Genomic DNA, 64,654 nt, shown 5'->3' with positions numbered 1-64,654 from the left:
TTACAATGCAAAGAGGTCTCATCCGATACCTGGGTGTTACTGTGACCTGAGGAAGCCCCTGCAATGGTCCCTTCTCCTATCTTACATAGAGAACTGTGTGTATAGACATTATCACCTCTGCACTCACTATACATGGCAGTAATGTAGACTTCTCCCTACAGGCACCTTGTACGGTTACACACAGTCCTTCATTCTGCTGATACCAGAGCTGGAGCCGCACACACTGACCACATAACCCAGAGCTGGAGCCGCGCACACTGACCGCATAACCCAGAGGTGCACACGCTGACCGCATAACCCAGAGGTGCACACGCTGACGGCATAACCCAGAGGTGCACACGCTGACGGCATAACCCAGAGGTGCACACGCTGACGGCATAACCCAGAGGTGCACACGCTGACGGCATAACCCAGAGGTGCACACGCTGACGGCATAACCCAGAGGTGCACACGCTGACGGCATAACCCAGAGCTTGGAGTCGCACACACTGACGGCATAACCCAGAGCCGCACACGCTGACGGCATAACCCAGAGCCGCACACGCTGACGGCATAACCCAGAGCCGCACACGCTGACGGCATAACCCAGAGCCGCACACGCTGACGGCATAACCCAGAGCCGCACACGCTGACGGCATAACCCAGAGCCGCACACGCTGACGGCATAACCCAGAGCCGCACACGCTGACGGCATAACCCAGAGCCGCACACGCTGACGGCATAACCCAGAGCCGCACACGCTGACGGCATAACCCAGAGCCGCACACGCTGACGGCATAACCCAGAGCCGCACACGCTGACGGCATAACCCAGAGCCGCACACGCTGACGGCATAACCCAGAGCCGCACGCGTTGACGGCATAACCCAGAGCCGCACACGCTGACGGCATAACCCAGAGCCGCACACGCTGACGGCATAACCCAGAGCCGCACACGCTGACGGCATAACCCAGAGCCGCACACGCTGACGGCATAACCCAGAGCCGCACACGCTGACGGCATAACCCAGAGCCGCACACGCTGACGGCATAACCCAGAGCCGCACACGCTGACGGCATAACCCAGAGCCGCGCACGCTGACGGCATAACCCAGAGTCGCGCACGCTGACGGCATAACCCAGAGTCGCGCACGCTGACGGCATAACCCAGAGGTGGAGTCGCGCACGCTGACGGCATAACCCAGAGGTGGAGTCGCGCACGCTGACGGCATAACCCAGAGGTGGAGTCGCGCACGCTGACGGCATAACCCAGAGGTGGAGCCGCGCACGCTGACGGCATAACCCAGAGGTGGAGCCGCGCACGCTGACGGCATAACCCAGAGGTGCACACGCTGACGGCATAACCCAGAGGTGCACACGCTGACGGCATAACCCAGAGGTGCACACGCTGACGGCATAACCCAGAGGTGCACACGCTGACGGCATAACCCAGAGGTGCACACGCTGACGGCATAACCCAGAGGTGCACACGCTGACGGCATAACCCAGAGGTGCACACGCTGACGGCATAACCCAGAGGTGCACACGCTGACGGCATAACCCAGAGGTGCACACGCTGACGGCATAACCCAGAGGTGCACACGCTGACGGCATAACCCAGAGGTGCACACGCTGACGGCATAACCCAGAGGTGCACACGCTGACGGCATAACCCAGAGGTGCACACGCTGACGGCATAACCCAGAGGTGCACACGCTGACGGCATAACCCAGAGGTGCACACGCTGACGGCATAACCCAGAGGTGCACACGCTGACGGCATAACCCAGAGGTGCACACGCTGACGGCATAACCCAGAGGTGCACACGCTGACGGCATAACCCAGAGGTGCACACGCTGACGGCATAACCCAGAGGTGCACACGCTGACGGCATAACCCAGAGGTGCACACGCTGACGGCATAACCCAGAGGTGCACACGCTGACGGCATAACCCAGAGGTGCACACGCTGACGGCATAACCCAGAGGTGCACACGCTGACGGCATAACCCAGAGGTGCACACGCTGACGGCATAACCCAGAGGTGCACACGCTGACGGCATAACCCAGAGGTGCACACGCTGACGGCATAACCCAGAGGTGCACACGCTGCCCGCATAACCCAGAGCCGGAGCCGCACACGCTGCCCGCATAACCCAGAGCCGGAGCCGCACACGCTGCCCGCATAACCCAGAGCCGGAGCCGCACACGCTGCCCGCATAACCCAGAGCCGGAGCCGCACACGCTGCCCGCATAACCCAGAGCCGGAGCCGCACACGCTGCCCGCATAACCCAGAGCCGGAGCCGCACACGCTGCCCGCATAACCCAGAGCCGGAGCCGCACACGCTGCCCGCATAACCCAGAGCCAGAGCCGCACACGCTGCCCGCATAACCCAGAGCCGGAGCCGCACACACTGCCCACATAACCCTAAGTTACAGCTCTGTGTTCCTTTACAGCAGCGGTGAGGACACCAAATTCCTCTCTCGCTATAAATCTGGCTGAGAAGAAAGAGTTACGACCCTTACCCCACCCAGCTTCTGATGAGGCGTGTCACACTAACATCCATCTCTGGCTGCAGGCACAAGGCTCGCCGGCTGAGGAAGCGGGTTTCCAGGGAGATATCAGAGGGCCAGATAGATATTAGATATAGTATATAGTAGCTGGGGGCGTTGCTGCATGTACTGTAGCTGAGGGGGGGTGGGTGTATGTACAGTAACTGAGGGGGGCAGATGTATATACTGTAGCTGAGGGGGGGGGTGGGTGTACGTAAGGTAACTGAGGGGGGCTGGTGTGTATATACTGTAGCTGAGGGGGACGGGTCTATGTACAGTAACTGAGGGGGGCTGGTGTATATACTGTAGCTGAGGGAGACAGGTCTATGTACAGTAACTGAGGGGGGCTGGTGTATATACTGTAACTGAGGGGGGCAGGTGTATATACTGTAGCTGAGGGGGGGTGGGTGTATGTAAAGGTAACTGAGGGGGGCTGGTGTATGTACTGTAGCTGAGGGAGACTGGTGTATGTACTGTAGCTGAGGGAGACTGGTCTATGTACAGTAACTGATGGGGGGCTGGTGTATATACTGTAGCTGAGGGGGGGTGGGTGTATGTAAAGGTAACTGAGGGGGGCTGGTGTATGTACTGTAGCTGAGGGAGACTGGTCTATGTACAGTAACTGAGGGGGGCTGGTGTATGTACTGTAGCTGAGGGAGACTGGTCTATGTACAGTAACTGAGGGGGGCTGGTGTATGTACTGTAGCTGAGGGAGACTGGTCTATGTACAGTAACTGAGGGGGGCTGGTGTATGTACTGTAGCTGAGGGAGACTGGTCTATGTACAGTAACTGAGGGGGGCTGGTGTATGTACTGTAGCTGAGGGAGACTGGTCTATGTACAGTAACTGAGGGGGGCTGGTGTATGTACTGTAGCTGAGGGAGACTGGTCTATGTACAGTAACTGAGGGGGGCAGGTGTATGTTCTGTAGCTGAGGGAGACTGGTCTATGTACAGTAACTGAGGGGGGCTGGTGTATGTACTGTAGCTGAGGGGGGCAGGTCTATGTACAGTAACTGAGGGGGGCTGGTGTATGTACTGTAGCGGAGGGGGGCAGGTCTATGAACAGTAACTGATGGGGGGCTGGTCTATGTACAGTATGAGGGGGGCTGGTGTATATACTGTAGCTGAGGGAGACGGGTCTATGTACAGTAACTGAGGGGGGCGGGTGTATGTACTGTAGCCGAGGGGGATGGGTCTATGTACAGTAACTGAGGGGGGCTGGTGTATATACTGTAGCTGAGGGGGACGGGTCTATGTACAGTAACTGAGGGGGGCTGGTGTATGTACTGTAGCTGAGGGAGACTGGTCTATGTACAGTAAGTGAGGGGGGCTGGTGTATGTACAGTAACTGAGGGAGTCTGGTGTATGTATACTGTAGCTTAGGGGGGTGGGTGTCCAGCAGCTGAGGGGGACCTGTGCACTATAGGTGAGGTGGACAGATATGAGACAGGTATACACATGATATGAGATAGGTATCTACATAATTGCAACCCCTCTATATAGCCCACACATAACGCTACCTACAGTATGTTCTCTTAGTACATACACACAACCTGCTGACCCCAGGCAAACATTGCTGTGTGACTGCATCATACAGATCACCAAGAGCCTCTGCAATCTGGCTGGACCAATATGCAATATGTAGCACCTACATATGTAACACACCACATAGACAGCGCTCACACTCTATCCACCTATCCTCCTGTATCACACCACATAGACAGCGCTCACACTCTATCCACCTATCCTCCTGTATCACACCACAGAGACAGCGCTCACACTCTATCCACCTATCCTCCTGTATCACACCACATAGACAGCGCTCACTCTATCCACCTATCCTCCTGTATCACACCACACAGACAGCGCTCACACTCTATCCACCTATCCTCCTGTATCACACCACATAGACAGCACTCACACTCTATCCACCTATCCTCCTGTATCACACCACATAGACAGCACTCACACTCTATCCACCTATCTTCCTGTATCACACCACATAGACAGCACTCACACTCTATCCACCTATCCTCCTGTATCACACCACATAGACAGCGCTCACACTCTATCCACCTGTATCACACCTCGTAGCCAGAGCTCACTCTATCCACCTATCCTCCTGTATCACACCACATAGACAGCGCTCACACTCTATCCTCCTGTATCACACCACATAGACAGCGCTCACACTCTATGTGGTGTGATACAGGAGGATAGGTGGATAGAGTGAGCGCTGTCTATGTGGTGTGATACAGGAGGATAGGTGGATAGACAGCGCTCACACTCTATCCACCTATCCTCCTGTATCACACCACAGAGACAGCGCTCACACTCTATCCACCTATCCTCCTGTATCACACCACATAGACAGCGCTCACACTATCCACCTATCCTCCTGTATCACACCACATAGACAGCGCTCACACTCTATCCACCTATCCTCCTGTATCACACCACATAGACAGCGCTCACTCTATCCACCTATCCTCCTGTATCACACCACATAGACTGCGCTCACACTCTATCCACCTATCCTCCTGTATCACACCACATAGACTGCGCTCACACTCTATCCACCTATCCTCCTGTATCACACCACATAGACTGCGCTCACACACTATCCACCTATCCTCCTGTATCACACCACATAGACTGCGCTCACACTATCCTCCTGTATCACACCACATAGACAGCGCTCACACTCTATCCACCTATCCTCCTGTATCACACCTCATAGCCAGCGCTCACTCTATCCACCTATCCCAGTGTATCACACCACATAGACAGCACTCACACTCTATCCACCTATCCTCCTGTATCACACCACATAGACAGCGCTCACCCTCTATCCACCTATCCTCCTGTATCACACCACATAGACAGCGCTCACACACTATCCTCCTGTATCACACCTCGTAGCCAGCGCTCACTCTATCCACCTATCCTCCTGTATCACACCACATAGACAGCGCTCACACTCTATCCTCCTGTATCACACCACATAGACAGCGCTCACACTCTATCCACCTATCCTCCTGTATCACACCACATAGACAGCACTCACACTCTATCCACCTATCCTCCTGTATCACACCACATAGACAGCGCTCACACTCTATCCACCTATCCTCCTGTATCACACCACATAGACAGCGCTCACACTCTATCCTCCTGTATCACACCACATAGACAGCGCTCACACTCTATCCACCTATCCTCCTGTATCACACCACATAGACAGCGCTCACCCTCTATCCACCTATCCTCCTGTATCACACCACATAGACAGCGCTCACACTCTATCCACCTGTATCACACCACATAGACAACGCTCACACTCTATCCACCTGTATCACACCTCGTAGCCAGAGCTCACTCTATCCACCTATCCTCCTGTATCACACCACATAGACAGCGCTCACACTCTATCCACCTATCCTAGTGTATCACACCACATAGACAGTGCTCACACTCTATCCACCTATCCTCCTGTATCACACCACATAGACAGCGCTCACACTCTATCCACCTATCCTCCTGTATCACACCTCATAGCCAGCGCTCACACTATCCACCAATCCTCCTGTATCACACCACATAGACAGCGCTCACACTATCCACCTATCCTCCTGTATCACACCACATAGACAGCGCTCACACTCTATCCACCTATCCTCCTGTATCACACAACATAGCCAGCGCTCACTCTATCCACCTATCCTCCTGTATCACACCACATAGACAGCGCTCACACTCTATCCACCTATCCTCCTGTATCGCACCACATAGACAGCGCTCACACTCTATCCACCTGTATCACACCACATAGACAGCGCTCACACTCTATCCACCTGTATCACACCACATAGCCAGCGCTCACTCTATCCACCTATCCTCCTGTATCACACCACATAGACAGCGCTCACACTCTATCCACCTATCCTCCTGTATCGCACCACATAGACAGCGCTCACACTCTATCCACCTATCCTCCTGTATCACACCACATAGACAGCGCTCACCCTCTATCCACCTATCCTCCTGTATCACACCACATAGACAGCGCTCACACTCTATCCTCCTGTATCACACCTCGTAGCCAGCGCTCACTCTATCCACCTATCCTCCTGTATCACACCACATAGACAGCGCTCACACTCTATCCTCCTGTATCACACCACATAGACAGCGCTCACACTCTATCCACCTATCCTCCTGTATCACACCACATAGACAGCACTCACACTCTATCCACCTATCCTCCTGTATCACACCACATAGACAGCGCTCACACTCTATCCACCTATCCTCCTGTATCACACCACATAGACAGCGCTCACACTCTATCCTCCTGTATCACACCACATAGACAGCGCTCACACTCTATCCACCTATCCTCCTGTATCACACCACATAGACAGCGCTCACACTCTATCCACCTATCCTCCTGTATCACACCACAGAGACAGCGCTCACACTCTATCCACCTATCCTCCTGTATCACACCACATAGACAGCGCTCACTCTATCCACCTATCCTCCTGTATCACACCACACAGACAGCGCTCACACTCTATCCACCTATCCTCCTGTATCACACCACATAGACAGCGCTCACACTCTATCCACCTATCCTCCTGTATCACACCACATAGACAGCACTCACACTCTATCCACCTATCCTCCTGTATCACACCACATAGACAGCGCTCACACTCTATCCACCTGTATCACACCACATAGACAGCGCTCACACTCTATCCTCCTGTATCACACCACATAGACAGCGCTCACACTCTATCCACCTGTATCACACCACATAGACAGCGCTCACACTCTATCCACCTATCCTCCTGTATCACACCACATAGACAGCGCTCACCCTCTATCCACCTATCCTCCTGTATCACACCACATAGACAGCGCTCACACTCTATCCACCTATCCTCCTGTATCACACCACATAGACAGCACTCACACTCTATCCACCTATCCTCCTGTATCACACCACATAGACAGCACTCACACTCTATCCACCTATCCTCCTGTATCACACCACATAGACAGCACTCACACTCTATCCACCTATCCTCCTGTATCACACCACATAGACAGCGCTCACACTCTATCCACCTGTATCACACCTCGTAGCCAGAGCTCACTCTATCCACCTATCCTCCTGTATCACACCACATAGACAGCGCTCACACTCTATCCACCTATCCTCCTGTATCACACCTCATAGCCAGCGCTCACACTATCCACCAATCCTCCTGTATCACACCACATAGACAGCGCTCCCACTATCCACCTATCCTCCTGTATCACACCACATAGACAGCGCTCACACTCTATCCACCTATCCTCCTGTATCACACCACATAGACAGCGCTCACTCTATCCACCTATCCTCCTGTATCACACCACATAGACTGCGCTCACACTCTATCCACCTATCCTCCTGTATCACACCACATAGACTGCGCTCACACTCTATCCACCTATCCTCCTGTATCACACCACATAGACAGCGCTCACACTCTATCCACCTATCCTCCTGTATCACACCTCATAGCCAGCGCTCACTCTATCCACCTATCCCAGTGTATCACACCACATAGACAGCACTCACACTCTATCCACCTATCCTCCTGTATCACACCACATAGACAGCGCTCACCCTCTATCCACCTATCCTCCTGTATCACACCACATAGACAGCGCTCACACACTATCCTCCTGTATCACACCTCGTAGCCAGCGCTCACTCTATCCACCTATCCTCCTGTATCACACCACATAGACAGCGCTCACACTCTATCCACCTATCCTCCTGTATCACACCACATAGACTGCGCTCACACTCTATCCACCTATCCTCCTGTATCACACCACATAGACAGCGCTCACACTTTATCCACCTATCCTCTTGTATCACACCACATAGACAGCGCTCACACTCTATCCACCTATCCTCCTGTATCACACCACATAGACAGCGCTCACACTATCCACCAATCCTCCTGTATCACACCACATAGACAGCGCTCACACTCTATCCACCTATCCTCCTGTATCACACCACATAGACAGCGCTCACCCTCTATCCACCTATCCTCCTGTATCACACCACATAGACAGCGCTCACACTCTATCCACCTGTATCACACCACATAGACAGCGCTCACACTCTATCCACCTATCCTCCTGTATCACACCACATAGACAGCGCTCACCCTCTATCCACCTATCCTCCTGTATCACACCACATAGACAGCGCTCACACTCTATCCACCTGTATCACACCACATAGACAGCGCTCACACTCTATCCACCTGTATCACACAACATAGCCAGCGCTCACTCTATCCACCTATCCTCCTGTATCACACCACATAGACAGCGCTCACACTCTATCCACCTATCCTCCTGTATCACACCACATAGACTGCGCTCACACTCTATCCACCTATCCTCCTGTATCACACCACATAGACAGCGCTCACACTCTATCCACCTATCCTCTTGTATCACACCACATAGACAGCGCTCACACTCTATCCACCTATCCTCCTGTATCACACCACATAGACAGCGCTCACACTCTATCCACCTGTATCACACCACATAGACAGCGCTCACACTCTATCCACCTGTATCACACCACATAGCCAGCGCTCACACTCTATCCACCTATCCTCTTGTATCACACCACATAGACAGCGCTCACACTCTATCCACCTATCCTCCTGTATCGCACCACATAGACAGCGCTCACACTCTATCCACCTGTATCACACCACATAGACAGCGCTCACACTCTATCCACCTGTATCACACCACATAGCCAGCGCTCACTCTATCCACCTATCCTCCTGTATCACACCACATAGACAGCGCTCACACTCTATCCACCTATCCTCCTGTATCGCACCACATAGACAGCGCTCACACTCTATCCACCTATCCTCCTGTATCACACCACATAGACAGCGCTCACCCTCTATCCACCTATCCTCCTGTATCACACCACATAGACAGCGCTCACACTCTATCCTCCTGTATCACACCTCGTAGCCAGCGCTCACTCTATCCACCTATTCTCCTGTATCACACCACATAGACAGCGCTCACACTCTATCCTCCTGTATCACACCACATAGACAGCGCTCACACTCTATCCACCTATCCTCCTGTATCACACCACATAGACAGCGCTCACCCTCTATCCACCTATCCTCCTGTATCACACCACATAGACAGCGCTCACACTCTATCCACCTGTATCACACCACATAGACAGCGCTCACACTCTATCCACCTGTATCACACCACATAGACAGCGCTCACTCTATCCACCTGTATCACACCACATAGACTGCGCTCACACTCTATCCACCTATCCTCCTGTATCACACCACATAGACTGCGCTCACACTATCCTCCTGTATCACACCACATACAGCGCTCACACTCTATCCACCTATCCTCCTGTATCACACCTCATAGCCAGCGCTCACTCTATCCACCTATCCCAGTGTATCACACCACATAGACAGCACTCACACTCTATCCACCTATCCTCCTGTATCACACCACATAGACAGCGCTCACCCTCTATCCACCTATCCTCCTGTATCACACCACATAGACAGCGCTCACACACTATCCTCCTGTATCACACCTCGTAGCCAGCGCTCACTCTATCCACCTATCCTCCTGTATCACACCACATAGACAGCGCTCACACTCTATCCACCTATCCTCCTGTATCACACCACATAGACTGCGCTCACACTCTATCCACCTATCCTCCTGTATCACACCACATAGACAGCGCTCACACTCTATCCACCTATCCTCCTGTATCACACCACATAGACAGCGCTCACTCTATCCACCTATCCTCCTGTATCACACCACATAGACAGCGCTCACACTATCCACCAATCCTCCTGTATCACACCACATAGACAGCGCTCACACTCTATCCACCTGTATCACACCACATAGACAGCGCTCACACTCTATCCACCTATCCTCCTGTATCACACCACATAGACAGCGCTCACCCTCTATCCACCTATCCTCCTGTATCACACCACATAGACAGCGCTCACACTCTATCCACCTGTATCACACCACATAGACAGCGCTCACACTCTATCCACCTGTATCACACAACATAGCCAGCGCTCACTCTATCCACCTATCCTCCTGTATCACACCACATAGACAGCGCTCACACTCTATCCACCTATCCTCCTGTATCGCACCACATAGACAGCGCTCACACTCTATCCACCTGTATCACACCACATAGACAGCGCTCACACTCTATCCACCTGTATCACACCACATAGCCAGCGCTCACTCTATCCACCTATCCTCCTGTATCGCACCACATAGACAGCGCTCACACTCTATCCACCTATCCTCCTGTATCACACCACATAGACAGCGCTCACACTCTATCCTCCTGTATCACACCTCGTAGCCAGCGCTCACTCTATCCACCTATCCTCCTGTATCACACCACATAGACAGCGCTCACACTCTATCCTCCTGAGTCAACCCAAATAGACAGCGCTCACACTCTATCCACCTATCCTCCTGTATCACACCACATAGACAGCGCTCACCCTCTATCCACCTATCCTCCTGTATCACACCACATAGACAGCGCTCACACTCTATCCACCTGTATCACACCACATAGACAGCGCTCACACTCTATCCACCTGTATCACACCACATAGACAGCGCTCACTCTATCCACCTGTATCACACCACATAGACAGCGCTCACACTATCCACCTATCCTCCTGTATCACACCACATAGACAGCGCTCACACTCTATCCACCTATCCTCCTGTATCACACCACATAGACAGCGCTCACACTATCCACCTATCCTCCTGTATCACACCACATAGACAGCGCTTACACTCTATCCACCTGTATCACACCACATAGACAGCGCTCACACTCTATCCACCTATCCTCGTGTATCACACCACATAGACAGCGCTCACCCTCTATCCACCTATCCTCCTGTATCACACCACATAGACAGCGCTCACTCTATCCACCTATCCTCGTGTATCACACCACATAGACAGCGCTCACACTCTATCGCTTATTACCCTGTTTTGTTACCAATTGTAAGCGGAACATGATGAGGCTATATACATAAGTAACTGCTGATAAGGAGATAGAGATGGTAGATGCATAGATCTGATTATATATAGTCACACACACACACACACACACACACACACTCTGAAGTGCCAGAAGTCATGGGATAGATGCCTAGTATTGTGTAGGACCCCGTCTACCCCGGCACAGTGGAGCAACTGGACGTGGCATGGATTACACAAGTGGACGGAAGACCTCTGGAGAGATGGTGGCCCATGCCATCTGGATAGCTTCCCTCAGCTCCCTGATATTTGTAGGTGCAGGATCTTGGGTGCGAATGGACCTCTCCACCACGTCCCATAATTGCTTGATTGGGTTCCTGTGGGGTGAATGTGATGGCCATACATGGGAACTCTCCAGACTGCTCCTCCAACCAAATCTGGACAAATAAAGACCGATGACACAGTGCATTATCCTGCTGGAAGATCCAGTCCAGGAAGGGCTGCAAATGGTCATCAAGCAATGCAACAGAGCAGTTACCGGTCAATGACGTGTTCAGATGGACCAGAAGACCCAACCCATGCCAGGTGAACACACCACACACCTTTATGGAACCACCACCAGCCTGCACAGTGCCTTGTTGATAACTGGGATACATGGCTTCATGGAGTAAGCGCCACACCCGACCCCTACTATCATCTGAAACCGTGACTTATCAGACCACGTCTCATATTGCCAGTCCTCCAGGGTCCAATTAGCACCCAGTTGAGGCGCTGCACCCGGTGTGGTAGTGGTAACAGGGGCACTCTGGTTGGTCTTCTGCTCCCATTTCCACTGGAAGCTAAGGAACTCTGCACTGACCTGCTGGATAGGCGTTTGTTACCATGGACAATCCTGGCCGGATGCCACGATCATTAAGCACCTATGGTCGGCCACTGCGCTGTCCACGGTGGGTGTAAATGCCTTCCATGAGGTATTCCCAGTACACACGTGATGTCATAGATCGAGGAATGTTGAATGTCCACACAACTTCGGAGATGCAATGTCCCATCCGCCGGGCACCCGATCTCATGCCCCGTTCTCACTCTGATAATTCATGTCGCCCCACCAGGAGCAGCCCAGCTGGTGATCAAACTGACTCACGGGATGTCGGATTACAACTGATGCAGGTCTGGGCATTTCCAAGATGTCACAGTACGGTGACGCCACCTACTCTTACCTTTACACACTGTTATCCCATGACTTTTGGCACGTCAGTGTATATAAAGAGAGAGAGATGCATAGATATGAGCTGTGCATTTGCTCAGGGGGTCCTCAGTACGTATTGGTCTAATTCCTAGAACTAGATCCAGAAACGGGAATAAATTGGTTAAATAATTTCTGAAATGGATAAAATAAGCGTTGAGTATGGAAGCTGCTATACATCTTGTATCATGCTGTTCCTTTAGGTGAGTACCGGGAACTTCTGACCCTACGTGTGTGGAAATTGGTGCATCCTTGTACAGAGGGGGCTCGCGTGATTCCTCTCCTGTGCAAAGTCCTCCATGGGGACAAAGCGACCAACGCCATCCACCGATAACATTTCACAGCAGGGCCAAGGTCTGAAAATACGCTTTCCAGTGCTCGATAGAGCCAAACCGCAGTCTAAATGAAGAACAATGGGGACTGAAAACTTCCCTGTTAGTTGGTCTAACGCAGGAGATACATACAGTCAGGTGCATAAATATTGGGACATTGACAGACTTGTCATATTTTGGCCTCTGTTCACCACCACAATGGCTTTGAAATGAAACAAACAAGATGTGATTTACCTGCAGACTTTCAGGTTTAATTTGAGGGTAATTACATCCAAATCAGGTGAACGGTGTAGGAATTACAACGGTTTCTATATGTGCCTCCCACTTTTTAAGGGGCCAAAAGTAATGGGACAAACTAAACAATCCTAAATCTAACTTTCACTTTTTAATACTTTGTTGCAATTCCTTTGCAGGCAATTACAGCCTGAAGTCTGGAACGCATAGACATCACCAGACGCTGGGTTTCATCCCTGGTGATGCTCTGCCAGGCCTCTACTGCAAATGTCTTCAGTTCCTGCTTGTTCTTGGGGCATTTTCCCTTCATCAAGTGAAATGCATGCTCAATCGGATTCAGGTCAGGGGATTGACTTGGCCATTGCATAACATTCCACTTTTTAGCCTTCAAAAACTCTTTGGTTGCTTTTGCAGTATGCTTTGGGTCATTGTCCATCTGTATTGTGAAGCGCCGTCCAATGAGTTCTGAAGCATTTGACTGAATATGAGCATATAATATTGCCCGAAACACTTCATGATTCATTCTGCTGCTTTTGTCAGCAGTCATATCATCAATAAATACAAGGGAACCAGTTCCATTGGCAGCCATACATGCCCACGCCATGACACTACCACCACCATACTTCACTGATGAGGTGGTATGTTTTGGATCATGAGCAGTTCCTTTCCTTCTCCATACTCTTCTCTTCCCATCACTCTGGTACAAGTTGATCTTTGTCTCATCTGTCCATAGGATGTTGTTCCAGAACTGTAATGGCTCTTTTAGATGTTGTTTGGCAAACTCTAATCTGGTCTTCCTGTTTTTGTGGCTCACCAATGGTTTGCATCTTGTGGTGAACCCTCTATATTCACTCTTGAGAAGTCCTTTGACACATATACACCTACCTCCTGGAGAGTGTTCTTGATTTGGCCAACTGTTGTGAAGGGGTTTTTCTTCACCAGGGAAATAATTCTTCTGTCATCCACCACAGTTGTTTTCCGTGGTCTTCCGGGTCTTTTGGTGTTGCTGAGCTCTCCGGTGCGTTCTTTCTTTTTAAGAATGTTCCAAACAGTTGATTTGGCCACACCTAGTGTTTTTGCTATCTCTCTGATGGGTTTGTTTTGATTTTTCAGCCTAATGATGGCTTGCTTCACTGATAGTGACAGCTCTTTGGATCTCATATTGAGAGTCGACAGCAACTGATTCCAAATGCAAATGTCACACCTAGAATCAACTCCAGACCTTTTACCTGCTTAATTGATAATGAAATAACGAGGGAATAGCCCACACCTGTCCATGAAATAGCTTTTGAGTTGATAGTCCCATTACTTTTGGCCCCTTAAAAAGTGGGAGGCACATACAGAAACCATTGTAATTCCTACACCGTTCACCCGATTTGGATGTAATTACCCTCAAATTAAATCTGAAAGTCTACAGGTAAAGCACATCTTGTTTGTTTCATTTCAAAGCCATTGTGGTGGTGAATAGAGGCCAAAATATTAAAATTCTGTCAATGTCCCAATATTTATGCACCTGACTGTATATTGCATTAGGCCCCAACACCGTCCTCTTGTGCTAACTGCAGTTTGATGTGCAATTTCCTAACCTCCAAAATCCCATTAAAGATATGGAAAGGACTTTGTACTTACACCGCTAGCTACAAATGTTTTACACTTGTCAGAATGTAATTTATGGGCTTATATTGCCTCTTATATGCTGTTTTAATACATTTTGTCAGTGCTGTACATTGTGGCGGTTTATAGTTTCCTGCCACTTTAATGATGTTTATTACCTCCTCTGTCCTGAGCGGCACGGCAGCGGGTCTGACCGATAAGTGACTGTACAACAGTTGGAGGGTGCAAGGTCCTCCTGTTACTGGAGAGACTGTTGTGTAAGAGACAGGGAGCTGTCAGTGCTGATTTCAGACATACACAGCATGCAGCTCCTGATACAATGCCTAGGAACGCTGTCAGTGTGTGTCCTAGTCCTGTGTAGTGTTAGACTACTCGCAGCTGCTGGCCTAGATGTTTGTTGTCCTGTGTTCCCAGCAGGCTGGGACGGGGAGGGGGGTTCTCAGTGCGTCCTGGTGAGGTCACGGCTCTTTCTCCAGGCCCCCGTTACATTCCTGGGGTCTGAGATCATAACAACAGAGCCAGACTATTCCCAGAACCAGCACAAACTGGTAACTGATGGGGAAGCTCCCTCTGAGGGACGGATACGTGTGACTGGCGCTAACCTGCAAGCAAGGAAACGTTTAGCACTAGAACCTCCACCGAGGCTGCACTGACTTATACCATCACTGCTACGTGTAACGGCCATTATTACTCCCTTCTCATTCTCCTGGGTCTCTCTGCTACATGTGACAGCTTGCGCCTGATTCAGAGATACATACGTTCATCATATGCAGAACGCGTCCTGTCATTACGCACAAAGCCACCGCATGATTGACAGGGGGCAGAGCAGGGGTGTGGCTGGTTACTGTTCCCGGAAACGAGAGGACGCGGATTCCTGGCCACTTGAGGGCGGGATGTACTGAGCACGGTACATCCCGCCTCTCATCGCGTACATACTGCGGTTGATTACAGCGGTATGTACTTAGAATATCACAAAGTACGGCTCTCCCGATAAGAGCTGTCCTTTGCAAAAGTCCCAAGATAGAGGGACTTACAGGTTCGACACCCAGAAGCCCCTCTGGCGTCGTCCTGCGCATGCATGTGCTGAAGGCCGCGGGGGGAGATGGGAAAGGTCCGATCGGATCCCTCTCAGGGGGAGCATCCTGATAAGAAGCCCATACTGTAGGTTGGTATTGGGTAACGCCACCTGACCATGCATTCCGGGGCTTTGTACATATGGAAAATGCGGTAAAACCCCTAAGTGACAGCACCTGGCCAGACTGCGTGAAGCTCCAGGGATACAGGGGGGAGATAAACCCTAAAGACCTACAGTAGGTGCAGACTATATGGGATACTGAGAGGGCCTGATTCACAGCTGTACGCTAATGCCGCAGCCGCCACCTCCGTGTACGCATTTGCTGGTCAGAAATGTATATAAATGTTGCAGCTGCCTGGATTTGTAGTGAGACCCACCTGCAGCTTTGTCAATCCCAAGCGTCTGCCGCAGCTGCTTCACTTACCAGTCTTCCCAGTAGCCCTAAGGAGGCGGGAACTGAAGCACAGGAGCCATTTGCGCTGAGGACGGAATCGCAGACGCAGGCCGTGACATGCCCCGAAAATGGTTGCAACACACCTGCGTTCTCTGCTGACCCTCCCCCAAACGCTCTCCAAATGCCATTCAGATGGCAGGTAAATAGCCACTGCGAGCGACTCCGCTGATGTAACTTGCCTTATGCGCAGTTTACTGATAATCACGTAACTGTGGAGGTATCGGCATAGCTTACATCTCTCCATCGGGCCCTTCTAGGTCACCTGCATTATGCTTACACATGTATTTCCGCAGCTGTACAGGCGTGTCGGCGTGTGAGCCCAGTACAGTACAGGTGCCGACGTGCAAGACAACCATGCCCCTGTGATGGTGCCTTGCGGGATCCTCGTCCCATAGCACTGGGGGCGGTGATGATGGGCGCACGCTATAGTACAAGTTGCATGTAACGTAAGCCGGCGAGCAGGGCCCTTCTACCTTTGTCTCTGTTATTACCCAGTCATGTTTTATTACTTATTGTTCCCAAATGTAAAGTGCATCAGTATATTCTGGCGCTATATAAGTAACTTACAATATGTAAATAAATCCTTAAACAGGTGCGTAATAAATGGAGAAGTAAGGCTGCCTCCCATATACCGTGGGGACACCACATCCATTGTGCCATAAATGAGAATACAGTGAGGGTACGGGGAGAGTACAGCGAGGGCACGGGTACAATGAGGGTACGGGGAGAATACAGTGAGGGTACAGGTACAATGGTATGGGGATTTAATTTGAGGGTAATTATATCCAAATCAGGTGAACGGTGTATGAATTACAATGGTTTCTATATGTGCCTCCCACTTTTTAAGGGGCCAAAAGTAATGGGACGATCAACTCAAAAGCTATTTCATGGACAGGTGTGGGCTATTCCCTCGTTATTTCATTATCAATTAAGCAGGTAAAAGGTCTGGAGTTGATTCTAGGTGTGACATTTGCATTTGGAATCAGTTGCTGTCGACTCTCAATATGAGATCCAAGGAGCTGTCACTATCAGTGAAGCAAGCCATCATTAGGCTGATAAATCAAAACAAACCCATCAGAGAGAGAGCAAAAACATTAGGTGTGGCCAAATCAACTGTTTGGAACAGTCTTAAAAAGAAAGAACGCACCGGAGAGCTCAGCAACACCAAAAGACCCGGAAGACCACGGAAAACAACTGTGGTGGATAACAGAAAAATTATTTCCCTGGTGAAGAAAAACCCCTCCACAACAGTTGGCCAAATCAAGAACACTCTCCAGGAGGTAGATGTATATGTGTCAAAGTCAACAATCAAGAGAAGACTTCACAAGAGTGAATATAGAGTAGGGATTCCCAACCACGGTCCTCAAGGCACACTAACAGTCCAGGTTTTAAAGATAGCCATACTGGAGCACAGGTGACTTAATTAGTACCTAAGTTATTTTGATTTAGCTGCCTGTGCTCAAGCATGGATATCACTAAAACCAGAACTGTTAGTGTGCCTTGAGGACCGCGGTTGGGAATCACTGATATAGAGGGTTCACCACAAGATGTAAACCATTGGTGAGCCACAAAAACAGGAAGACCAGATTAGAGTTTGCCAAACAACATCTAAAAAGGACATTACAGTTCTGGAACAATATCCTATGGACAGGTGAGACAAAAATCAACTTGTACCAGAGTGATGGGAAGAGAAGAGTATGGAGAAGGGAAGGAACTGCTCATAATCCAAAACATACCACCTCATCAGTGAAGTATGGTGGTGGTAGTGTCTTGTCGTGGGCATGTATGGCTGCCAATGGAACTGGTTCCCTTGTATTTATTGATGATGTGACTGCTGACAAAAGCAGCAGAATGAATTCTGAAGTGTTTCGGGCAATATTATATGCTCATATTCAGTCAAATGCTTCAGAACTCATTGGACGGCGCTTCACAGTGCAGATGGACAATGACCCGAAGCACACTGCAAAAGCAACCAAAGAGTTATTTAAGGCTATAAAGTGGAATGTTATGCAATGGCCAAGTCAATCCCCTGACCTGAATCTGATTGAGCATGCATTTCACTTGATGAAGACAAAACTGAAGGGAAAATGCCCCAAGAACAAGCAGGAACTGAAGACATTTGCAGTAGAGGCCTGGCAGAGCATCACCAGGGATGAAACCCAGCGTCTGGTGATGTCTATGCGTTCCAGACTTCAGGCTGTAATTGCCTGCAAAGGATTTGCAACAAAGTATTAAAAAGTGAAAGTTAGATTTAGGATGGTTTAGTTTGTCCCATTACTTTTGGCCCCTTAAAAAGTGGGAGGCACATATAGAAACCGTTGTAATTCCTACACCGTTCACCTGATTTGGATGTAATTACCCTCAAATTAAATCTGAAAGTCTGCAGGTAAATCACATCTTGTTTGTTTCATTTCAAAGCCATTGTGGTGGTGACTAGAGGCCAAAATATGACAATTCTGTCACTGTCCCAATATTTATGCACCTGACTGTACACACACACACACACACACACATATACACACACACACACACACACACATATACACACACACATATACACACACACACACTTTCTTTTCTCAACATCCTAATCACAATAATCCTATCACTCAGCAGAACCTTGCTAATATATGCGTGCCAAGCATTGTTATCTCTCTTATCTGGAATGGTACTACCTTGATAGACAAGTCTGTTGTTAAGAAATACTCTGCACTCTGCACCATGCATTGAAACCCTGAGTCTGCCAGCGCAATATCCCGCACTAGCACAGGGCCTAATCCGCAGCAGGGGCCTGGCCGTGGCACAGATGTCTCAGCATTACCCCCTGCTGCGCCTGCTCACTGAGAGCCCTGAGATTACACATAATTCATCCCTGAGAGGTCACATCTGAGGGCCTGTTACAGCGAGGCTCCACGGGGGTCCGTCTATTGGGGAGAGAACATGTATGAACGGCGTAATGAGCCAGACAAACTATTGCTGCTCAGGGTCACCAGTCTCATAAATCACCAGTAAGAGGACGCCAAAGCCCTGTCACTACCAGCACTGCCAGTGGGGCTCCTGACACCCAGATCCCTGATCGGGGAAGGTGGCATTTATCATTATCATAGAGCAGTCTGATGTAGGGATAGACATCGGAAACAGATGGTTAGCAACCATCGATGTTCCCGATTTGATGGAAGTATTTGTTCCATCGAATTGCGCCTATTCAGTGGCTGCTTATTTTGCAGCTGCAGACACCTGGAAATGGTGTTTGCAGCTCAGCTAATGTACACATGTGCTCAGAGTAAGCATCGATGATTATACTATCGTATGGCTTAGATGCGATGGCTACTACATGGCACTGTGTGATTTGATGTTGGAAGCCCAGCAGCCATTTGATGACAGGCTTCCGATTGTCCATCCCTAGTCTGATGTGTGACCAGCACCCAATACAGTATTCCCGAGTGACCCGAGCAGACTTACATTTCCCTGCCAGTAACCGCCTGTTACTGACTCCTCCTACTGCGTCATAAGGAGCTAAGTTGCTGCCACTGCCGGCACAGCCTACTTCTGGGTATGGGTATGGTCAGACAGCTGCAACTCCTTCTGGATGGTGACGGATAATCCCCCACTGGCCGCTTACTATGAACCAGTCCTGTTATGGTAGCGGGGAACGGGTGGTCTGAGAGCGGATAAGCAGTTACGCTAATCTGGTGTCACAGGAGGCTGGTGAGCCCCAATCAGTATTATCAGTATTACCAGCTGACCGTACCATAGTAATTCCAGCCCCCTATGTCAGATCATCGCAAAACAAGCTGAACCCCAAAATGGCAAAGTCATCCATTGGAAATACATTCCTACAACTGGCGCATAGCACCAGGCATGAATCCCCTCAGCGAGGGACAGGAACAGGGACAGAACTACAACTTTGGGCCCCATGGCAACATTTTGAAGGAACCCCACCCAATGCTTCTAGACACACTCTTTGCAATGCTTGCTTTATGCCCCCTCATAGTGCCCTAGGTCATTTTATGCCCCACAGTAGTGCCCTAGTTCATTTTATGCCCCACAGTAGTTCCCTAGTTCATTTTATGCCCCACAGTAGTGCCCTAGTTCATTTTAAGCCCCACAGTAGTGCCCTAGTTCACATTTTATACAGTGCTCTATATTCACATTATGCTATACAGTGCCCCCACTTCACATTATGCTATACAGTGCCCCCACTTCACATTATGTCATACAGTGCCCCCACTTCACATTATGTCATACAGTGCCCCCACTTCACATTATGTCATACAGTGCCCTATATTCTCATTATGCCATACAGTGCCCCCACTTCACATTATGCCATACAGTGCCCCCACTTCATTGTCATACAGTGCCTTATATTCACTTTATGCCATACAGTGCCCCCACTTCACATTATGCTATACAGTGCCCCCACTTCACATTATGTCATACAGTGCCCCCGCCTTCACATTGTCATACAGTGCCCCCACTTCACATTATGTCATACAGTGCCCCCACGTCACATTATGCCATACAGTGCCCCCGCTTCACATTATGTCATAGTGCCCTATATTCACATTATGCCATACAGTGCCCCCACTTCACATTATGCCATACAGTTCCCCCACTTCACATTATGCTATACAGTGCCCCCACTTCACATTATGCTATACAGTGCCCCCACTTCACATTATGCTATACAGTGCCCCCACTTCACATTATGCTATACAGTGCCCCCACTTCCCATTATGCTATACAGTGCCCCCGCTGCACATTGTCATACAGTGCCCCCGCTGCACATTATGCCATACAGTGCCCCCACGTCACATTATGCCATACAGTGCCCCCACGTCACATTATGCCATACAGTGCCCCCGCTTCACATTACGCCATACAGTGCCCCCACGTCACATTGGCGGCCTGATACTTACCGCACTGCTCACTGACAGCCTGTGATAGAGGGAGGGGATACTTTGTCCCCTTCTATTCTCACAGGTCGGCGCAGACTTGACCTCAGGAAACGCTGGTAGTAGTATCATAGCATCTCCCAGCAGCATTCGGTGGCGTGAGCTGACTGCTGGCAATATGGGCCCAGGTGGGGGCCTGGGAGCCATAGCAATAGCGCCTCCTGTAGTTATGCCCCTGGCAGTGCCATCTGTTAGCTGTAACATGTTATTAATGACTTACTTATATAAACATACTTTGCACAACAATGTGTATTCAGTCCACATTGGGCGCATAGTGCCAACATCTGCCCTTGATGGTGCCGCAGTACAGGAAATGTGACCTTTTCCACGCAGTGGTGGCCATCTAAAGCTTGGGTGCCCGGTCACAGTACTCATCTCTAGGACTCGAGGTACTGCCGCTACCATCACTGCCAGTGAAGGCAACAATCCTGCTGATGTGTAAGGCGCTGCATATTGTGCCAGGCAACATATTGTGCCACACCGAATCATGAACTGTGATATCCCAGCAGAGATTTAGTAGAACCAAGATGGAGGGGGCGCTGGATTACCCGCTGCCAACATGTGTGTGAAAACTGTATATGAAGGGCAATAGAGCCCCACACGGGACTTCTGGGTGATCAGATGTGACCTACAGAAAAGAGCTAACACTCTAATCCCTCCCCCGCCCGTCACCAGTGTACCACCATTGGGAGGGATCAGCAATGGCAGGTGGCTGATGGGAAATGGGAACCCCGAGACCAAGCAGCACAATCGCAGACAAGCAGCTGGGAGACATACCGGGCGACACAGGAACCCGGCCCGGCCACAGGACCGGAGAAACGTCAACCTGGGAATCACAGCATAAAGACGCAGGCGTGATTACGGCAACAGACGTACAGGCGGCCGCGCCTGCGTCCAACTCAGACCTAGGCCCATAATGAGGTAAATTAGGTGACGCGTTTCATGGGTCCGTATACAAATGTGCAATTCAGGGGCTACCGTATGTGCAGCTCAGGAGAGCACCAAACTGGGGCACCGCCAGATTCACCCTCATTGAATTTATCCCTATATAAGGCCAATATGGCGGCATGCGCAGGGGGCGAGGCGGGTGGTTCTTGCTGGGTGCTAGGGGTACTCGTCCACTTCATTTTACACCTACAGCTAAAAACAAGATTTCACTGTGTGGGAAGAGATAATATAAGTGGGGTGTAATGTAGACCGCGCCGCTGTGCCTGCGCATTGGGGTGACGGAGGGGAGAACGGAGCTCAGAGGTGATGGGAGTACCCTCCTGCGGCCCCCTCTGCTCTCCTGGGTGTGCGTGCGGTGGCGTGGTTACAGCGAGGGACGTATCCCCAGGACATTACTGAGTGACGTGTTATTGTCAGAGCATTGTGGTACATATGTGATGAGCGGGGAACACGTACATGTCAGCGGCAGCTAAGCTGTCAGCTCAGAGCGTCATAATACATAGAAGATAAGGACATATACCAGGAATTAGATAAGAGAAGTGGTACTGTGTGGCTGACAGTATATAATGGATAAGGATATATACCAGGAATTAGATAAGAGAAGTGGTACTGTGTGTCTGGCAGTATATAGTGGATGAGGACATATACCAGGAATTAGATAAGAGAAGTGGTACTGTGTGGCTGGCAGTATATAGTGGATGAGGACATATACCAGGAATTAGATAAGAGAAGTGGTACTGTGTGGCTGGCAGTATATAGTGGATGAGGACATATACCAGGAATTAGATAAGAGAAGTGGTACTGTGTGGCTGGCAGTATATAGTGGATGAGGACATATACCAGGAATTAGATAAGAGAAGTTGTACTGTGTGGCTGGCAGTATGTAGTGGATGAGGACATATACCAGGAATTAGATAAGAGAAGTGGTACTGTGTGGCTGGCAGTATGTAGTGGATGAGGACATATACCAGGAATTAGATAAGAGAAGTGGTACTGTGTGTCTGGCAGTATATTGTGGATGAGGACATATACCAGGAATTAGATAAGAGAAGTGGTACTGTGTGGCTGGCAGTATATAGTGGATGAGGACATATACCAGGAATTAGATAAGAGAAGTGGTACTGTGTGGCTGGCAGTATATAGTGGATAAGGACATATACCAGGAATTACATGCGGGATAAGAGAAGTGGTACTGTGTGGCTGGCAGTATATAGTGGATGAGGACATATACCAGGAATTAGATAAGAGAAGTGGTACTGTGTGGCTGGCAGTATATAGTGGATGAGGACATATACCAGGAATTAGATAAGAGAAGTGGTACTGTGTGTCTGGCAGTATATTGTGGATGAGGACATATACCAGGAATTAGATAAGAGAAGTGGTACTGTGTGGCTGGCAGTATATAGTGGATGAGGACATATACCAGGAATTAGATAAGAGAAGTGGTACTGTGTGGCTGGCAGTATATAGTGGATAAGGACATATACCAGGAATTACATGCGGGATAAGAGAAGTGGTACTGTGTGGCTGGCAGTATATAGTGAATGAGGACATATACCAGGAATTAGATAAGAGAAGTGGTACTGTGTGTCTGGCAGTATATAGTGGATGAGGACATATACCAGGAATTAGATAAGAGAAGTGGTACTGTGTGGCTGGCAGTACATAGTGGATGAGGACATATACCAGGAATTAGATAAGAGAAGTGGTACTGTGTGGCTGGCAGTACATAGTGGATGAGGACATATACCAGGAATTACATCCAGCATACAGGATAAGAGAAGTGGTACTGTGTGGCTAAGGACATATACCAGGAATTACATACAGGATAAGAGAAGTGGTACTGTGTGGCTGGCAGTACATAGTGGATGAGGACATATACCAGGAATTACATCCAGCATACAGGATAAGAGAAGTGGTACTGTGTGGCTGGCAGTACATAGTGGATGAGGACATATACCAGGAATTACATCCAGCATACAGGATAAGAGAAGTGGTACTGTGTGGCTAAGGACATATACCAGGAATTACATACAGGACAAGAGAAGTGGTACTGTGTGGCTGGCAGTACATAGTGGATGAGGACATATACCAGGAATTACATCCAGCATACAGGATAAGAGAAGTGGTACTGTGCATGTGTCATTACACTGTCTTACCTGCAGACAGGTGTGTCAGTCTCCCAGGCTCATCCCACCTGTGTGTTTATATCCAGCACCTGCACTCCTTATTAGGACACGTTGTCCTCAGCGACGTCACCTAGAGACGTGACTCATGCAATAATTCCCGCCTATGTGTAACACGGACACCTGGATCTCACCGCTCACAATACCAGTTTCTCCTGTATAAAAAGACATTTTGTAATGAGTAAATGTTGATTGGTAAACACTGAGATAATCCCTTCCATCACAGACAGCAAAAGCAACTGCAAAAATACAAAGTACTGAAACACACTGCAGGAAATACTCTCACAATCCGTAATACACTTATATTATATCACATCACCTTGTACCACCTCTACCAGGAGGCAGCTCCATGTACCTACTACCTGCCCCACTCATCTCTCCCAGACGGACACGTCTTTCTGGGTGCCCACTGTAAGGGATTCATATCTACAGATGTGGATGTTGTAGAGGGGGAATACAGCAGTCCCCCACCCTCCTTCCCATGAGGATATATGCAGAAGTCCTATCCCCACACCTATACTGGATAAATGCAGCAGAGAGCCTGTCCCCAGGAGCTTGCACTCTAATGACACAATCAGAGAGCCTGTCCCCAGGAGCTTACACTCTAATGAAACAATGAGAGAGCCTGTCCCCAGGAGCTTACACTCTAATGAAACAATGAGAAAGCCTGTCCCCAGGAGCTTACACTCAAATTATACAATGAGAGAGCCTGTCCCCAGGAGCTTACACTCTAATGAAACAATGAAAAAGCCTGTCCCCAGGAGCTTACACTCTAATGAAACAATGAGAGCCTGTCCCCAGGAGCTTACACTCTAATGAAACAATGAGAGAGCCTGTCCCCAGGAGCTTACACTCTAATGAAACAATGAGAGCCTGTCCCCAGGAGCTTACACTCTAATGATACAATCAGAGAGCCTGTCCCCAGGAGCTTACACTCTAATGATACAATCAGAGAGCTTGTCCCCAGGAGCTTACACTCTAATGATAAAATCAGAGAGCCTGTCCCCAAGAGCTTGCACTCTAATGAAACAATGAGAGAGTCTGTCCACAGGAGCTTACACTAATGAAACAATGAGAGAGCCTGTCCCCAGGAGCTTACACTAATGATACAATGAGAGAGCCTGTGCCCAGGAGCTTACACTCTAATGATACAATGAGAGAGCCTGTCCACAGGAGCTTACACTCTAATGATACAATGTACACTCTAATGATACAATGAGAGAGCCTGTCCCCAGGAGCTTACACTCAAATGATACAATGAGAGAGTCTGTCCCCAGGAGCTTACACTCTAATAATACAATGAGAGCCTGTCCCCAGGAGCTAACACTCTAATGATACAATGAGAGAGCCTGTCCCCAGCACCCAGGTGACAGGACAGGAGCTGTATAGCTGAGCCTGGGAGTAGATGCAGGAGGAGTCCTAGCTGGAGACGCCCTCAGTCTCCGGGGGCCAATAACTGGTTGTAAGGTGGGCGGAGACCGTCTCCTGACGTCACCTGCCTATTATATGCTGAGTCGCTCCGCCCCCTGCCTCAGTGAGTAGGTGTCCCGGACATGTACAGCGAGAGCAGCATGGCCGCTAGCCTGTGTACCCTGCAGCAGCTCCAGCCCGAGCCCGAGCCGGTCAGTCAGTCTCTCTGTCTGTATACTGGGGGGGGATATATATATTATATATATATATATATTACATTACTGTGTATATACATAGGAGACTGCAGCTGTCCTGTGTATGTGCTGTACATGCAGACTGCAGGCACCTATGTGTATGTAATATTATACTATTACTCTGTGTAATATTATACTATACCACTGTATGTGTATCATTATATTATATCTGTGTAATATACCACTGTATGTGTATCATCATTATATTATATCTGTGTAATATACCACTGTATGTGTATCATCATTATATTATATCTGTGTAATATACCACTGTATGTGTATCATCATTATATTATATCTGTGTAATATACCACTGTATGTGTATCATCATTATATTATATCTGTGTAATATACCACTGTATGTGTATCATCATTATATTATATCTGTGTAATATACCACTGTATGTGTATCATCATTATATTATATCTGTGTAATATACCACTGTATGTGTATCATCATACTATTACTAGAGCATCTTACAGCCCGGATTTATGGGACACAGGTTACAGTCTGTGTACATTGTGCTAGCACATACTAGTTACGTTACCTTAGTCTATATAGCATCTGGTGTGTGTGTATATATATATATGTGTGTGTGTGTGTATTAGTTTGTATGAGTTGCTGATTCTGTGTATTTGTATTTTGGGCTCCTCGGATAATATTAGTAATAAGGGGAAATCCAATGTTTTGTTATTTGGGAACATTATTATGATTTTGTCTCCAATGTTTTGTTATTTGGGAACATTATTATTTTGATACATGTGAAAATCTCTCCTGGTATTTGGGGAAGGGGAGCCGGCAGAGTCCCCGTGCTGGGGACGGGACTGACTTCAGAGCCGTTTGGGGGTGACCTGTTTACAAGTGTGAATAGCTGGGGGGGGGGCTGATTCTGCTTGGATCGCAGTTGCTAATACGCACGCGATTGGCTGATTGTTACTCTCTGCGCATGCGTCACTGTGCGCGAACCGGCCACTGCGATCGGGACAGCGAATCAGAGGCTACGCAGACCATTCGCAGAGTGAATGACAGGAAGCGCCGTTTGTGGGTGGTGACAGGGGGGGGGGGGTCGGCGGGAGGCATGTGTGCTGTTTCAGGGGCGGCAATAAATTATCCACTGCGACAGCCTACGCAGCCTGAGGTCTCATAGCGTGCGTGGCTGGTAAGGTCAGGGCTTGTGCCAGTGTGCGTATGGGTACGATGGTACTCCATGTGACCGATAATGTCGCTGTATCGCTAAAGTATACAGAGTAAGGGGAAGTGGGCGTCCTTATGTCAGGCTGCGATCGTGCGTATTAGCAGAACAGCGATCCATGCAGATCAGGCCCTGTGCACACACACGTATGTTGGTGTGTGTATATATGTGTGTGTGTGTGTAATGTACCATCTGTCCCTCAGAGCTCACAATCTGTGCAGGGGGGGGGGGGGGCACAGGGCAGCGCAGCCTGGCACAGGGCACACTGTGAGGTGTAGTGTGAGGCTGACTGCCCTCCCTCTGTCTAATTACACCACAGCGATATAATCCCTTCTCACAGCAGAATGGGCCGGGATCAGATGTCTCCCTGGAATGTTGGGATTCCTGTGGGAAAACGATGGGAGTGTAACCCCCCCACCCTCCGCGTTCTGCCTTGGTGCAGTGTAACTGTATACGGGTCCATCTTATACAGCACGTGTATACATTGTGCTGCATGGCAAAGTCTGGTTGTGGGGGGGGGTCATAGGGCGAGGGGAAATGAGAGGTATATAGGACTGCTAGCACACAGAGCTCTCCCACCTGTGCAGTCATATAATGTGTGTATTACATCACTGTATTTATTCGCAGGGAACTGACTCATTTAACAAAAAACTGCTTGAATATAGCGCGTCATTTCCATCCATTGTGTGATGAGCCATGTCACCCAGTAACCCATTAAAGTGTGAGCTCATTGGGCAAGGGTGGAATAGTCAGTCAGAAGGGTTATGACTACAATTACCAGTGAACCTGCTCTTGCTGAATCTTGTTGCCATACAGAATGATGACAATGCTCTGTGTAGATTTAGGGAGGGAGGGGTGCAGGGGGTTTAGTGCAGTGAATTGGGGGGTGGTCTGTTTGATATCTTTCGTTTTTCGCTCTCAGGACAATGTAAAAACCCTACGGCTGACCCTCCGCAATGAGCAGTATCCGGAGAGGGGGGACCCCAGCAAGGTGAAGGTGAGTAAGGGGCTATTTCCGTGCCCGCTGACGTGTGGCTGGTGACGTTGTTGGTGTGTGCTGACATTTCTGTGCTGTGTGTCACTGTTGCGCAATCGCTGTCCTGACGTGGAGAATGCAACTAAATTTATCTCCCTGTATCTATTACACGGAGCAGCAGCGTAAACGGCTGTCACTAACTCATTCTTGTGTGTCCTCAGCCGGTTGGACGCGCCTTTGCTCTCGTTTCATCCCGACCGCTCAGGGGGTCCCGACCCCTCAACTCTGAACTGATCAAGTCCAAGGATGGAGATGAAGAGATCATTAAGGTACCAGACCCCACAAAGTAGCCACTAGGGGGGGGGGGGGAAACAGACACCGCCACCCTCTCAAATTTCGCAAGATTAGCCGTAATGCGAATGGCCGTATGTCCCCCCTCTCAGGAATGTACCGGGAGGCGGGGGCTGCTTATTCAGTCACCGAGGCGTAAATAGGGCTGGAGATGACGTCTAGTGTATTATGTTATTGGGGCTCTGCGGTAAGATATGATAATTGGCTGGGCTAGGACACAGATAGGTGAGATAATGTCACACATTCCTCCCTCCCAGGTATTATTGTGCTGAGTACGCCGAGGCCTAGGACACTGCTAGGTGTGCCTGGCTATTGCTGCAGCTTGCACACAGGTGTCTTCTTACACGAGCCTCAAGGGTTTGTCTGCAGACAGATATTTACCTGCTGCTTGTCTCCTGGAGCCGCGCCATGTGCTGTTACAGCGCAGCCGTTTATTCCTACGCTATACGCAGACCGCACACTGAACGATGACTTACTCTTCCCACGTGTACACAAAGCTTATATTGTGCTCTCCCAGGTGTACCTGAAAGCCAAAGCCGAGGACAAAGCCAACCACGAATGGAACGTTAGCCAGCTGAGGAACGAGGTCCGACACATCCAAGAGGTGAGGGGTCTGGGTTGGGGTCGCGAGAGACAAATAATTGGGTCCAAGTGGACAGATTCGGAGACTACAAAGGAAGGGCCCTGAGGGGAGGGGTTGGTAGAGATTGCGCGAGTCACGTCGAGAAGTCATTAAAGGCCATGGAATTTAGGTGTGTGAGTAGGAAGCCCAGCGAGGACTATGCTCAGGGATCGGCAGCGAGGGTTATAAATCCAGGCCGCGTTGCTGCTGTTGATTGTGGTTATTGTATAGGTCTTCTCCACAGGACCTTAGTACATGTTCCCCTATTATAATGTCTAAGTCTCTCTCTCTAACAGCTAATTAATTATTAATCGGTGCAGCGTTCTACTCATCTAACATGCATTGTGCTTAGCCTAGGCAGGAAATTCTAATCCCCTAGAGTGGTTACCCACCCGTATCTAACAGTGGCCTTCGCTCCTCCTAGGCTCGCACCTCCCTAACACTCCTCAGGAAAGACCTCGATGCCTCGAAGCACGGACAGGAGGAGCAGCAGTGGGACAAGGTGAGCCGACAGTGGTCATCAAACATCTCGGAGCTTGTTTATTGTCCGCAATCTGTTATAATGCCGCAGGAGAGTGCGGCTCTCCGTCCGGGCGCTGACTTGCAGCTGTCTCGTCGTTTAGGGTCTTCTGACGGAAAAGCAGAATGGAATCGGGCACTTCCCAGCACCGTGGTCAAAGACGAAAGAAGTTGAAGAGGTGAGGACGGAAAGCTCCAAGCGTACCAGTCCCTAGTGTCCCGTTATATTATTACTGTTCTTCCCTGATCTGATCGTTGTCCTCTCAGGAGATCCCGCTGGATAACGGGAAGAGCTTGCGGGAGACCGCCCAGAGACTGTATGCCAAGCTGCAGGAGACCGAGAAGCGGCATCAGTCGGACCGCAAGATGTATGAGGTCAGTTCTCCAGCGCAGTCCATTCGCCCCATCACTGGCAGGAGGTCGGCAGAGGTACGGCTTCTGTGACAGTGTCTTTTTGTGTTCAGGAGAGGCTGACCCAATGGCAACGAGAGGCGGAACAAAACAGCCGGGCGCGGAAGGAGGCACAGGAAACGGCCGCTGAGAGGCAGGAAGAGGTGGAGACGCTGCGTAGGCTGCTGTCCGGTATGGAGAAGGTAATGGAGAAACATACGCCACAACACAGCATAAGATATGACCGGATCTTACAGTGTGCGGGGACATCCAGCCTCTGACTCTCATAAACACACGCGTGTGACATAAACACATGCGTGTGATAGGAGCTACCAAATAACAGAGGGTCACTGAATAGCAACGGGCTCCTATAAACTCATGTTCCGGGTGCGGAGTAGCATCTAGTGACTGAAACACCCTGATCTGTATCTACAGGAACATCAGGAGCTGCTGCAGAGGGTGCAGACCAACGAGAGAGAGCTGGAGAGTATGAGAGAGGTGAAACAGCAAGACGGCCCGCTGCAGGAGAGGTGAGAGCTGGGAATGGGGGGATGTATGGGGCACATACAGATTGTCCCCTGCAGGAGAGGTGAGAGCCGGGAATGGGGGGATGTATGGGGCACACAAAGATTGTCCCCTGCAGGAGAGGTGAGAGCTAGCAATGGGGGGATGTATGGGGCACATAAAGATTGTCCCCTGCAGGAGAGGTGAGAGCTGGCAATGGGGGGGATATATGGGGCACATAAAGATTGTCCCCTGCAGGAGAGGTGAGAGCTGGGAATGGGGGAATGTATGGGGCACATAAAGATTGTCCCCTGCAGGAGAGAGCTGGGAATGGGGGGATGTATGGGGCACATAAAGATTGTCCCCTGCAGGAGAGAGGAGAGCTGGGAATGGGGGGATATATGGGGCACATAAAGATTGTCCCCTGCAGGAGAGGTGAGAGCTGGGAATGGGGGGGATATATGGGGAACATAAAGATTGTCCCCTGCAGGAGAGGTGAGAGCTGGGAATGGGTGGATGTATGGGGCACATAAAGATTGTCCCCTGCAGGAGAGGTGAGTGCTGGGAATGGGGGGAGATATATGGTGAACATAAAGATTGTCCCCTGCAGGAGAGGGGAGAGCTGGGAATGGGGGGCTATATGGGGCACATAAAGATTGTCCCCTGCAGGAGAGGTGAGAGCTGGGGATGGGGGGATGTATGGGGCACATAAAGATTGTCCCCTGCAGGAGAGGTGAGAGCTGGGAATGGGGGATATATGGGGCACATAAAGATTGTCCCCTGCAGGAGGTGAGAGCTGGGGATGGGGGGATATATGGGGCACATAAAGATTGTCCCCTGCAGGAGAGGTGAGAGCCGGGAATGGGGGGATATATGGGGCACATAAAGATTGTCCCCTGCAGGAGAGGAGAGAGCTGGGAATGGGGGGATGTATGGGGCACATAAAGATTGTCCCCTGCAGGAGAGGTGAGCTGGGAATGGGGGGATATATGGGGCACATAAAGATTGTACCCTGCAGGAGGTGAGAGCTGGCAATGGGGGGATATATGGGGCACATACAGATTGTTCCCTGCAGGAGAGGTGAGAGCTGGGAATGGGGGGATGTATGGGGCACATAAAGATTGTCCCCTGCAGGAGAGGTGAGAGCTGGGAATGGGGGGATGTATGGGGCACATAAAGATTGTCCCCTGCAGGAGAGAGCTGGGAATGGGGGGATGTATGGGGCACATAAAGATTGTCCCCTGCAGGAGAGGGGAGAGCTGGGAATGGGGGGATATATGGGGCACATAAAGATTGTCCCCTGCAGGAGAGGTGAGAGCTGGGAATGGGGGGGATGAATGGGGGGGATATATGGGGAACATAAAGATTGTCCCCTGCAGGAGAGGTGAGAGCTGGGAATGGGTGGATGTATGGGGCACATAAAGATTGTCCCCTGCCGGAGAGGTGAGTGCTGGGAATGGGGGGAGATATATGGTGAACATAAAGATTGTCCCCTGCAGGAGAGGGGAGAGCTGGGAATGGGGGGATATATGGGGCACATAAAGATTGTCCCCTGCAGGAGAGGTGAGAGCTGGGAATGGGGGGATATATGGGGAACATAAAGATTGTACCCTGCAGGACAGGTGAGAGCTAGTCCTGCAAATATGGGGGTTAGATATTGGACAGAACAATAAACAGCACCTGAATGAGGGCTGGTGTCAGAACGGTGGGTCTTTCTGTCCTGTTACTACTGCCACATCATTCATTGTCCCCCCCCTTCCCAAGGTGTCAAGACCTGGAGAAAACTGTGTCTGGACTCAAGGAGAAGATCTACCACCTGGACGACATGCTAAAGAGCCAGCAACGTAAAGTGCGTCAGATGATTGAGCAGGTAACTGCAGATAAGTCTGGGGTGGCCATAGGTCAGCAGGGAACGGAGGAAACCCTGCAGCTTTATTGCAGAATGTAATAGATGTTGGAGATCCTCAATTGAAGCTGCTATTTCTGATCCTCAGCTGCAGAATTCCAGGACCACCATGCAGGAGAAGGATTCCATGATTCAGGAGCTACGGGAAAAAGTGTCCTGGCTTCAATCAGAGGTAAGGAGGATTCCGAATCCTGTCAGTCAGACCTCCGGGCAGAGTCCTTACCAGACATACACCGGGACTGTCCTGTCTCTCGGACCTCCGGGCAGAGTCCTCACCAGACTTATATACTGGGACTGTCCTGTCTCTCAGACCTCCGGTTAGACTGCTCACCAGACTTATACACTGGGACTGTCCTGTCAGTCAGACCTTCGGCTAGACGGCTCACCAGACTGGGACTGTCCTGTCACTCAGACCTTCGGCTAGACTGCTCACCAGACTTATACACTGGGACTATCCTGTCAGTCAGACCTCCGGCTAGACTGCTCCCCAGACTTATACACTGGGACTGTCCTGTCAGTCAGACCTTCGGCTAGACGGCTCACCAGACTTGTACACTGGGACTGTCCTGTCAGTCAGACCTTCGGCTAGACGGCTCACCAGACTGGGACTGTCCTGTCACTCAGACCTTCGGCTAGACTGCTCACCAGACTTATACACTGGGACTATCCTGTCAGTCAGACCTCCGGCTAGACTGCTCCCCAGACTTATACACTGGGACTGTCCTGTCTCTCAGACCTTCGGCTAGACTGCTCACCAGACTTATTCACTGGGACTGTCCTGTCAGTCAGACCTCCGGCTAGACTGCTCACCAGACTTATACACTGGGACTGTCCTGTCTCTCAGACCTCAGGCTAGACGGCTCACCAGACTTATACACTGGGACTGTCCTGTCACTCAGGAGTCCGGCTAGACGGCTCACCAGACTTATACACTGGGACTGTCCTGTCAGTCAGACCTTCGGCTAGACGGCTCACCAGACTTATACACTGGGGCTGTCCAGTCACTCAGACCTCCGGCTAGACTGCTCACCAGACTTATACACTGGGACTGTCCTGTCAGTCAGACCTCCGGCTAGACTGCTCCCCAGACTTATACACTGGGACTGTCCTGTCAGTCAGACCTTCGGCTAGACAGCTCACCAGACTTATACACTGGGACTGTCCTGTCACTCAGACCTCCGGTTAGACGGCCCACCAGACTGGGACTGTCCTGTCACTCAGACCTCCGGCTAGACGGCTCACCAGACTTATACACTGGGACTGTCCTGTCTCTCAGACCTTCGGCTAGACTGCTCACCAGACTTATTCACTGGGACTGTCCTGTCAGTCAGACCTTCGGCTAGACGGCTCACCAGACTTATACACTGGGGCTGTCCTGTCACTCAGACCTCCGGCTAGACTGCTCACCAGACATATACTGGTACTGTCCTCTCAGTCAGACCTTCGGCTAGACGGCTCACGAGACTTATACACTGGGACTATCCTGTCAGTCAGACCTCCGGCTAGACGGCTCACCAGACTTATACACTGGGACTGTCCTGTCTCTCAGACCTCAGGCTAGACGGCTCACCAGACTTATACACTGGGACTGTCCTGTCAGTCAGACCTTCGGCTAGACGGCTCATGAGACTTATACACTGGGACTATCCTGTCAGTCAGACCTCCGGCTAGACGGTTCACCAGACTTATACACTGGGACTGTCCTGTTTCTCAGGCCTCAGGCTAGACGGCTCACCAGACTTATATACTGGGACTGTCCTGTCAGTCAGACCTTCGGCTAGACAGCTCACCAGACTTATGCACTGGGACTGTCCTGTCACTCAGACCTCCGGCTAGATGACTCACCAGACTGGGACTGGCCTGTCACTCAGACCTCCGGCTAGACTGCTCACCAGACTTATACACTGGGACTGTCCTGTCACTCAGACCTCCGGCTAGACGGCTCACCAGACTGGGACTGTCCTGTCACTCAGACCTCCTGCTAGACTGCTCACCAGACTTATACACTGGGACTGTCCTGTCACTCAGACCTTCGGCTAGACGGCTCACGAGACTTATACACTGGAACTATCCTGTCAGTCAGACCTCCGGCTAGACGGTTCACCAGACTTATACACTGGGACTGTCCTGTCACTCAGAACTCCGGCTAGACGGCTCACCAGACATACACTGGGACTGTATAATTGCTGTCTCTGTATGAAAGCAGTATTTCAATGTCTCTTGTGCAGACTGCAGTTCAGTAGAATGATCTCATGTTTTGTTTATTCTCTAGAACCTGGAACTACAGGACAAACTGGAACACTTTCTATCCTCCCAACCAGGACACACATCTTACCTGCCGACGAGAAATTATTCCAAACCCACCGTAAAGAATGTGTATGTTACAAGGCTGCTTTACATGGCGTTGAGGGATTGCAGAGGGGTTACTTCTTTTATTCTTTAGCTTGAATATATTTTGGTTTTTTTTTCCTGGACTGATATGGCTGCGATTTTGGTGACATGATGGAATAAAATCTATGATGGCTTTTACATCTGGGGATACGTTATAGTAATGTCCATTTGTAAGTTTTCTGTAGGGGTAGTGTGACCTTTTAGTAACTTTAGTTTCTTTCTCCCAACAGCAAGCGAATCTACATCCCCGCAGGATCCGGTAGGCCCTTACCGCTTATAAAGTTGGTGGAGGCATGAGCTGTGGCTGATGTGAGATGGACCAATCACCTGCTCTGTTCTTCATGGGCAACCGTCGGACTAAGAATAGTGACTTTTACTCTTTTGTTTACCCGTTGCCTTTCCTAAGACTTCCCCCAGTGGAGCGTCCGCTTTGCAGTAGAGTCTTTCTGTTGGATCATAGACCTTGCTGGATGGGGGCGTCTTACACTACACTGTGCTCCAGGAATCTACCACCCTAGACCCCTCGTCTGTGACTCCTGTTCCTCCAGGATTTCTTCATCTGTCCATAAGGGCAGTGCATTCTAGCGGATTGCTCAGTGGGCTGCTGGTCGGCCTCTTGGTCTGGACGTTGCTCCATGCGACAGCGAGAAGCCTTAAATCTGTCACTGAAACCAAAGATCTGAGGGACACTGAACAGCGTGCGTTGCCCAGCATGGGCTCACGCCTGACCAGTGCGCATCCCTCTCCGGGGTCCATCCAGCCTCTCCAGATAAAGGTGCCGACGTCTCCTCTGGAGGTTGCTGGGAGTGTGGAGACTGGGGAAGCCAGGGGGTTCCCAGCTGTCTGTTGGGTCTCTGCCATGTGTGCAGAGCTGCAGGCTATATAGTCTGACGGCTTCCCAGACTCCCTCCCCCCCCCTCCTAATTACCCAGAGTTGTAGCAAAATGATTTCCAATGAGAACGGAATGTCCCACCCTATGAATATATGCACAATCTAGATCCCCCCAGGCCCTTGTGTCTGGATACGCAGCACGCGGAATGGAGAATACCGGCTTCCAGCAAGCGGATGATGGATTTAACGTCTTATTAACCTGAAAACTACAGCACAAGCCTGGGAGTGTGTTCTGGATCTTCTCCTGGAAAGTGACTTAATACAGGAACCCCGTCCCGCCGTCTCCCTTTCCTAAGTGTTAAGGTGCAGGGATGCGGCTTTGCCTTATATTACCTCAGGGGGCTAATATGTATACTGTTACAACATCATGGGTGTGTGTGTGTATATATATATATATATATATATATATGTATATATATTTAAAACTGACTTGGGCAACCTATGGCTCACCGGCTGGTAGGGCATGCAAAGACTTGTAGTTCTACAACAGCTGGCGAGGCACGGCTTCTCCCGTCCGTCTGACTGCTGCGTTGCATATACATAATTATTAAAGAGCTGCTTTAGTGTCTCTCTGTTCAGACTCAGGGGCTTCACCGCAGCGCGCAAGACCCTCCGAGCCTCTCCCCATAGCGCGGCCCCGTGAAAGCGAATGTCTATTTATTTAGGTTGCACCTTAACCTGTCACTAAAGGGCTGTAATTATACGTGTGTGTGTGTGTGTGTAGATAGTGTTAATAAACATATTTAACGCGGTTTGTGTTAAGTCTCCTATCTGGGCAGGGAATGCGTGTCTCTCTAAGACTGGGGACATGTATGTGCATGATCGTGTTGTTTGGGAGAAGCGAGTACACGGGAGTTTCGTCTCTTCGGCACACACCCAGCATAATTGAGGTCACACACCCACTGGCACAGCTTAACACCCCCCCCCCCCCCCCTTATGAATATAATGAGGTCATGTTTACAATCAGATCCTGCTTCATAAGAAAGGAGTGTATGTAACGTGAATAGGGGCTCTGGGTCTTATGAATGGAGCCTCTTTTGTGGGCAGTGCTAAGGATTTAATTTCACAGGATGAACCAGAACTCCCCTCGGGACAGGGTGTGATGATAAAAGGAATAAACTTGCAGACCGCCCTGGCCTCTGCCTCCACCTGCTGGACACCTGTGGAATTGCACCATACATTATACAATACACATCCCGTCCAGCCAGAACATTTTGATGTACTGTATAGAAGCTATGCGTACATAACCCACACCCCGCAGAGGAATCTGCTGCCCGTGTACCACACCTGCCATGTGCAATCATTTGTTTCCATCCCCGGCAGCTTCTCGCACTGCCCCTCCAGCCATGTCCTGAGACAGACAAGTGGACTTGTCAGGCAGGTCTTCTATTTGAAGAAGGGAGTGGCTAGTGCTAGGCGCCTTGGTATTTACACCGGACAGACACGAACAATGATCGGCGTGTCTGGCTAAATGGTAATCTTACATAGGGGGAGGGGCCCTAGATTGCACACCCCAAGCACAATGTGAGGTGCTACCTGCTGAGACTTGTAGTGCTGCAAGCATAAAGAGACTAATGCAAGTGCACACTCTAACCATGCTGAACCTAATAATATAAGTGCTAAATAGCATCCAAGAGGTTCTTTGCATAATAATGGCCATAATTATGGGCATGCCCACCCCGTCCAGGTGACCTCCATCAGGCAGGTCCCTAACACTCCCATGGAACAAATATAGGGCACGGGACCCCCCAGGCCAACCCAACAGAACCGCCCCATGGCATCACACTAGTGTGAGATTTAAAGTGAGGGTTAAAGAATAATAAAAGAAAGCCTATGTGTTAAGTCCTACATAAGTAGGAGGTTATAATAAGTGTATGAAGTGCTACATATATAAAAAACAAACTAAGGAAGTGAAAATGTGTACATTATGGTGCCATGAAGCAGTCCAGCCCAGAGAGACCCGCACCCCAATACCAGTCCTAAAACTGACACAGCATATACATAACAGGTCTTACCCTCAGTGTGCCTCATTAGATGTGCAGTCTTGGAGTGCAAGGACTCCTTGCTAATTAAAAACACCCAGGAACAGGTGGGAGGGGTTCTAATCAAGGTGGGAGGAGTCTCGTCCTTCCAGTGTGTATGATCTTTTTTCATTAAAATTGCAATTTAGATTTCCCTTCCCAGGGCCAACAGATGGACATCAATGGTTTACAATGGATGGCTGACAGCAATGTCTCCCCCCTACTCAGCGCTGGTGTAACGGAGCGTTTAGCCACGCCCCCTACCATCACCTGCCATTCCCCAATACAGGTATGTCCGTTGATGGGTGCACCATGATTGTCCCCAGTCGCTGGTTTCATACCATCGATGTTAAGCACTGCTCCCTAAACGTTACTCCAAAAAAAGCTGGTCACACTCTCCAACTTGTCTGACAGACTAAATGATCATTACGTGTACACTATCCAACTTCTTCATCTGACCAGCCAACTTTTCTGACTACAGAGGTAGGAAGACACTATTCGCCTCCTTCCCAGAGTAACCGGAGCGGGCTTACTTCACTCCAAGGTATTCCCTCTCACCGTCTGTAACCGTTACTGACTCCTCCAATTGCGTAGTGGGCAGGTACTTCCCTGCCACCACCAGGATCCCACACTGGCACTACCTTCCCCAGGCTCCTGCACCTGTAGCCGCCTACTTCTGGGTATGTGTGGTCACGCTGCAGCACTACCTGGGTGGTGTTAGCCAATTCCCACTGGTCCCGGCTATAGATCAGTCTGCACGGTAGCTGGCAGAGGGCTGGAGCTCGGAGACACTGGGCGCAATCCAGAACAGCCGGAGGCAGGAGCAGCGTTTTGCTCTAATCTGGAGGACACAGGATACAAGCAGAGGCCGCATCTTAATGCAAGATGTTTACTGCTCAAATGTCTTTAAAAACACAAATACTCCATAGCATACAGATATATTCTTTAGAAGTACGATCCTTCCTGAGAGTCAGTGGTTACACATCTTCATAGCACGCAGGCCCTCTTTTTATCTGGTTCCAATACACAATAATACAGGGGGTAAGGCCTCCTGGGTCCCTTACACAATCAAGCTAAGGGCATTGTCCCTTAGTGGACAGTGAGGAGTGGTCACTCAGTGACTGAGCCCACCAGGACCGACAACCGCTGCCAGCAAGTCTGGAATGGGGGGATAATTACCTCAAAAACTTTACATCCAGGATTATGGTGTGTGGGGGGGAAACCTTCTTCCCTTCTCTGGCTGAATTTGGGCACCAGAGGCAGGTAGACAAGAACCCCAGGAGACTCCTGGCCACTGAGTGGGAGCGCTAATGAAACAATTAAGCTGCGTACACACTGACAGATACATTGGCCGATCAATTGATCTGCCCATGTATCTGCTGCCCGTCGGGCAGTGTGTACCCGTGATATGTCGGTGAACGTCGTAGTTCACCGACATATCGCACTGGCTGTGCTGCACAGCCGATGGACAGATATGTCTACAGACCGTCTGTACACACACAGCAGCAGCCGCCGCCGCGAGAAGGCCGGGATACGCCCCTGACCCACCCACAGGGCCCCCGAGGTGATGGCTGTTCAGTGTGTATGAACGACCACGATGTGCAGATGTATCTGTCAGGTGTGTACCCACCTCTAGCTGGCTGTGCCCACCAGCTCTCCCTGCATCTCACCTTGCCAGTCTGAGCTATGAGGCTGCAGAGGAACATGTAGTTCCGGTTCCCTGGGAGGGGGAGAGGGGGAACCAGCAGCCCATGGAGGACTCCAGATCCCCCTGGACCACCAGGGAAGAGGTAAGTGCAATTTTATTTTAAATACATTTAGACACATTTTAAACCTGTTAAATACATTTCAAAATCTATACATACTTTGTGCCTGTTACCGTGCACCAGGCTTTCCTACCAGTGCTTCACAGCAATATATATTTTCTAACACAGTTTATTTTATGTATGACTATAAGGATTAGTCCCCCCACTCAGCGTTCCAGCATTCTGTAGCAGAAACGGTGCCCGGCAGCCTCCTGCATGTCACCGCATGATCGCTGCCGCCATAGGACTCAGTTCGGGCTGCAGGCATTCCTTACTATCCCCTCTCTGCATTGCAGTACTGGGAACCAACCCTCCCGGACCCCCAGCGTGCGGCCACTCACCCCTGCCGCCCTGTAGTGCTGGAGCCAAGTTCCCGGTCCGCAGCGATGGGCACACAGCTCTGTGGCCCGGGACTATGCCCCGGCAGCAGCAGCTCTATGTAATACGGTCTCTTGTTACAGCGCACCAGGGACTAACCCACATAACGTAACTCTTATTACTAGTCACCACCAGTGCAAACGTATACTACCCTATAATAGGGATGTCCCTGACCATCAATGATCCAATGGTTCTCTGCCAGTGATGGCAGCCCATCAGCGATGGTTTTGGGGTAATAGTTTTGTTTTTTCCTCCGCACAGGGTGCACGGATCTTAGCCGCAGCCTGCTGTGCCCACAACTCTCTGTCTATGGCTCCATGCCATCAATGTTATACATCGATGGCAACCATCGATGGTTATCCCTAATACTAGATACAAAAGATACGCAAACAGGCGCATTCTCTCTCATGTCCAACTTTGCATGACCCCCACAGACTCGCTCGCACTGCACACGCTTACGTGAGACCCCCCAGTTATGCCGCCTCCGTCCTGGGCTATGATGAGATCAAATCAGGTGCAATTCTGCATCGCCCATTCCCAGAGCAAGCGCGTACTAATCAACGCTGGATCATCCCCTGATGTGAAACTACCCTGGGGGAGGCCAGCACCTTCCATCCGGGCTGATTGCGCAGTCACAACTATTGAATACCCTTTATAATAGACTGAAATTGTCAGCACCCCCTTGGGACCCTCACTATATAGTTTTCAATTCTTTGGTTCCGCTGAGGAAACACCTGTTGACTTAAGGTGCGTACATACTGAGCGATTAAAGTCTACGACTGAACGATAACTTTATTGTCCATTTTTTTTTACCTAAATGATGAAGGATTAACGTTGCGCGTTCCCGCAGGTTGTTCGTCGTTATCGTTCATCGGGCAAACATGCAGGCCAACCTGAAGATATTGTCAGGTTGCTGCATGTTGGGGAATGGGGGAGAGAGCCCGGCGCTGAACGATATCGTTAATGATATAGTTCAGCGGGTGCGCTCAATGTCATGAACGACATCGAGCACACCCTGCCGGGGACAGACTAGCGATATCGCTCAAGGAGCATAACGTCTAGTGTGTACACACCTTAAGCTGCATACACACACAACGAGTTTGTTATGAACGATTTTATTAACGATTTTCTGTCAGATTTGTTAAAGTAATGAACGATTTTTTGAACTACAAACGATTTTTATAAATTCCCTTAATGAAAATCGTTCAGTTGGTCAATCAGAATGAACTGCAAACGGGAACGCGCATGAACGATAATCGTTCATCATTATAAATGTGCATACACACGGTCAGATTTGTCAGATGAACGATTTGACCATCGATTTGAACTACGAACGATTTTTGACTGCATTAAAATGACTGAAATCGTCCAAAACTGACGGCAAACACATCAAATGTCAGATATCTGACCATCGGGAACGCGCATCGTTCAGACATGTCAGATTTTCCTTCAGATATGATCGATTTTTTAAATCATTATCGTTCAGATCTGAAGAAAAATCTGACCGTGTGTATGCACCATTACTCAGAAACTGAATTATTTTTTTCAACGATTGAACAATAACGACGTCAACATAGTTAAATCGTTAAAAAAATTGTTACGTGTGTATGCACCTATAGGGGGGGGGGGGGGGGGGAGGCACAGGGGCATAGGAGGGGGAGGCACAGGAAATCTGAAGAGAAGCAAGGCCCTCATTCAGAGCCGCTCGTAAGCGGCCACTCGCTCGTTCTGACCAATGTTCGCATATCTGCGCATGCGTACGGATTTTAATACGCATGCGCGAACCAGTCAGTGCGGCCGAAAATCGTTTGTTCCCTATATAGCGAATGCCTGCTATTTTGAGTGACAGAGGGAGGCGTATGTGGGTGGTAACAGGGGAAGGTGCTTGAAAACGGGGAGTGGAATTAGATCACAGGCGTGCTTAAAGGTCAAAACGGGCGTTTTAAGGGTGTGCATAATTAATACAGCAGCGTCATTGACCACGTCACTGGGTTATTTTATAGTCAGAACTGATCGCAAGATAGCGGTAGGAAAAACCAACCACAAGAATAGCGAGCAGGTCATACGCTGTTCGATGTACTCGATTAATCTAATAAATAGCGGACATGACGTATGGTGCGAGCGGCCAGGGGGCGTATTTTTCAAAATTACAACCGCAAGTTTTGCTCGCTCGTTCAGACTTAGAGGCGTGAACAGACCGCAATTAGCGAACGGTTCATTTGAATAGCCACCCCTTGTTTTAGAACGAACGACCGCAAATAGCGAGCGGCTCTGAATCAGGCCCCGAGTTTGTTGAATGTCAGAACAATTATCATAAACTCCTCAATGAGGTTAGCGCAAATTTAACCAAACACGTGAACCCAACATTGTCAAGGTGCTGTCTACAGATTAGGGGGCATTATCACTGATAAATTGATGTTAGCATTAGTGTCAAGCTGGGTACACATTAGACAATGTGCAAACAATGAGATTTCCTTTGTACTCCCAGACAAACGATATAATGCATGCACACCTACAATCTCACAAACGACAGAGCAATATATCGTGCACCGTTTGGTGGTTAGATTGCAAACATATCACCTGGTCGTTCGGTAAAGCGCACACACTGCACGATGTGGTAAAAATCATTAACAAAATCCTCAGATTGAGAAGCATGTAGGGCCGACCAAAGGACGTGACGAACGGCTCACGGGAGGGTGCGATGGCGCGTACACACTGGACGATTTGTCGCTCCGATCCATCCGGAATATCATCTAGCGTGTACCCAGCTTTAGGGACCCATCTGATGGGGCTGTAGTGTGGGATGGGCAAATATGCACTAAGGACCTCGTGTATACTCCACGTTAAGGGGACGCTATGGGGCGTGTCAGGCGTGTCTATAGAGTGGTGGCATAATCACTCACATTGGAGGTCACACGGACAGTCTGCACCTAGCATGTTGCTGGTGCAAGTTTCAATGGTGGCTTCTAAAGTAATCGAGCCGTATTACAGCGTCTAAAGACGCTCAAAGTAGGCGTCTCAGTCCGTGCACATTCACGGCCGGACACCAGGGACGGACTTGTAGCGGTATTTGCATAAAGTTGCAGAATAGGCGCAGAACCAGCCCCAGCGTGTGCACCTGCATTTACTTTCTCCTGCATGGCACTACAAGTCTCAGCCTGTTAGCACCTCTTACTATCTTCAAAATTAGGGCGTGCGGTCCAAGACACAGGCAAGTGCTACTGCCATATTTTATCATTGATCGGTGAAAATTGTTTATTGCTCTTTGGGGTTATAAATGAAATAAAAAATGTGATACCCTCATTAATACCATTAATCAATACGGAATTCCTATTAATTGAAGTAAAACTTGAATTGGATATTTTGTTTTGTGTAACAGCCACACTGGTGTGTGTGGGAAAGGGGGGGAAACTGGAATAAAAAACAGGCGAAAACGGCAACAGGCGTAAAAAAAAAACTGGGGAAAAGTCCATCCCAGACTTGGCAAAAAAAAAGAAAGAAAAGAAAAGCAAAATCCCTTATTTCGGCTAAAAAATGGGGGAGGGGGGGGGGGGTTGGGATTTCTTTCCAAACCCTTTGGACACCCCCCTAATGATAAATTACCGGGGGGAAAAATTGTAAGTTGCGGGTGTTTTTGCAAGTGGTTCATATGTAAGTGACCCCCCTCTCTGGATTCCAAGTGTCAACGTTGTTGCCCAAGAACCCTTGCACAATACAGCTACTTAATCAAATGTATAAATTGGTGCCTGTGCCCGCTATACCACCCTATTTCATGCCCAAAATATCTGTGGGCCAAGCACAAGTGAAATTTATGTAAGACGACATTTTTTGTATTTACAAAGTAAACAGATTGAGCTCGATTCAATGTAACGTGAATTACATAGCGGTCGAAAGGGGCTCCCGGAGCGATTCAACTCAGCGCGCCGCTAAGGATTTCTTCTCGCACCCCTCCAGGAATATGGGCAGATATCTGACAACAGTACAGGCACCATGCTGTTTTCTGCCCTAAGCGCCGCGGTGACAGCATCACGCCGGGCAGGTTAGTGGGAGAATGCACAACGCGAGCACGGGCGTTCTGCAAGCTAACAGCGCACTCCAGGAGCTCCTTGCCAGCGCTATTTAATTTGCATTCCATTGAAACGAGCCCTCAGTGTCTGTTGGGTGGGTAGGGGTACCTGGGATGGGGGCTGGGGTCTGAGTGTCCAGGGGGTAAATTGAGGTACCCAGGCATGGGGTTGGGGTAAGTTGGGGGGGGGGACAGTGGCAAGAGAATGTGTTGGGAGTACCTGGGAAGAGAGTCAAGGTGATCTGTGATACCTGGGGAGGGGGGCGGGAGAAGTTGGGGGACCTGGGGAGGGGGGCGGGGGGGGGGAGTAGGGGTACCTGGGGAGGGGGCGGGGTGAGTAGGAATACGGGTGAGGGGGCAGGAGGAGTTGGGGTACCTGGGGAAGGGGCGGGAGGAGTTGGGGGACCTGGAGAAGGGTGGGGGGAGTTGGGTACCTGGGGAGGAGACCAGGGGGTGTTGGGGTACCTGGGTAGGGGGCGGGGTGAGTAGGAATACATGGGTGAAGGGGCGGGAGGAGTTGGGGGACCTGGGGAGGGGTGAGTAGGAATACATGGGTGAAGGGGCGGGAGGAGTTGGGGGACCTGGGGAGGGGGCGGGAGGAGTTGGGGGACCTGGGGAGGGGGCGGGAGGAGTTGGGGGACCTGGGGAGGGGGCGGGAGGAGTTGGGGGACCTGGGGAGGGGGAGGGGGCGGGGTGAGTAGGAATACATGGGTGAAGGGGCGGGAGGAGTTGGGGGACCTGGGGAGGGGTGAGTAGGAATACATGGGTGAAGGGGCGGGAGGAGTTGGGGGACCTGGGGAGGGGGCGGGAGGAGTTGGGGGACCTGGGGAGGGGGCGGGAGGAGTTGGGGGACCTGGGGAGGGGGCGGGAGGAGTTGGGGGACCTGGGGAGGGGGAGGGGGCGGGGTGAGTAGGAATACATGGGTGAAGGGGCGGGAGGAGTTGGGGGACCTGGGGAGGGGGCGGGAGGAGTTGGGGTACCTGGGGAGGGGGCGGGGTGAGTAGGAATACATGGGTGAAGGGGCGGGAGGAGTTGGGGTACCTGGGGAGGGGGCGGGAGGAGTTGGGGGACCTGGGGAGGGGGCGGGAGGAGTTGGGGTACCTGGGGAGGGGGGCGGGGTGAGTAGGAATACATGGGTGAAGGGGCGGGAGGAGTTGGGGGACCTGGGGAGGGGGCGGGAGGAGTTGGGGTACCTGGGGAGGGGGGCGGGCGTCCTATCTCTCGCTTCTGCTGCTGCTAATACGATTTTCCCGCCTCTTTCTTTTGGCGCGATCACATGACCGTGACGTAGCCATCTCGCATTTCCCGCCCTCTGCGCTTGGCTCCGCCTTCTTCTTGCCTCTGATTGGCTGCTGCCTTCGCTGTCAAAGCAGTAATTGGTCCGCACTTCCTCCGTTTTGGCGTCACGTGGCCCGGCTGTGATTGGCTGAACGCAGTGAGCACCGCCCCACCGTCTGACAGCTTCCGCACTACATCTCCCAGCATGCCCCGCCGGTGATGCGCCGGTCCCGTGACTCCCCCCGTCTCGCTCCTCCCGGTCTGTGTAAAGATGGCGGATGAGGACGGGATCCACTCCAGCCAGCGAAACGGGGGCGGGGGCCCGATATTCACTGCGGCCGGAGGCCCGCGGGTGGTCCGGATAGTGAAGTCCGAGTCCGGTTACGGCTTTAACGTGCGGGGCCAGGTGAGCGAGGGCGGCCAGCTGCGGAGCATCAACGGCGAGTTATACGCCCCTCTCCAGCATGTCAGCGCCGTGCTGCCCGGGGGAGCCGCCGACCGCGCCGGGATCCGCAAGGGGGACCGCATCCTGGAGGTGTGAGTACCCGCATCCGGGCGTCAGGGGCTCTGGGGGTGTCAGTGACCCTAGACGGGGTGTACATCTGACTGACAGGTTGTCCTGGGGTGTCAGTGACCCTATACGGGGTGTCCCTCTGACTGACAGGGTGTCCTGGGGTTTCTCTCTACCTAACAGGGTGTCCTGGGCTGTCAGTGACCCTATACGGGGTGTCCCTTCTGACTGACAGGGTGTCAGTGACCCTATACGGGGTGTCCTACAGCCTGACCGGGTGTCCTGTGGTGTTTCTCTACCTGACAGGGTGTCCTGGGGTGTCAATGACCCTATACGGGGTGGGTCTCTGCCTGACAGGAATCTGGTGGTATCAGTAACCCTATACGAGGTGTCCTACTGACTGACAGGGTGTCCTGGGGTGTCAGTGACCCTATATGGGGTGTCATCTGCCTGACAGTGTGTTCTGGGGAGTCAGTGACCCTATATGGGGTGTCCTCTGCTTGACAGGGTGTCCTGGGGGGTTAGTGACCCTATATGGGGTGTCCTGGGGTGTCTGTCAGTGACCCTATACGAGGTATCATCTGCCTGACAGGTGGTCCGGGGGTGACTGTCACCCTATACCGGGTGTCCTTCTGCCTGACAGAACTATGTTGTGTTCTGTCACTAGTAAAGGTTGTGATGTCACATAGCTGATCTGTTTATTCCTGATGTAGATGTTGCTGTACATTGCACACTGGGGTGTCAGCGGGTGTATTAATAATACCCTTATCCCTTTATATAACTGTCCAGTCTCCTGCAGTCACTTCACCAGGGACCCCACTGATCTGATATACAAATCACTATATTAGTGTTCACTCTCTGTTTCAGCCTGTACCTGACATGCGTGTTGTATGTATGTATGTATGTATGCGTGTTGTGTTGTCCTATAAATTGTTCTGTGCAGATACCACTTATTCTATGCTGGAACTTTTAGTTCCCCAACAGACAGGCTCTAGCTGCATTGACCTGGTTTCCTCTAACAAGTTGTATAGATTATTAGTGTAGTTGTAATATTAGTATTAATGGCTGTTCTGTTTTGTTGCTGATGTGGTCTATAAATATCACAGGATGTGACCCCCCCCCCCCCCCCCTCTGTACGGGGTCCGGGAACGTCTGGGGCTGCCAGAGTTATTTGGATCATCTCTTTGGGTGTAGTCCCTGTTTCATGCTTCCCCTTCTCCTTGAATCTGTACAATGAAGTTCTCTAATGTGGCAATGCTAATCTGAATTACTCGCTCTATTCATGTCAGTTATTGAGTAACACGGGGACTGTCCAGGGGAGGGGGAGATGGGGAACTGTGAGATGTGTTTTGTAAGACATCCTTGTTGTGGGTTGGGTGACCTCTCGGACGGAGGAAGGAAGTGTTCTGCTGCTACAACAATCTGTCTTTATTCCAGCTCAGTCCTAGAAATCCTGTGGTTGCCTGACTATTACATAGAGCTTGTTCCCAGGTCCCATGATGGACAAGGTTTGGACCTGACACACGCAGTGAGCTTGCTCCTATCGTGTCCTGGATCCTGACCACTACCTGGTCATGAGATCTGTCTGACCGTGTACAGATGTGCCAGCACTAGACCCTAGTCTCTGACTGTCTCTTTTCCATGTCTCCTAATTATACCCCTGTGGTCTATAAAGCCCTCCTAACAACCCCCTGCCCCAGCCCAAGAGTCCACCCCTCTCGTGACTCCACCATCCATCTATATAAACTAGTTCTGACCCGTGTATCTCATGCAGGAATGGAGTGAACGTGGAAGGGGCGACTCACAAGCAGGTGGTAGACCTGATTCGAGCAGGAGAGAAAGAGCTGGTCCTCACCGTCCTGTCTGTACCTCCGCATGAGGCCGAGAACCTGGACCCTAGTGATGACTCCTCGGGGCAGTCTTTCTACGACTATACAGAGAAGCAGGCGGTCCCCATCTCCATCCCCACGTATAAACACGTGGAGCAGAACACGGAGAAGTTTGTGGTGAGACTTCGTATGTGATGTGGGCTGGGAAAACTGCTAGGGCCAGGTGGCCCAAATGTGGGAAACGTTAATATTGCCACCAAATTACTTTCCATTGAGATCAATGGCTGCATGTCTTCTTCTGGCTCCTTCATAGACCCCAACCCGAAATCATTTTATCCACCCTTTCAACTACATTCTAATTTACTCTGTGCACTCTCACAGGTGTATAATGTCTACATGGCCGGGAGGCAGCTTTGCTCCAAACGGTACAGGGAGTTTGCCATCCTGAACCAGAACCTAAAACGGGAATTTGCCAACTTTACTTTTCCCCGACTTCCAGGGAAGTGGCCGTTTTCCTTATCAGAACAGCAGCTGGATGCCCGGCGGAGGGGCTTGGAGGAGTACCTGGAGAAAGGTTTGTGGATCGGAGTACCTGATGGTGGTGTGAGTGGCTATGGATCAAAGCAGAGGGTTTCCTGGAGACCGTTGTGAGTGTTTGGTGGACCAAGATGGTGAACCCGGAGACAGGTGTGATTGGTTAGTGTTTCTTGATGGAGGAGCATCTGGAGACAAGTGAGACTGGTTGGTGAATCAAGATGAAGGAGGACCTGGAGAAGGTGTGAATGTTTGGTGGACCAAAATAGAGAGCTACTGAAATAAAAGGTGGTGCTTAATCGGTGGCTCAGGGTGCTGGGGTACCTGGAGATGGTGTAACTGATTTGGTGGATCATGGTGGAGAGAACGCAGAGACTGTGTGATTGGTGGGTCAAAACTGAGTAGAGCCTGTTAAAAGTTGAGTAGGAGAAGTTGGATTAATACCTCGACATGGGTATTAGTGGTCACTTGCTAAAGTGCCGGAGAAAGGAGTGGTCGGTAGTTAGAGGCAATTGCTAGGATTGAGGTTTTTGGTGGGCACTGAACTTAAATGGGGACACCATAGAGTTTGTGTAAGGATCACAAACCTGATGGTCTGAGGGTAACTAGTTATGGACAACTCCTGTAATGAGTCGCCCTGCACTGATCAACCACACTTCAAGATCCCCTGCACTGTGTCCAGTAGCTATGGTGGACCAAAGTTAGCGCAGTGCCAAATAGATTAAAGACTTAGAAATCATTCTACATAGTGATCTAGGGTTCCCTACTCCTGTACACTGAATGCAGAGCTTGGCACCATGGGTGGGTGTGTAAAACTGGTATAAAGTACGTTCCGTAAGACGGCTGGAGCGTTGGCTGACGGAGATGTGACCTAACCTCTTCTCGTTTCTGCGCAGTCTGTTCCATACGAGTCATCGGCGAGAGTGACATCATGCAGGAGTTCCTATCGGAGTCAGATGAGGTAAGGCCCTAAATTCCCCGCCTCCCAGGCGCCTGGGATGTGACACGGTAACATGTATGTGACGACCCCCACTCTCCGCAGAATTACAATGGGGTGTCTGATGTGGAACTGCGCGTAGCCTTGCCCGACAAGACGACCGCCACCGTTCGGGTGAAGAAGAACAGCACTACAGACCAGGTGTACCAGGTACTGGGTGCTGTCCTAGTAATGTCCCAGGAATGCCCTGTTGTGCCCACTCACTGTGATTTCTCCCACCAGGCCCTTGCTGCCAAGATCGGGATGGATGGAATCACAGCCAATTACTTTGCCTTGTTTGAAGTTATTAATCATTCCTTTGGTATGTACCGGTTACTAGTCCTCGCAGCGTCCAGTTTACTCATCATTAATGTTACCGCTGTCTCCTGCTAATGGTCCTTGTCCCGAATGTGCCCTCGTGTTGCGGGCACCATATGGTCGTCTCTGCATGGAACCCGGTTGTTGCCTACATGATTGGATGCCTCTGCACGGAGCGTACGTCTAGCCGTCTGTGACCTGGTTGTCCTCTTCTCTCTCAGTCAGGAAGTTAGCACCCAACGAGTTCCCCCACAAGCTGTATGTACAGAACTACACCTCCGCCGTTCCCGGCACCTGTCTCACCGTCCGGAAGTGGCTCTTCACCACATCGGAGGAGACTCTGTTGAAGGACAATGACTTGGCAGTCTCCTATTTCTTCCATCAGGTAAGTAGCCATGTGTTCAGGAGGACAGCATGGGGTTCTTTAACATGAAGAAAAATTAATTTCTTAGGTTTTTTTTTTTTCTGATAATACCAGTAGGTGATGGAGTGAGATAAACCCTGTCCATGTTCTCATTCCAGGCAGTGGATGACGTAAAGAGAGGTTATATAAAAGCGGATGACAAAGCCTACCAGCTACAGAAGCTCTGCGAGCAGAGGAAGATGCTGATGGTGAGAACTTTTCATGTTTCCATTATTCAGTCTTCACCTCCTTTTCCTGCCCACTTATTTGTACCATGGGTGTCTGTGCCCTCCTTGCTCAGTAACTGTGCCATGGGTGTCTGTGCCCTCCTCGCTCAGTAACTGTGCCATGGGTGTCTGTCCCCTCCTCGCTCAGTAACTGTGCCATGGGTGTCTGTCCTCTCCTCGCTCAGTAACTGTGCCATGGGTGTCTGTCCTCTCCTCGCTCAATAACTGTGACATGGGTGTCTGTCTTCTCCTCGCTCTCTAGCTGTGCCATGGGTGTCTGTCCTCTCCTCGCTCAGTAACTGTGCCATGGGTGTCTGTCCTCTCCTCGCTCAGTAACTGTGCCATGGGTGTCTGTCCTCTCCTCGCTCTCTAGCTGTGCCATGGGTGTCTGTCCTCTCCTCGCTCAGTAACTGTGCCATGGGTGTCTGTCCTCTCCTCGCTCAGTAACTGAGCCATGGGTGTCTGTCCTCCTTGCTCAATAACTGTGACATGGGTGTCTGTCCTCTCCTCGCTCTCTAGCTGTGCCATGGGTGTCTGTCCCTCTCCTCGCTCTCTAGCTGTGCCATGGGTGTCTGTCCTCTCCTCACTCAGTAACTGTGCCATGGGTGTCTGTCCTCTCCTCGCTCTCTAGCTGTGACATGGGTGTCTGTCCTCTCCTCGCTCTCTAGCTGTGACATGGGTGTCTGTCCTCTCCTTGCTCAGTAACTGTGCCATGGGTGTCTGTCCTTCTCCTTGCTCAGTAACACTGCCATGGGTGTCTGTCCTCCTTGCTCAGTAACTGTGCCATGGGTGTCTGTCCTCTCCTCGCTCTCTAGCTGTGACATGGGTGTCTGTCCCTCTCCTCGCTCTCTAGCTGTGCCATGGGTGTCTGTCCTCTCCTCGCTCAGTAACTGTGCCATGGGTGTCTGTCCTCTCCTCGCTCTCTAGCTGTGCCATGGGTGTCTGTCCTCTCCTCGCTCTCTAGCTGTGACATGGGTGTCTGTCCCTCTCCTCGCTCTCTAGCTGTGACATGGGTGTCTGTCCGCTCCTCGCTCTCTAGCTGTGACATGGGTGTCTGTCCGCTCCTCGCTCTCTAGCTGTGACATGGGTGTCTGTCCGCTCCTCGCTCTCTAGCTGTGACATGGGTGTCTGTCCTCTCCTCGCTCTCTAGCTGTGCCATGGGTGTCTGTCCTCTCCTCGCTCTCTAGCTGTGCCATGGGTGTTAGTCCCTCTCCTCGCTCAGTAACTGTGCCATGGGTGTCTGTCCTCCTTGCTCAGTAACTGTGACATGGGTGTCTGTCCTCTCCTCGCTCTCTAGCTGTGACATGGGTGTCTGTCCTCTCCTCGCTCTCTAGCTGTGACATGGGTGTCTGTCCTCTCCTCGCTCTCTAGCTGTGACATGGGTGTCTGTCCTCTCCTCGCTCTCTAGCTGTGGCATGGGTGTCTGTCCTCTCCTTGCACTCTAGCTGTGACATGGGTGTCTGTCCTCTCCTCGCTCTCTAGCTGTGCCATGGGTGTCTGTCCTCTCCTCGCTCTCTAGCTGTGCCATGGGTGTCTGTCCTCTCCTTGCTCTCTAGCTGTGCCATGGGTGTCTGTCCTCTCCTCGCTCTCTAACTGTGGCATGGGTGTCTGTCCTCTCCTCGCTCTCTAGCTGTGCCATGGGTGTCTGTCCTCTCCTTGCTCAGTAACTGTGCCATGGGTGTCTGTCCTCTCCTTGCTCAGTAACTGTGCCATGGGTGTCTGTCCCTCTCCTCGCTCAGTAACTGTGCCATGGGTGTCTGTCCTCCTTGCTCAGTAACTGTGACATGGGTGTCTGTCCTTTCCTCGCTCTCTAGCTGTGACATGGGTGTCTGTCCTCTCCTCGCTCTCTAGCTGTGACATGGGTGTCTGTCCTCTCCTCGCTCTCTAGCTGTGACATGGGTGTCTGTCCTCTCCTCGCTCTCTAGCTGTGACATGGGTGTCTGTCCTCTCCTCGCTCTCTAGCTGTGACATGGGTGTCTGTCCTCTCCTCGCTCTCTAGCTGTGACATGGGTGTCTGTCCTCTCCTCGCTCTCTAGCTGTGACATGGGTGTCTGTCCTCTCCTCGCTCTCTAGCTGTGACATGGGTGTCTGTCCTCTCCTCGCTCTCTAGCTGTGACATGGGTGTCTGTCCTCTCCTCGCTCTCTAGCTGTGACATGGGTGTCTGTCCTCTCCTCGCTCTCTAGCTGTGACATGGGTGTCTCTCCCTCCTGCATTATATATCTTTCCTTTCTTCCTGTAGTACCTGAACATGTTACGGAGCTGCGAGGGATACAATGAGATAATGTTCCCGCACTGTTCCTGCGATTCCCGTAGGAAGGGACACGTAATTACAGCTATAAGCATAAAGCATTTCAAACTCCTGGCGTGCACGGAGGAGGGGCAGCTGGAGGTGAGCCGTGCGCTAAGTCTGCGACTTGGTGACGCATTTAGCGAGTCCTGTTTTTACCACCCCCCTTTCTCCTAACAGAATCAAGTGATCGCCTTTGAGTGGGATGAGATGCAAAGGTGGGATACAGACGAGGAAGGAATGGCGTTCTGTTTTGAATATGCCCGAGGCGAGAAAAAACCACGATGGGTGAAGATCTTCACTCCTTACGTTAGTATTGGGATCCTAAATCTGGGGGTTAAGTCCGTTATTACAGTGCGCGGTTCCCGGCTTCGGTGTCTGGCTCCCTGGCTGGCGTAGAATGCCCTGCCACATTGGATCGAAGATATATTATATAGATGGTGTGTGTAACTACAGCCTGACAGATATGCACATCTCTGCCAGATTATAGGAAGACGTGGTCTGAGAGCACAGAAGGAAGCCCGGAAGACCGTATTATGTTTAGAAAAATCGCAGGAGGACACATACAAACCAAGTTGTCCTGTGTAGGGTTAAAAACCCCCTCAGGTTAACGTAACTAGCTGTCAGCAGGGCTGTGATGCTTTCAGGTCTGCTCGCCTCTAAGGTACCGGACTTGTGTTAGGTGGGTTCTGTTCTGTCCCAGTTCTGTTTTCCTCAGCGGGCTGCTGGACAATACATGGTTGTGGCCCTGAACTGTGAGTCCGGCTCTGTACGGTTTAATGTTCAGCTGATTGTTTCTTGTAATCCAAGGAGGCAGCAGGTATCTGTTGTGCGCTGTCTAACGTTCTGCCTTATCTCCTGCAGTTTAACTACATGCACGAATGTTTCGAGAGGGTGTTCTGTGAGCTGAAGTGGAGGAAAGAGGTAACTTTGCTATAATTGAGCCAAACCCCCACCAGGGGGTGATCTATCCTGACCGATAACTTTCCCCAATCTCCTTCTGTTTCCTAAGGTGGAAGAGGAAGCCACAGATAAGGACAACAAGAACTGCACTAATGACAGTACGTGCAGCAAGGTAACACATCCCCCAGCTGGTCACCTGCTTCACACCGACTGGGCACTTACCCCAGCAGTGTTCTTCCTGCTCCTTACTGTACTGGGGACTTACCTACAGGGCTTCTTCCTCACTGTACCCATCACTCCCTGCCGGGCTCCTTCCTTTCCGCACTGTATCACTCCCTGCCGGGCTCCTTCCTTTCCTCACTGTACCCGTCACTCCCTACTGGGCTCCTTCCTTTCCGCACTGTATCACTCCCTGCTGGGCTCCTTCCTTTCCTCACTGTACCCGTCACTCCCTACTGGGCTCCTTCCTTTCCGCACTGTATCACTCCCTGCCGGGCTCCTTCCTTTCCTCACTGTACCCATCACTCCCTGCCGGGCTCCTTCCTTTCCTCACTGTACCCGTCACTCCCTGCTGGGCTCCTTCCTTTCCTCACTGTACCCGTCACTCCCTGCCGGGCTCCTTCCTTTCCTCACTGTACCCGTTACTCCCTGCTGGGCTCCTTCCTTTCCTCACTGTACCCGTCACTCCCTGCCGGGCTCCTTCCTTTCCTCACTGTACCCGTCACTCCCTGCCGGGCTCCTTCCTTTCCTCACTGTACCCGTCACTCCCTGCCGGGCTCCTTCCTTTCCTCACTGTACCCGTCACTCCCTGCCGGGCTCCTTCCTTTCCTCACTGTACCCGTCACTCCCTGCCGGGCTCCTTCCTTTCCTCACTGTACCCGTCACTCCCTGCCGGGCTCCTTCCTTTCCTCACTGTACCCGTCACTCCCTGCCGGGCTCCTTCCTTTCCTCACTGTACCCGTCACTCCCTGCCGGGCTCCTTCCTTTCCTCACTGTACCCGTCACTCCCTGCCGGGCTCCTTCCTTTCCTCACTGTACCCGTCACTCCCTGCCGGGCTCCTTCCTTTCCTCACTGTACCCGTCACTCCCTGCCGGGCTCCTTCCTTTCCTCACTGTACCCGTCACTCCCTGCCGGGCTCCTTCCTTTCCTCACTGTACCCGTCACTCCCTGCCGGGCTCCTTCCTTTCCTCACTGTACCCGTCACTCCCTGCCGGGCTCCTTCCTTTCCTCACTGTACCCGTCACTCCCTGCCGGGCTCCTTCCTTTCCTCACTGTACCCGTCACTCCCTGCCGGGCTCCTTCCTAACACCATATCAAGCTCCACACCCTCCACCTTATTTGTCCCTCTTATACCTTGTTTTCCTTTTATTTTATCCCCTTTTATCCCTCCATCCTGTTTCCCTCCTTATCCTCCCATGTTAGTCACTTATCTCCCTTCTCCAGTAATAACTGTATGTAGAGACACTTATCACCCCATGTACATGTTCTAGCGCGTGACTCTCCTCCTGTGTCCTGGTGATAGCAAAAAGAGACGTGTTTTTTTCGCCCCATGTACATTATAGCTTGTGACTCTCCTGCTATGTCCTGGTGATAGCATGCAGAGACACGTATTGCCCCATGTACATGTTATAGCGTGAGACTCTCCTCCTGTGTCCTGGTAATAGCATGCAGAGACGCGTTTCACCCCATGTACATGTTATAGCGTGTGACTCTCCTCCTGTGTCCACAGAACATCTTTCAGATTGTACGGCTGCAGCACAAGGATACTAGCACCTAGCGGCAGTGTCCCCGGCATCCCTGGATCAGAACCGCGTCCCCTCTTCGCTCGGTGGAGCCCAGTCACCACTCAGCAACATCTCATCATCATGAAGATAGACTGAACTGTTTAACCTCTTCAGCCTGGGCTCCGGGTGTTTTGTACAGCATTGCAGGGGTTAATCATTCCACACCAAGCATTAGCTCTGTCACCAGGAACCATTTCAGTGTCATTCAAACATCTCCTGAGCGACTCAGACGTCTGATATGATCAGTCCCGCGATTGCTTCGTAGTTTGCCTCCCCCCCCCCCCCCCATATCCCTCCAGTTCTGTGTCCTCTCCCTCCCCCCCCCCCCCCCCTTAATCTGTGCGTTCCTGCATGTGTAATCCCCCCTCCTTCTAACACTACTACCTGGCCGACACTCCAGCCTCAGTCGCTGCTCCTCACTGGCTTCCGTTCTGCCCCCCTCTCTCCCTGAATGAGCGCAGTGGGCGGAGCAGCGGTGGTATTACGTGATTGTACACTCTGCATCATTTCAGGTCCCCAGTCCAGACTTTCTACCATTTCCCGTGGGTCAGGGGCCCAGTTACTACATTTGCACGCCCACCTGTATATATACAAGACCTCTTTCTACTTTTCATATCGATCCTGTATCTGATGAGCAAGTTTCGGAAATTGCTGCTGTGCGCACGGCTGCCTGTCCCCGCACCCCGTTCTCCTCCTCTTCCCAGGATGAGGTGACCGGCCTAAGTGCACTCTCTCCTGGCGTCAGTATTTGCAGCCAAGCTCCGTTTTTGTAGGAAATTTGCGACTTCTCGAGGGCACCTCCTGTCACCAACCAGCTGTCCTGGCATCTCCTTCAGCGTTATAGCAACGTTCCATTTCACAGTCCCTGCTGTGGAGGTGAGGGGAACACGACGAGGCAATGCCATGATTATTGGCCATATGAAGTGCTGTCTTTTATAGAATTGTCTCCTATGTGCCAAACAGATGCTGATGTAGCTCCTGGTGTAGTTACTCTCACCTGCTTGTAACCGTATGGCCTAGGGGCAACTCGGTGTAAAATGGGCAGACTATATTCTACGCAACCATGCCTGGTGTCTCTCTGAGCTCTGTACAGATTGGGTGGCCGGAGAGCACGGATGATTTTCGACACTACAGAACTGGTCAATAGTCAATTGGGTCAACTAACGATGACTCTTCGTGGTAGCTACATGTATAAAGACCTTTAGTGTCCCGCTCTAGCCCAACCCACACTTCCAGGTCTTTTTGCGAATGTCTGCTCTTCAACTTCACGGCTGTCACGTTGAGTTTGACATTCGTCTCGGGAGCTCAGAAAATGAAGATCGGAGCATCTGAACCGTTCCAAGAAGAGGTCCGTGCATCCGGTCATCAGTTTGGGCATTGCCTCTCTCTCCGACAAGAATCTTCCATTGGTGACCTCCACACCGACATTACAGCAATAACCTGAACGTTGCCTACGGAATCCAGCCCGTTAGCCTGTGGCGCTGTGAGCAGGACTGTTCTAGAACACTCGCCCTCCCCCCAGCTAAGTTCCACAACCCCCTAGTGTGTGTGTGCTTTTTTTTTTTTTTTTTTAATATTATTATTTATTTTTTGAGAAAACTAACCATTATTAGGTTACCGGCAGCATCTGTTTTGTTTGCGATTTAAACAATGTGAAAAGGTGGAAGAGAGAGAAGACCCCGCTCATCAGTGTTTTAACTTCATGTTCCGGAGCTTAACCACTCTAATGTCGTTCAGTAAGAGTCACCTTAGTGTAATTAATTGTAACATATTCTTTTAAATAAATCAATTTATTGATGAGATGACTGGTGCGTCTTGTCACTGACTTATCGGCTTTGAGAACTTGTATAGGAACTGCGCCCGTCTCCCTTATGTGCACCCGGCGACCACATTTTTGGGTATAACGTAGCAAAACCCATCGGCAATGGATGGACGAGAGGGGGTCGGGTGGGTATATGTGTCCCCTCCTGTATGAAGAAATGTGATCATCTAGGTGGGTGCTCAGCTGGTGCGATGTGACCACGCGGATCTATACGTGGCGAGATCTAGGTCGCTTTACATGCTGAAAAAGGTCAAATGTTACTGCACAATATAATTCCGTTGTGTGTAAAAAAAAAAAAAAAGATAAAATGCAACTAAATAGTGGCCTGTCTGTGTGCAGTATGTGATGTGTACAGTGAGTCCAGATCATATACTAAATAGTGGCCTGTCGGTGTGCAGTATGTGGTGTGTACAGAGTCTGGCTCATATAATAAATAGTGGCCTGTCGGTGAGCAGTATGTGATGCGTACAGAGAAATAGTGGCCTGTCTGTGTGCAGTATGTGGTGTGTACAGAGTCCGGCTCATATAATAAATAGTGGCCTGTCTGTGTGCAGTATGTGATGCGTACAGAGAGTCTGGCTCATATACTAAATAGTGGCCTGTCGGTGTGCAGTATGTGATGCGTACAGAGAGTCCGGCTCATATACTAAATAGTGGCCTGTCGGTGTGCAGTATGTGATGTGTACAGTGAGTCCGGCTCATATACTATAAATAGTGGCCTGTCGGTGTGCAGTATGTGATGCGTACAGAGAGTCTGGCTCATATACTATAAATAGTGGCCTGTCGGTGTGCAGTATGTGATGCGTACAGAGAGTCCGGTTCATATACTAAATAGTGGCCTGTCGGTGTGCAGTGTGTGATGTGTACAGGGAGTCCGGCTCATATACTAAATAGTGGCCTGTCCGTGTGCAATTTGTGATGTGTACAGAAAAATAGTGGCCTGTCGGTGTGCAGTATGTGATATGTACAGAGAGTCCGGCTCATAAACTAAATAGTGGCCTGTCGGTGTGCAGTATGTGATGTGTACAGAGAGTCCGGCTCATATACTAAATAGTGGCCTGTCGGTGAGCAGTATGTGATGCGTACAGAGAGTCCGGCTCATATACTAAATAGTGGCCTATCAGTGTGCAGTATGTGATGTGTACAGAGAGTCCGGCTCATATACTAAATAGTGGCCTGTCGGTGTGCAGTATGTGATGCGTACAGAGAGTCCGGCTCATATACTAAATAGTGGCCTGTCTGTGTGCAGTATGTGATGCGTACAGAGAGTCCGGCTCATATACTAAATAGTGGCCTGTCGGTGTGCAGTATGTGGTGTGTACAGAGAGTCTGGCTCATATATTAAATAGTGGCCTGTCGGTGTGTGGTGTGTACAGAGTCCGGCTCATATACTAAATAGTGGCCTGTCGGTGTGCAGTATGTGATATGTTCAGTGAGTCCGGCTCATATACTATAAATAGTGGCCTGTCGGTGTGCAGTATGTGATGCGTACAGAGAGTCCGGCTCATATACTAAATAGTGGCCTGTCGGTGTGCAGTATGTGATGCGTACAGAGAGTCTGGCTCATATACTAAATAGTGGCCTGTCGGTGTGCAGTATGTGATGCGTACAGAGAAATAGTGGCCTGTCGGTGTGCAGTGTGTGATGTGTACAGAGAGTCTGGCTCATATACTAAATAGTGGCCTGTCGGTGAGCAGTATGTGATGCGTACAGAGAAATAGTGGCCTGTCTGTGTGCAGTATGTGATGTGTACAGAGAGTCCGGCTCATATACTAAATAGTGGCCTGTCGGTGTGCAGTATGTGGTGTGTACAGAGAGTCCGGCTCATATATTAAATAGTGGCCTGTCGGTGTGTGGTGTGTACAGAGTCCGGCTCATAAACTAAATAGTGGCCTGTCGGTGTGCAGTATGTGATGTGTACAGAGAGTCTGGCTCATATACTAAATAGTGGCCTGTCAGTGTGCAGTATGTGATGTGTACAGAGAGTCCGGCTCATATACTAAATAGTGGCCTGTCGGTGAGCAGTATGTGATGCGTACAGAGAAATAGTGGCCTGTCGGTGTGCAGTGTGTGATGCGTACAGAGAGTCTGGCTCATATACTAAATAGTGGCCTGTCGGTGTGCAGTGTGTGATGTGTACAGAGAGTTCGGCTCATATACAAAATAGTGGCCTGTCGGTGTGCAGTATGTGATGTGTACAGAGAGTCCGGCTCATATACTAAATAGTGGCCTGTCTGTGTGCAGTATGTGATGTGTACAGAGAGTCCGGCTTATATACTAAATAGTGGCCTGTCTGTGTGCAGTATGTGATGTGTACAGTGAGTCCGGCTCATATACTAAATAGTGGCCTGTCGGTGTGCAGTATGTGATGTGTACAGAGAGTCCGGCTCATATACTAAATAGTGGCCTGTCGGTGTGCAGTGTGTGATGTGTACAGAGAGTCCGGCTCATATACTAAATAGTGGCCTGTCTGTGTGCAGTATGTGATGTGTACAGAGAGTCTGGCTTATATACTAAATAGTGGCCTGTCTGTGTGCAGTATGTGATGTGTACAGTGAGTCCGGCTCATATACTAAATAGTGGCCTGTCGGTGTGCAGTATGTGATGTGTACAGAGAGTCCGGCTCATATACTAAATAGTGGCCTGTCGGTGTGCAGTGTGTGATGTGTACAGAGAGTCTGGCTCATATACTAAATAGTGGCCTGTCTGTGTGCAGTAGGTGATATGTACAGAGAGTCTGGCTCATATACTAAATAGTGGCCTGTCGGTGTGCAGTGTGTGATATGTACAGAGAGTCTGGCTCATATACTAAATAGTGGCCTGTCGGTGTGCAGTAGGTGATATGTACAGAGAGTCTGGCTCATATACTAAATAGTGGCCTGTCGGTGTGCAGTGTGTGATATGTACAGAGAGTCTGGCTCATATACTAAATAGTGGCCTGTCGGTGTGCAGTAGGTGATATGTACAGAGAGTCTGGCTCATATACTAAATAGTGGCCTGTTGGTGTGCAGTAGGTGATATGTACAGAGAGTCTGGCTCATATACTAAATAATGGCCTGTCCGTGTGCAGTATGTGATGTGTAAAGAGAGTCCGGCTCATACAGTCCTGGTCAACATTACTGACGCCCCTGACTTATAAGTGCATCGTGTACAAAATCTGATTTAAAAAGGGACGTAGTGACACAGCTTTGGTCTATAGACTCAACAATTTGAAAAACCAATAGGAGGGAAAGCTATAAAAATGGATTGATTGCCAAATTGCACAATTATTGGCACCCTTGGCCAATTCAGATCAATTTAAATAAGAGCTAGATCAGACTCAAGTGTGATACATTAGAAATGAGTCACCTGTGATAAATTGTCAGTCGCGTGACTTGAATTAACCAATGAATGATAGCCGTAATGTTTAAAAAAGGACAACTTTTCGTTCCCTGTTGCTCACAATGGTAAAGATGAGAGAGCATTGGGAAGTGCTATTATCAACAAATGCAAGACTTCTAAATGGTACAAGGTCATCTCCAAAGCTCTAGGGATCCCTGTCTCACCAGTGCACAATGTTAGTAAGACGTTTGCTTCTCATAGAACTCTGAAGGACGTGGGTGAAAGAGGAAACTTGATGAGAGACGTCTTTAAAAGTTGGTAAGAACAGTGGAAAAAAACGCCCAAATGATGGTGGCCTGGTACTAACTCCTACCATACCCCACACACTAAGCAAAGAGGGGGTTTATGGGTGAATGCCACAGCCTCCCACACCGCTGAATATAGACCTAAAAAGGAACAACTGATATTTACCAAAATGTACCTAGCTAAAACACAATCCTGGACAGACGAAACCAAATTAAAACTCTTTGGCAATGCAGGCCAGGGACTTGGTTATAGGTGACAAAAAGAAGCTTTTAAGGAGAATAACCCTACCTACCGTTACCCATGGTGGTGGATTCATACTGTTGTGGGGACTGCCTCTGGTACTGGAGGCCTTTCCTGGATTTAAGGAATCATGAAACCGAAGGCTTACTAAGGCATTTGGGAGGTAAATCTGTTACCCAGTGTAAGAAAACTAGGTTTGGGTGGAAGATCAGGAGTCCTCCAGCATGATAAGGACCCAGCATTCATATACAAAAGCACAAAAGAAAAATAGACGGTTATTAAGCTGTCCAGCAACGAGTCCCAGTCCTGATCCTGAGAACTGAAATCAGCCAATGGGAAAAGGAATCCTGCAAACATTCAGGAACTTCAGCCACCTGCAATGGAAGAGTGGGAGACACTGCCAGCAGACTGGTGCGAGACGCTTATAGATCGCTACAAGAAATGATTGGAGTCCGTCGTCGTTGCCTTTGATGTGCAAACAAATGGTAAGGAAGGTGCCGTCATTACTGTCCAGGTTTATTTAGTCTTTTACTACATGTAAGTTGAAAATATATATAATTTTTTTTTTTTTGGCTCTTTCATCTGATAACAATTTTCTGGTGATACGAAGTTGGGACATTTCCATTCATTTCAGAGGATCTTGTAAAAGTTGTACTTAAAGGGTTCCAATAATGTTGACTAATGTTGATTGTATAGAATCTCCCATTCTTCCCTGCAGACATAACTCACCTAAAACGTACAAGATGTAATGTTCCCTGGGCCTGACGCACTACGGATTGCAATAGCGATTACGCGCACACAGTTCAGCTTCGATAGTATGCTATTTCATGGCGATCGCTATGCCAACGCAGCACTACACAAGGATGCCCACTTTACCTTACACACATCTGTAATATTTAGCAAGACTGTGAGACCATCAGTAACAGTGAGTACCATTGCAGCCTCAAGCACACTGGTACAACCTCTGACCTTACTCAGGAATTGCTAACTTCCTCGCACGCTATCAGGCCTCAGGCTGCGTATGGCATCGCAGTGGATAATTTATGCACGCCCATGCAACGGCGTTCAAACGCACTGGCACGCCTGCGTTTCTATGCCCCTCCCATCCTGTCACCTCCCAGAAACTGCTCTTCCTGTCAATCACTACTAAGGAGAAGTGTCTCCATCTGAGGATTTCGGCTGACGCGTTGCGTGGTATGTTCTAATGAAAGGCCAATGGTTTTTGTACTTGTCCAGCACCGATTCTGTAAAGTTTTCTTATACTTGGTGTCATTTCAAGCTCTGCACTGGGTAATGCAAACTCTACACCAGTGACTTTCAACCTTTTTTAACTCGTGGCACACTACACAAGATTTTAAAATTGCCAAGGCACACTATCCGGCGATGCGGTGTGCGCGGACTATGAAAAAACACACTACATTAGTTCCCACAGGAACAAAACACACTACATTGGCCCCCACAGGAACAAAACACACTACATTGGCCCGCACAGGAACAAAACACACTACATTGGCCCCCACAAGAATAAAAAACACTACATTAGTTCCCACAGGAACAAAACGCACTACATTGGTCCCCACAAGAATAAAAAACACACTACATTAGTTCCCACAGGAACAAAACACACTACATTGGTCCCCACAAGAATAAAAAACACACTACATTAGTTCCCACAGGAACAAAACACACTACATTGGCCCCCACAAGAATAAAAAACACACTACATTAGTTCCCACAGGAACAAAACACACTACATTGGTCCCCACAAGAATAAAAAACACTACATTGGTCCCCACAAGAATAAAAAACACACTACATTAGTTCCCACAGGAACAAAACACACTACATTAGTTCCCACAGGAACAAAACACACTACATTGGCCCCCACAGGAACAAAACACACTACATTGGCCCCCACAAGAATAAAAAACACACTACATTAGTTCCCACAGGAACAAAACACACTACATTGGTTCCCACAGGAACAAAACACACTACATTGGCCCCCACAAGAATAAAAAACACACTACATTAGTTCCCACAGGATCAAAACACACTACATTGGTTCCCACAGGAACAAAACACACTACATTGGTTCCCACAGGAACAAAACACACTACATTGGTCCCCACAAGAATAAAAAACACACTACATTAGTTCCCACAGGAACAAAACACACTACATTGGCCCCCACAAGAATAAAAAACACACTACATTAGTTCCCACAGGAACAAAACACACTACATTGGCCCGCACAGGAACAAAACACACTACATTGGTCCCCACAGGAACAAAACACACTACATTGGCCCCCACAAGAATAAAAAACACACTACATTAGTTCCCACAGGATCAAAACACACTACATTGGTTCCCACAGGAACAAAACACACTACATTGGTTCCCACAGGAACAAAACACACTACATTGGTCCCCACAAGAATAAAAAACACACTACATTGGTTCCCACAGGAACAAAACACAATACATTGGTCCCCACAAGAATAAAAAACACACTACATTAGTTCCCAGAGGAACAAAACACACTACATTGGCCCCCACAAGAATAAAAAACACACTACATTAGTTCCCACAGGAACAAAACACACTACATTGGCCCGCACAGGAACAAAACACACTACATTGGTCCCCACAAGAATAAAAAACACACTACATTAGTTCCCACAGGAACAAAACACACTACATTGGCCCCACAAGAATAAAAAACACACTACATTGGCCCCCACAAGAATAAAAAACACACTACATTGGTCCCCACAAGAATAAAAAACATACTACATTGGCCCCCACAAGAATAAAACAATCCCATTGGCTGGCCTAAAATAAAAAAAAACCCACATTGCTCCCCACAAAAAAAACAACCATACAACATTGCGCCCCACAGAATTGCTCCCCACAGAAAAAGAAACCTATGGCTGGCCCCACAGAAACAAAAAACAAAACACATTGTTCCCCACTAAATAGGCAAATATATGGCTGGTTCTCACTAAAAAAAAATGACATGACTGGTTCCCACGAAAAAATAAACTATGGCTGGTACCCACGAAGAAGAAAAAAATGTCTGGTCCCCACAAAACCCACATTTCTTCCCCCCTTGTCACTCACACTGCAGCAGGATCGCGTGCGTGCGGGCTTCCAGGCAGGCTGCAGAGCCTGCCTGGACAGAGCGCGGGCTGGCTGATTGGCGCAGGGCGTTGGCTGGCAGAGCGGGCTGGAGGGCAGTGGACAACGCGGCGTGCGTGACCTGTGATGTCACGCCGCCGCATCTTTGCAGGTCACTACCCGGTCGCGCCTGAGTCTCCCAGAGGAGCTCAGCGGCCCGGGATGCTGAAGTACAGTAAAATGTGCCCGGTGGCTCTGACAGCCCCGCAGCAAACTTCACAACCGGCCGCGGCACACCGGTTCAAAACCGCTGCTCTACACTGACACCCCCCCTGTATGTGAGCCCTCGTCACACATCTCTCCCTGAATGGAAACGGCAGACATCGGATTTGCAA

The 64,654-nt window shown here is 50.1% G+C and overlaps 2 protein-coding genes across 3 annotated transcripts; both read left to right on the top strand.

The window, feature by feature from the left end:
* Window positions 1-26,253: 26,253 nt before the first annotated feature.
* Window positions 26,254-36,877, top strand: TUFT1 (tuftelin 1). The gene is made up of 13 exons (XM_088460954.1): window positions 26,254-26,339; window positions 28,497-28,571; window positions 28,772-28,879; window positions 29,419-29,505; window positions 29,948-30,025; window positions 30,147-30,221; window positions 30,310-30,417; window positions 30,507-30,635; window positions 30,868-30,962; window positions 32,701-32,806; window positions 32,931-33,014; window positions 35,115-35,218; window positions 35,464-36,877. The coding sequence occupies exons 1-13, from the start codon at window positions 26,271-26,273 to the stop codon at window positions 35,528-35,530; spliced, it is 1,185 nt and encodes a 394-aa protein (XP_088317080.1). The 5' UTR covers window positions 26,254-26,270; the 3' UTR covers window positions 35,531-36,877.
* An 8,930-nt stretch (window positions 36,878-45,807) lies between these two features.
* On the top strand, window positions 45,808-57,252 carry SNX27 (sorting nexin 27). Of its 2 annotated transcripts, none has more exons than XM_088461010.1 (13): window positions 45,808-46,210; window positions 47,959-48,190; window positions 48,395-48,587; window positions 49,444-49,508; window positions 49,590-49,694; window positions 49,767-49,845; window positions 50,063-50,226; window positions 50,364-50,453; window positions 52,712-52,861; window positions 52,940-53,068; window positions 53,624-53,683; window positions 53,772-53,820; window positions 55,393-57,252. In XM_088461010.1, exons 1-13 carry the CDS (start codon window positions 45,945-45,947, stop codon window positions 55,431-55,433), a joined length of 1,623 nt encoding a protein of 540 aa, XP_088317136.1. In that variant the 5' UTR covers window positions 45,808-45,944; the 3' UTR covers window positions 55,434-57,252. The 2 variants fall into 2 exon arrangements, with proteins under 2 accessions (XP_088317136.1, XP_088317135.1); XM_088461009.1 differs by having other exon boundaries at window positions 45,809-46,210; window positions 53,772-53,834.
* Window positions 57,253-64,654: the final 7,402 nt, after the last annotated feature.

The sequence above is a fragment of the Taudactylus pleione genome, unplaced genomic scaffold (genome assembly GCF_031769625.1).
Source record: "Taudactylus pleione unplaced genomic scaffold, aTauple2 ptg000997l, whole genome shotgun sequence".
In the NCBI taxonomy this organism is placed as follows: domain Eukaryota; kingdom Metazoa; phylum Chordata; class Amphibia; order Anura; family Myobatrachidae; genus Taudactylus; species Taudactylus pleione.
This window is presented reverse-complemented; position numbering and strand designations above follow the sequence as displayed.

Coding starts and splice junctions, on each gene's coding strand:
- TUFT1 (XM_088460954.1), top strand. CDS start 26,271: ATGTACAGCGAGAGCAGCATGGCCGCTAGCCTGTGTACCCTGCAGCAG. Junction 30,418..30,506: donor CGGACCGCAAGATGTATGAG/GTCAGTTCTCCA, acceptor TTTTGTGTTCAG/GAGAGGCTGACCCAATGGCA. Junction 33,015..35,114: donor TGTCCTGGCTTCAATCAGAG/GTAAGGAGGATT, acceptor TTTATTCTCTAG/AACCTGGAACTACAGGACAA.
- SNX27 (XM_088461009.1), top strand. CDS start 45,945: ATGGCGGATGAGGACGGGATCCACTCCAGCCAGCGAAACGGGGGCGGG. Junction 46,211..47,958: donor GGGGACCGCATCCTGGAGGT/GTGAGTACCCGC, acceptor TATCTCATGCAG/GAATGGAGTGAACGTGGAAG. Junction 48,191..48,394: donor AGAACACGGAGAAGTTTGTG/GTGAGACTTCGT, acceptor GCACTCTCACAG/GTGTATAATGTCTACATGGC.